Source organism: Tasmannia lanceolata, unplaced genomic scaffold (genome assembly GCF_043159265.1).
Source record: "Tasmannia lanceolata isolate RefF3 unplaced genomic scaffold, GAP_Taslan_0.1 ptg000015l, whole genome shotgun sequence".
NCBI lineage: Eukaryota > Viridiplantae > Streptophyta > Magnoliopsida > Canellales > Winteraceae > Tasmannia > Tasmannia lanceolata.
Window position 1 is genome coordinate 55,960,915 of NW_027518692.1, and position 55,172 is coordinate 56,016,086.

General features: G+C 37.0%; 3 protein-coding genes across 3 annotated transcripts; all 3 read left to right on the forward strand.

Annotated features, from left to right (window-relative positions):
- Window positions 1-1,537: 1,537 nt before the first annotated feature.
- LOC143892543 (OVARIAN TUMOR DOMAIN-containing deubiquitinating enzyme 11-like) lies at window positions 1,538-17,232 on the forward strand. The gene is made up of 10 exons (XM_077397250.1): window positions 1,538-1,671; window positions 4,158-4,354; window positions 7,868-7,941; window positions 9,988-10,042; window positions 10,204-10,278; window positions 13,612-13,685; window positions 13,820-13,868; window positions 14,789-14,873; window positions 16,814-16,870; window positions 16,955-17,232. The coding sequence occupies exons 2-10, from the start codon at window positions 4,190-4,192 to the stop codon at window positions 16,996-16,998; spliced, it is 678 nt and encodes a 225-aa protein (XP_077253365.1). The 5' UTR covers window positions 1,538-1,671; window positions 4,158-4,189; the 3' UTR covers window positions 16,999-17,232.
- An 8,366-nt stretch (window positions 17,233-25,598) lies between these two features.
- On the forward strand, window positions 25,599-27,900 carry LOC143846144 (BOI-related E3 ubiquitin-protein ligase 1-like). Its single transcript, XM_077354564.1, has 4 exons — window positions 25,599-25,820; window positions 25,942-26,278; window positions 26,369-26,614; window positions 27,539-27,900. The coding sequence occupies exons 1-4, from the start codon at window positions 25,765-25,767 to the stop codon at window positions 27,860-27,862; spliced, it is 963 nt and encodes a 320-aa protein (XP_077210679.1). The 5' UTR covers window positions 25,599-25,764; the 3' UTR covers window positions 27,863-27,900.
- A 13,600-nt stretch (window positions 27,901-41,500) lies between these two features.
- Window positions 41,501-52,694, forward strand: LOC143892544 (RING/U-box superfamily protein). Its single transcript, XM_077397252.1, has 3 exons — window positions 41,501-42,608; window positions 43,377-44,137; window positions 52,011-52,694. Exons 1-3 carry the CDS (start codon window positions 42,189-42,191, stop codon window positions 52,393-52,395), a joined length of 1,566 nt encoding a protein of 521 aa, XP_077253367.1. The 5' UTR covers window positions 41,501-42,188; the 3' UTR covers window positions 52,396-52,694.
- Window positions 52,695-55,172: the final 2,478 nt, after the last annotated feature.

A 55,172-nucleotide genomic window follows, 5' to 3' on the forward strand; every position in this document is an offset into this window, starting at 1 on the left:
TGTAAGAGGGATATGAATCCCACGTCACCATATATGCAATAATTACTTATTAAACTTGTTTGGTAACCTTCAGGGATTTCAATCCTACATTGGCAACCAAACAAGAGATTTTGCTGATGAATCACCTAAATGCTAAGCGAAACCCCTAAACTATCCTGAATATGAGTAATGATAGATACAAGGGCGCCCTTGCATAAAGAGCCGGAAATGGGCCTTGATTGGATCCACATCATTTTTGATAACTTTTTAAAATCGGTTGAGAAAGTAAATTTGGTTGCACTTGATGATGTGGATCCAATCAAGGGCCCTTTTTCGGCTCTTTATACAAGGGCGCCCTTGTACTTATCATTCATCCCTGGTTATTGAGCTACCTATAAGCTTCTTTAGATCTGTTTGGATCCACAATTTTTGGACTTGGACGGTTTTGGGAATCATGGAACCTATATGCAGTGTTGTGGTTGGATATATTCAACTACTGGGTGTGGGAGAGAACTTGGCACCTCCACAACTCAACTCAACTTAACTAAGCCTCTGTCCCAAACTAGTTGGGGTCGGCTAATGAATCCTTTAGAAAATTTTCACCCAACGATTTTTCTATAAGATTCATTTTATAGAAAAGTGGTAAAGTTTACGGCTAGCTGCCAACTTGACGCCTATGCGGCTACCCTCCTCCTTTATCCTGGCTTGGGTCAGGCTGTGAACTTGGCACCTCCACAAGCTAAAAAAAAAGGGAAATGATAAATTTGCCCCTAGCTTACATGGGACAGTCACCTCCGGTGTACATGGAAATCACGCCTGTTGAATCTTTCCCATGTGAAGTAAATCACCTCCTCTGCAGTCATATAGATACACCAGCTATCCCAAGTTTAAAAAAAAGGGGCTGATATATCTTACAAGAAATAAATACAAAAAAAATGTGGGGTTTTGTTAGTAGTCTTTGGATTTATGTTTTTTATCTATCTTGGAAGAAATTATACAGTGTCCGAGCACGAAGCCAGTGTAGACGGTACGACAGAACTTCCGCCATTGATATTTGATCCAACACTCCAAGAACACTCCAACAACAGCCTCTTAAAAAGTGGGATGCTGTTGGATTAAATATCAAAGGCTTGAAGTGCTACATCGCTCAGGCACCATATAAAATCTCCTATACTGGTAACATCCCTTACTATTTGGTTATTTTGGTAATGACACTCCACACCAGGAAAGTACTTCATTTGACAAGGAAACGAGATATTACTCACCACTCCTTTATGTACGAGGAGACTACTTGGCTAACTACTTGGAATCAAGGGTTCGAGAGAACATGGTGAAGCACCAAAAATTAGAGGGTCGATCCAAACCCTCTATAGATCAGAGGGTTAGGATGAACCTATGGAAATAATTTTTGGGGCATAACCTATTTAGGCTGTGGCCCATCTAATGGACGGTTTGGATCATCCTATGGTGCGGGCCATACCGTACTTTTAATAAAGTGAGAGTGCCCTCATAAAAATACAGTAGTGCGGATAACATTTCCCGTATGTATATATATTTTCGTGCATACTACGTAATCTCCATCTTTCTTTCCCACTTTCCCAGCGTAGTCCGTCCTAGACAGAATGACCTCCGGTCCAAGCATTGTCCTCTGGAAATCTTCATTTCTTCAATCCCATGAAAACCTTTTAATTCGTAAGTTTTTTCTTCATCTCTTCTAACCTTCTCTCTCTCTCTCTCTCTCTCTCTGATTGGTTAGAAGCAGATATCCCACATCTGTAATCCGTTTTCAATTCTGCGTACAGGGTATTTATGTTCCTTGTTTTTCATCTTTTGGTTTTATTCGTTGAATTCGCCCTATTGGGTATTTCTATTGACTTGAGAAGGTGCTGTGTTGAGTATCTTTGTGATTTTTCTTCTGTCTATTCGCTAGAATTCTATCTACTTTGTTGTAATTGTGATGGGATTTTGCAATTGGGTATTTTTGTTGCTGAATGAACAAATTGCGTTGGCTTGTTATGTTTTTTCTTTTGGGGATCATGTTAGGATTCGATGCGTTGTGTTGTAATTTTGATGGTATTTAACCAGATGGGTATTTTTGTTGCTGAATGAAGATACTGTTTTGTTTTGCAAGTGGGTATTTTTGTTGTGAAGATACTGTTTTGGTAGTGGGTATTTTTGTTGCTTAGTGAACAGATTGGGTTGGTTTGTTATGCTTCTTTTTTTTTAGGATTATGTTAGGATTCCATGTGTTGTGCTGTAATTTTGTGGGATTTAGCCAACTGGGTACTTTTGTTTGACGAATTTTATGTATTTACTTCTTTTTTATTGGTTCTGCAAATGGTGGGATGAAATGCATCAAAAATTCTGTTTTTTTTTTTGGTAAATCTTGGGCCTTTTTTTTTCCTTTCGAAAAACTGTACCTTGAGTTTGAAGACAATCTCATTTCATTATTTTTCATTGAATTTCCCACTATTTTCTTCTACAAAGCTAATCTAGGGCAACCCATTTGTTTCCCTCCAACCAAGTAATTTCAAGGGGTACAAATTTTCATTGAATATTCTATTATTTTCTTCTATGAAGCTGATCTAGGGCTAGGGTAATCTAATTGTTTCCCTCCAACCAAATAATTTGAAGGGGTACAATTTTCATTTTTCTTTTTCTATAATCTTTCTTTCTGTGTTAACAAGTCTTAAATGAGTGTCATTCATTGGTTCTGCTCCTGCTAGATCAGATGATTCACCATTGTAGGTGATTTAACAAGTAAAATGAGTTTTTATTTGATACATTAGGTTGTTCTAATGTTTTTCTAAACCGTTTTCGTTCTTTCTGGTTTTTAATATTTTTAATGATTTTTTTTAGGGAAATGATATTCCTCTCCCCCTCCCCGCCCACCCATTAACGGTTTCTGTGAGAATGGTTCACTGCCTGAGGATGAATTCACCCCCTTTAACGTTATTCTTTGCATTTAAAACTTAACGGATAACGTTCGGGGGGGTTTATCCGTCAGAGGGGGGGGGGGGGGGGGAATATCATTCCCCTTTTTTATCTTTTTCAAAACAAAACACATTTAGAGGAGGAACACTGAAATCTTCCAACCAATATGAAAAGCATAACGGCCTCCAGAACAAAATTCACAATTATGTTTATAAATAATCGGATGCTTGAAAATGAGTGCATAGAAGGATGCTGGAGGGGCACAAAAAGATGCATTACTCTTGTTTAAGTAGTTGCATGAGGGGTCTCAGGGGTCATTGGATTTGGGCATTAAGGCATCCACATGTGTAAGAAATTTGTTCATAACCAAGAAATGGGTTCTAACAATGACAAATGGAAACATGTGGGAAAAGTTTTGTTTCACAACATTTGCTTAGTTATTTACCCACATGGATGATAATGAAATGTGTTTCCTGCTAACTATTGTTTGAGTGAGCATTCCTAGAGAAGGATAGGAAACATATAACTCTTTAGAGAGGTTTTCCCTAATATTCTGTGCACGATGTGAGCAAGAGTTCAGTAACAGACGAATGGATGGTTATTACGCACTTGTGTGCATATCTATTGCACAGAATTCTCTAGGAAATACATGACACACCCCAACAGTTTTGGTTTCTTTCTGGAGTTACAACCACACAAAGAGAAGCAAGAGAATAACACTTATTGAGGTACCCAGTGTTTTATACTTCTGCAAATATGCAAAGTTGCAAACCATGATTTGTATTATTTAATGGGTCAAAATCTTCTTTCTTTCCCTAATAAGTATGGAAGCCCTTATTATATTTTCAGTTTTTCTTCCTAAATTTTCTGTCACTTCTTGAAATGGAAGTTGTGATTCTCAACTTCAAAAAATAGTTACTTCTTCCTAGCATTATTCTTAATGTTTCTATTTTAGATTACCATTCAAAAAAAAAAATGTTTCTACTTTAGATTGGTTACCTGAGCTTCTCGGGTTGTTTGATTATGTACCATTCATTGGCGGAGCCTCCCACTAAAAAGTTAAACTTTTAGTGTTTTACGTGATGCAATTATGTTTTATGCAAGTCACAATTCGTCGTGCGTTTGTCCGTTTCTCTCTCTCTCTCTCTCTCTCTCTCTCTATTTTAACATATGTAACTGTTTCGACCATCAGTTTTTTTTACCAGATTTTACGACCTGAGTTTCTACACTTGTTTAACTTGTAGTGGTTTTGACGAGATGCACTTCTTGAGCTGGTATGTCTGAACAATATGATAATGTCGGTGCAAGTTCTAGCTCAAGTTTAAATAGCAGTCTGCACGATACTGAGGATGATAGAACTATTGCCAGTATTTTATCAGAAGAAAATTTCAAAGGGGATCGTAGGCTCGGGAAGCATCTATCTCATCTAGATTCCATCCCAGTAAGGCCTCACTCCATGAGACTTAACACATTCTTATTTTGTTTCACTTCTGTTGATGTTATGCAACACATGCGCCATCATTATTCCTTGCTTATTTCCATGCTAATTCCATCCGGTTTCCAGTATTTCTTTCTTAATATGTCTTGATGTTACTTCATCAAATTAGTTGTGTTGAGTTGAGTTACTTCATCAAAGGCTTAGTTGAGCCGACCCCAAGTAGTTTGGGACAAATGCTTAGTTGAGTTCATTAGTTTTGACTAATGTATCTTTTTAAGAAAATCAATGGATCTATACATCACTCGTTTTCTACATCGTACGCTACTTTGGAAATAAATGGTGCCTGGACCAACGATTTGTATTCTTTTTGAATTATGCGGTATCCTATTTCAATATTTTATTTGCATGTGAGTGGGCAATCATATGCCAGTATAGAAACAAACTATGATGATTTTTTCAATTATAATTTAAGTACTTTCCCACCCTTATGATGTATTTTCATTCATAGTGATACTTCTTGACTAGTTTGTTCTTATCACGAACTTCTACTGTTTGACTTTTGCCAAAGCATATGTATTGAACTAACATAAGATTTCAACTTTACAATCCTGTATACAATTTAGGCTGCAACTAAGTATTTTCCCACAATCAATATTTCCACGTATTTGGAGAAGCACTTGACAGACCTGAAGTAAATAATCTGTACCAAGTTTCTTGAACTTCCAAGTTTTTTTGAAACATTCTTATCCAATCGCTTAATTAGTTAAGATGATTGGATGCATATATTATAATATATGTTAAATGGAGAGGAATGAGGTGGCATAATAGCTTGATGTGGATACCCAGTTATTGGCATGCCTGGGTACAAAGATTGAGGTACAAAACTAATATTTGATTAGTGGACGCATTTTTTTGGGAATGAGTTATTCTCAACTTGTTCATTTTGTTGTGAAAAAACACTAGGGATGAAACACCTAGTCAAAACAAAAATGTTCACTAGATTTTTCTCTTATTTGAATATTCAATAGGGAGAAAAGTAAAAGAAGTGGATGTTTGAAACAGAGAAACACTTGATAGGTGTGAATACACTGTGGACTTATATAGCTACTACTGTTAATTTGTAGTCCATGAACGAAGAAATTAACGATGGTGGACTTATGTTATAACCAGGGCTGTAAAAAAGCAAGAGTCTCCTTGTTTTAAAACCTCTCTCACCAGAACTATAAGAGCTCCCTGTTTTAATGAGTTCAAAGAATCCAGTACCCAGAATTTCTAGAATTAGAAATTTATGTTTGCTTAAATTCTATGAACATTTGCCGGAAACTTGCTATTGGTTTGTGAGCTGTTGATCAACAAACGAGTAATCCCAGCCTCGAGTGCAGGATAACATCTGCTTAGTAAGTTTCTTCACCATCATGCAGACTGAAGAGCACAACACTAAGGCAGCAGAAAAAGACTGGGAGGAACTAAGCAGCACAAATACGTTTCAAGTTTTGAAATCTCAGTAAATTGAAAAGAAGATCCAAGCTAGAAAACCCTAGGAAGTGTTGGAAAGCTGTCCCTCCTTATTTATAGAGAAACATCTATATTCCTAACTGATCATGAAAACTTAAGCTATCAAATATCTCAATTCAAGACAACAATTTATAACCCAGAAATTACAGGTTTTCCCAACTAAAACTCTCTAAAACCTTATCTGAATTTATAAATACTGGTAACCCTGTGGTCAGGGTAGCTACTGATAACCCATAAATTACAGGTTTTCCCAACTAAAACCCTGTAAAACCTTATCTGAAATTATAAAAACTGATAACCCTGTGATCAGGACCATAGCTACTGTCGTTCTGATCCTTACTTTTAAGCTTGAGTTCTCTTCTTCCTCTCCTTCCCCTAGATCCTCGTTGAGCTGATTTTCAGCTTGGGCCTAATGTACTGGAGCACATTGTGGACACTTATTTGAATGATATCCTCGTTTGTTTCATCAATAGCATACAATCTATGGATTGATGTGAGTCGAACCAGTATCACTAATCTTTTTACCCCCGTAGTTAGGGTTTGGTTGATAAGCGAGCTTAGCTTCTGCCATCAGAATTTGTACACGCGGTTTGAGCTTTGATACCCTAAGTAGATGTAGCGGCACAGAAATTATCTTTTTAGTTGGTGAAGGAATTTTGAATTCTGTAAGCTCTACTGACGATTCGATATTCGGTTGAAGTCATTAATTAAGTTCTTGAAGTCATCAATTAAGTTCTAGCTTCTGCTTGATTGGTAAATGTAACCCACTGAGGTATTGAGCTATCCTTTTCTTCTCGGTCTCCATAATGTCTAACCGGTGAACTCAACATATAAAGCAATTCCATGTACTCCTATCTTATTTCCGAAGATTTTGGCAGTAGTTATATAGGTCATAACACACATGTTCACTAGGAAATTACTATGGAGTTCCTTATTTTTTTCTTATGATCTGATTTTATCTCTTACTAACCTTATGCGATTGCTTTGGAGTTGATCCCATCCAATCAAGGCGTAACCGGATATTTTAGTGGCTACGAGCTTCACTTTCTTATCGTTGGGTATCTCCTTGCATTCAAACCCCTTTGCTACTTCGGAGACCCAGATGATGAATTCCACTGTGTGCATGTGTTCTTGGAATTCGGGTGTCTCTACCCTTATTCGGAGTCATGCCCACGTTCCATACTATGAATGACCCGTTCCCCATCAATCTGGTTGTGATCGATGTGATGGTAAACCAGAATCCCACAAAAATACAGAGGGCATGCTGGGTATGGGTCTTAGTGGCGCCATACTGGTTGAAAATATATTCTCGTTCCACAGATCTCCACCAGTGAAGTACACATCCGCTGTCAGCTGATCAAGTCACTGCTGCACTTCCTTTTTGTGGTGTTCCTCTCATGAGGATAGGCTACACTCTAGAGTTTTCTTAGGCGGTATTGTGCCTACGATCCCCTCCCAAGATCTACTTGCTATAATACCAAACTGGTAGAAGTAGGGCTGTAAAAGATTACAACCACCTTCCTGCTTTTAAAACCTCTCTCTCAAGAGCTACATCACCAAAATGTCGATACGTTTCTTCACCAGCATACAAACAAAGTGCCAAAAGAAAGGCAGATGAACTAAGCAGTGGAAAGATGTTTGAAGAGGCTACTCAGAAGCTGGATTTTCCAGTGGCCCCAACAAAACATCTGTACAAGTTCTCTTTCCATTATTTTTCCACACTTCTCACACTTCTCTTGGAGCTTCCAGTGGCTATTCAAATCCATAGTTCCATTGAGAGGATATTCTGCACATTTTTCTTATTAAATTTAGCTGTTTTGCGATGCTTAAACTGTTGGGACTTTTATTCACCGTTCTATACATATCGTTTGCTTCTTTCTTTCTTTTTTCATGTTGTTTAGAGTTACAGCAAAGCCCCATATTATTTGTTTATTGATAACATAACTTGCGGAAGTACTTGATTACTGATAAATTGTGCTCATTGCTTTATTGGATTGACAGCACACTCCTCGAATTAATGGGGAAATTCCTGATGTGGATGATGCAACTTTAGATCATGAACGGCTCTCAGAAAGGTTATGACACAAGCTTCTCTTATTAGAACAGTATATGTGTTTTTTTGTGCACTTTATGTTACACTTTTGCTAGAGGACTTTGGACTGTTTTCTTTAGTTTCAGAAAGTTTTGGTCTTTATCTTTGTACAATTCGGAGCTATTCGATGCTTCTCCATTAGAAGCACATTACTGTTTGAACTTTTGACAGGATGATTTATTTATTTATTTGCTACAGATTTCTTATGCATCTTTTTGCATTAGAAATTTAGAATAACATGAAATGAGATTGCAAGATATTAAATCTTATCTCAGTTACTATAAGTTTCTCATTCCAATGAAAGCCAATACACCTTTTGATGCATGACTTTTTACCAATCCAATAATCTAATATCAACTACCCATATTTAATGTAGATCAGTCTCAAAATGGAGCATGCCCTCAAAATTAGGGGATAAAGAGTACTGCTTATAGGGTCCAAGTCAGGATCATGACACTCTTATATTGGTGTATAAATCTTGTTATGTCATAGAATGGTAGAGCTTTATTAATTTTAGCTTAGTTTAATGAAATATTTTACCATTTCGTAACTGGTTTTCTATATATGGATGTACGTAGTAGTATTTTGAGCCCATGCTCTGCATGGGGTAAAATGGCAGGCTCCACACCATCAAAACATGAGGTGTAAAACGGTAGGCCACACCCCAATGCATAAGTTTGAGTAGAGATGGTGGACCCCACCTCATCAATAACATTAGGGGTAAGATGGTGGGTCTCACGCTATGCATATGTTTAGGTAGAGATGGTGGGCCCCACCCCATCAAAACATTAGCTGTAAAATGGTAGGTTCCATCCCATACAAAACATGAAGTGTAAAACGGTGTGTCCCCATCCCCATCGTTGTAAAATGGTGGGCCCCACCATATGCATTGGTTTGGGTGGAAATGCTGGGCCATCCTTTTTTATGCGGTGGGCCTCACCCATGCTAGGCGTGGTTATAAATGTTGGACACCGCCCTATCCAAGCAAAACATGCGATATAAAGAAAAGGTTTTCCAATAGAAAATATTTCTTGGAAAGAAAGCAAATGACAATGGAAAGAAACACGCTTAGTATATATTATCGATAGATAGATATTCACCCACTTTTCAATTCGTCGTAAGATGATTCCCTGTAAGTCTTCCAACAGCTTTGCATAGTAGGCTTCATTTCTTTTGACGTAAAAATGGACGTAAAATTTGTTTTATGTTCATTTTTACAACATAAAACAAGTTTTACGTGCTTTTTTACGTCGAAAGAAATGGAGCATTATGTATCAGATTGGATGATGCAAGAAACTGAGTGTACTCTGCAGCACTAGGATTTGAGCTGTGACTTCTGATTCCATTCCAGAAGGCGTTGGGGAGAAACTGTTGTCTTTGTGCTAGATTTGTATCACATTATCTGAGAAGTTTGTTTAAAAGTTCCCAAAATGTGTAACCATTGCTGAAATGTTCTCGGGTGAAGAATTTCGTGAGATCAAGAGATGCAATTGAGAGAAATTCTCAAAGATATACACCATCCAAATTGAAATTAGAGAAACAGTTGTAAATATTGAAAAATGTTCGTGTCAAAATTTGCGGAAAGAAGTAACTTGTTACTTTCTATTGATGGGAAATTTTGACATAACTTTTCCCCCATTTTTTTCTTGAATGTTAAATTTTCCTCCATTTTTCAGTTTTATCTTTTTATTTTTCTTGAACAAGTGAAATGGTCTGTATTAAAAAGAAACAGGAAAATTTACCAAAGGAGGGCAGTACACATTTGACAAATGATCTGGGTGCAGTTTTTTAGAGCCAGTGAAAACATTGAGACTACTTATGAGGTCGTTGTGTCTTTTCAAGTGTTAATATGTATGTTTATGTCGCGGATGTAAATTTACCTGCCATCAATGTATCGACATGCACACTCATATTTGTTCATTTGTTCTAGCATGCGATCTTCATGCAGGGCATGTGCTATGCGCACTCACATTATATGCTCTGAAATCTCTTCGTTAAGGCTCATAAATCTTTTTTGCTTTTCTATCAGATTGACCACATACAATTTAGCTGAATTGCAAGTAGAAGGGGATGGAAATTGCCAGGTTCGTTGGATAACGTTTTATATTTTGGTGTTTGCACACTGTATTTTTGCGGGAGGAATACTGATATTTTCAAGAGGAAATACATTGCTTCGACTTATCTCATAATATGTTTTGTTTTAGTAAAATCTGCTTCAAACTAATTTCTTATGATTTATGAGCAGTTTCGAGCTTTAGCGGATCAGCTGTTCCGCAACCCTGACTATCACAAACATGTGAGGAAGCAGGTTGTGAAGCAGGTATTATTTCAAATTATGGGTTCTCTATTTTATTGACCCATCTTATTTTAACTATAAACTTAACTGTGCTGAAGTTAGTTATTGGTTCGGTTCTGGTTTTCGCAATGGATGGAACATTCAGGTACATTTCAAAAAATGGAACAAAACACAGCAAAATATTTCAACCAGAAATCCAGTCAGTTCTGTTCGATTCCAGCCCAATCCGGTTTATTTCGTCTAGAATGAATGAAATAGGGTGAAACGACCAGTTCCGGACGAAACTGTACGGAATTTTCTGTCAATTTCCAAATTCTTTTTATTTTTGTGGAAATTTTTTTGGGTTTCCCATTTTTACCCTCTTTTAGTGGTCATTTTGTGTTTGTTTGAAGTGCATTGGATGTCTTTTAACCCTCCCAAAAGAATGGGAGGACTAAAATCACAGTAAGATCCCTCAATTTTACCCTTTTTCAAAACTCAGTTCTTCCCCAAAACCCTAACCCTCATTTATATTTGGCTTTTGGTATGATGAATTGTGAGTGTTATTGATATTTTCCACTGAGAAAAATCTATATTAATTAGGCTCATCAAGATCCAATCTGCTGCATATGATAGATATTTTTAGTAGTAAAATATATATTTTTTTTGTAAAAAAATTTCACTGGCCATAGCACCTTTTTTGGAATGAATGACCAGAATGAACGAAACACCTAAACATTCCATTCCATTCCAGATAGCAAACTCTAAACATCCACCAGAACAAAATTAATAATTAAGGTGCCGAATAGACAAAAGTAATGGCAACATAGATCCAGAAGCCATGTTGATCGGGATAATAGGTTAGTTCTGTTCTTTAACCAAATGTTCTTGGATAATAGGTTAGTTCTGTTCTTTAACCAAATGTTCTGATTACTTTGGAGTTTGCATTACCTTTCCGTGGTTGATTTTCATATTCTGACCTGGAGTCTGATGTGATGTCTTCATCATTGAAAATCATTCACAAAACTTTCAAACAACAACCACTTCAAAATCAAGCTAAGGACTCTCTTGTTATTTATTCAATGTTTATTCCTATAACTGCTGCACCCACAACCACTTCAAAATCAAGCTAAGGACCCTCTTGGTATTTATTCAGTCCTTATTCCTGTAACTGCTGTCACATAGTTACGAACACGGGATCTTCCCGTCACATTTGAATTTGTGTGCTTCACTAACTGTGCAAGAGGATTTCTAATCCAATGAGTTCAAAATTTGATTGGATATTAGTTTAGCCAAAGGAATGGGTGAACATTTCGAGGATTCTTTAAGCCTTTGATGTCTTCTTATCTTTTATTTGTAAAGAATCTTACAAGTTTATGAAGAGATGAGAGAATGGGAGAACCCACACAATTTGTGATGGTGGAAATTGTATTATGATTCATATATTGTACAATCCTAGTCACGTCCTTGTGTAGAGAATTGTTACATAACTACACGACTACCGTTAATAAAGAGACACGCCATATGGTGCTTGTGTATACACTACGAAAATAGCCGCTGACATATTATTTCTAACACTCACCCTCAAGCTGTTCTGTATCCTTGAACATGTTCAGCTTGTCAATTTTATCGAAATGATGATCAATTGTGAGACTTTTAGTGAAGATGTTTGCTAGGGGTGCAACTTGGGTCGGGCTCAACCCGATTGTGGCTTGGGTTGGGTTGGCATTTTCTCGGGTTGGGTTAGGTTACGGACCATGAGTCAAGGTTCCTTTGAGATACATCATGATTCTTTTAGCAGCTTGTAGGTGTTCTCGTATTGGTTCATGCATAAATTGACACACTTGGTTCACTGCATAGGTGATGTCAGATTATGTAGAAGTATTGAAGTTCACCAACCATACTTTCGTACATCTGATGATCTGCCACTTTTTCTCCATCGTGTTCGCTAGCCTTCTTAGTGCAGAGTCGTAAAAGCCTTGTAGTTCAACATATAAAACCTACTAAGGGGATCCATAGAGACAGAGTCATCCTGATGTAGGACAACCAAGGGTATCTTTAGGAAGTAGGCTCAAATTTAGGTGAACTAGCTAGGGAAATATGCAAGGATTAAGGACGCAGGCTTAGGTAAGCTTAGGGATATGGACCATTGTGACAGATTTGACAAGGATAACAGATTTGATAAAAGTTGATAAAAGTGACGGATCTGGGTAAAGTAAAGGATTTAGATGTACTTTAAAGGCTGGGAGGTTGAAAAATAGGAAAATTAACATTTTGGGCAGTTGGTAGGGGAAACTGTTGCAGGTTTTATGTAATCTGTTACATGGTAAGTGGACTGTAATATGTTATGCGAGTGTAGAATTGTATGACAGTTATTAGGAAAGGTTTTAAGTTTCGGTTTAGGGAAAATATAGAAACATTGAAAGGGTAGATAGGAGTGGTCTTATAATTTAAACTTTAAAGGTTTTACAGTCCTAGAAAGGCAATTGAAAGATCACAATTATGTTGGAGGTTTAGTACCAGGGTGCTGGGTTTATGTAAGATTTGAAACATGGATTCGAGTGTCGGTTTCAGTGTGCGTTTCGGTCATCATGGAAACAGAAACTTTTGGTTTCAGTGGAAATCTTGTGAAATTGCTCATATGAAAACCTATGCAAATAATGGAAATTTAAGATGAAAATTGAGGAAATGTTAGAATAAGTGAAAAGGCACACGTAGAAACCACCACATAAGCAAGGCAACCATCCATAATATTTTAACAACATCGAACACTTAGTGGCTTGCATATATAGTGCATTATCAAAATATGGCACTTCTGAATAAATAGACAGTTATAATTTATAAAAGGGGGTTGATAGATATTTTATTATGTGTATTACACGTAATCATCCATCTGATAGAAGTTTCCGTCTGTAACATTTCTTTTCACTTCACCATATTTTGAATTGTTGACCTCATAGCTCTGGTACCTTGTATAGAATCTTACAAGTTTTTGAGAGAGAAGAGGAGAGCCCACACAGTGAGTAAGTTGGAAATTTTATTATGATTCATATATTGTACAATCCTAATCACATCCTTTTATAGAAAACTAGGTTACATAATTTCAAGGGTGCCATTACTGAAGAGACACACCATATGATGCTTGTCTATGCACAATACTGAAATCATTACCTCTATGTTATTTCTAAAATTATTTAGGGGGTCGCATCTTTGACAACATCACCTACTCCTCTATGATTGGCATGCTTTGAAACCTTTACAGTATTTTAACGTGAAGTGATGTTGATTTTTTGTGTCAGAGTATTTGCTCTTAAAAGGGAAGTTTCATTCAAATTATGATGGGTTGCCATCTCACGGCTTATCCTTTTGCCTTTTCAGCTTAAAAACGGACAACATTTGTACGAGGGCTATGTTCCAATGAAGTACAAAACATATCTGAAGAAGATGAATAGGTTTGATATTTGGATTATTGCATTTTTTTTTTCAAGCAATAAAAACTCAAAATTGTAATATTGTATTATAACTCCATAAATTTTTTGGCGACCTCTTGCTTATCAATATTCCATTTATGAATTGTTGTCTTTAGATCAGGAGAGTGGGGAGACCACCTCACCCTGCAAGCAGCTGCGGATCGGGTACAAACTACAATTCCCTTGGAAATGATGTTTTTATTTCCACGCTACTCTTGTATTAATATTTCTAACATTTGTGGAGGGGCATTGGAAATCTACTCGGATTTGACACAGCATGTATTGATGGGGTGTAGCTAGGCTGATTTCAAATGTGTATATTCATTTCCTCAGATAAAGCTAACTAATGCAGATAGTTATCATTAGTTTAAATGATAATAACCTCATATTCTTACAAGAACAAGAAGCAACAAAATATGATGTCCTCTGTAGCCACCCATAAATAATTGTGAAAGCATAGACTGAGGATAGACTGGAGATGCTCATAACAAAAGCAACAAAAAGAAAAATCTTAGTTTCATTGACCTCTTTAGTAATGTGAATTATTGGAAACCAAAGCCTGATCTTATCATTTGCATTTCAGTCGTAGCACTTGCCGTTGAGATTTGAGAAGATGACTGATGAGGCTCCTCAGACTGTAGGGATTATATACTGCCACTATACCAAGTTGTATTTTGTATATTAATGTAACGTTTATATTTTCGATCCCTTATTGGGCTAATTGATGTTTCCCACATATCTATAGTTATTTATGGATGAGATTTGAACGATGTACACATTGAATATGTCAATAATATAGAAAAGGCTTAGGAATAAAACAAAATTTCTCTATCCATTGCTAAGTTGATTTAAAGCTTGAGCTCTTCACTGCATGGATAACATGCTGATGGGGATCATATTTTCATGGATCAGCTTTCTAGCCTAATGATATGCAGCCTGTTATCTATCTAAGCCCACTTTTATCAGTATTATTTATTTTAGCATTCACTATACCTGCAATTTCTTCATTATTTTATCTTTTTCACTTCCAAATAATCGCTGATTTATGTTTTTTTTTTCCTAATTCCTCATCACATTACTTGCAGTTTGGCGCCAAAATCTGTCTGATTACATCTTTTAGAGATACTTGCTTGATTGAAATTCTTCCCAAGGACCAAAATCCATCCAGAGGTAATGGACACATTAACAAATATTCCATCAGCTTAAGGCACACATTGTTTGTTATCATAGGCTAATTTATTTTTGATGGGTTTAGTAGTGTCTCTTGACTTGTTCAAGAGACTGGCAGGAATCGTTATTGTTGATTAACGGAATGAGGTACAGTTTCCAAAACAACAAAAGCAGGGAACTTACATAAATCCTCCAAGTACAAGAAGCTACCAGAATTTAGGAAAAAAAGCAGAAATGCCCTTGGGGGCTTACAATAAATGATAAAAAACATTCTCACCCAACCAAGCTGTACTTGGTGAATGAGGGGTGGCTCGCCAAACAAGAAAATGTTTCGCTCTAGAATAATGGACTTGATGAAAGGGACTGTAAGATGAAGTGGCAAAGAAACAAAGGGAAGTTAAACAATTTCAAGTGTGAAATTCATCGGAATGAAATGACAATTCATTTCATTATGTCTAGTTTTTTAAATGGAATACACTATTCGATACGATCTGTTTGACATTTTTTATCGCTAGAGGCATGCTTGGCATGCTTGACATTTCAAAATGTTTAGTTTTGCTCTTGCATGAGCACAAGAGGCATGCTTGACAGTTCAAATGACATAGTCCTTTGTTTTTCAAATGGAAAGAATAGAGGTAACACTTGCCAAGGAAAATTGGGCTGGATGGCTATTATGTTCTTGAAGTGTTCATATTAGCATTCTGTGTGTGCGTGTGCATGCTTGTAACTCTCTAGTCATTACTCACAAGAATAAATGAGAGATAATAAAAGTATTAGAAATAGCTTATGGAATCAGAATCAGCAAATATACGTACATCTTAGACACATTTTAATGTAAGAAAACACTTTATATGTGAATCCTTAACAACAATAAACTAGTCGAAATGAACAAAATATAGAGAAGCAACGGTAAAAACACCCACATTTCTCAAAACAAAAAAGAAGAAGAAAAAAACAATGCAATAAAACATTAGGGAAAGCAGCAAGAGTATAACAAAATCTGCAAAAAAGGCAACATGTGTAGGAAGAATGAACATAACTTGGACACATGCAAATCTATTTGAAGAGAAAAAGTACAAAATAGTGTAGAACAGGGAAAAAAGAAAGAAAAATTAATACATTAAAACAAGTCACCTGAACTGCAAGATCTATTACACTCTCTGTTGGAAGAGTCACCTAAATTGTTTTTGCTTGGTCATGGGCTAGATTAAAATGACCAACGATCAGAAGCCCCCTCTCCCAGACTCAATATCCAAAAGAAAAAATGAAAAATGAAACCTTGGTCTTCCTGATGAAACCCAAATTGGTGCAAGCTGCATCACATGTTATTTAGGCCATTTGGCCCATACTTGCAACTCAGGTGACACATTGCAATGGGCAAACTCCAACTGAATCATCCCAAGTCGGCGTGATTTTGGCTGATATGAGTAACGAATATTAATTGTTAAAGGGTATTATAGTCTTTGTACATGTAACCCTACTTTGGGCTCTTATATATACATCATATTACATGTGAGCTCCCTAGTGGAGGCTCCATCTTCTCCCTCACTCTTCTTCTTCTTCCTTTTACACAATAACATTATTTAGCCACAGTCACTCATATAATTGACTCAACATGGAAAAGTCTACTTGATTCAAATGATATGGCTCATGGGAAAACTAGGTGAGAGATTTGGAGCTGGGTCCTATAGTTGGTGTATTAAACAAAGTTTGATTAAAGGAACCTACACTACCATCCTCATGCCTCCTAGTTTTCTTTTCTATTCTTTTTTTGAATGGTCATGCCATCTAATTTTCTTCTGACCTTCTGATTAATTGGTAGTGCCAAAACTGAGTCAATGATTGACTGGAGGAGTTTTTGGACACTGAGTATCAATAAAGACATGGTTCATATCTTCTGAACTGGCCCTTTAGATTAAATATCTCCTTATATGTTGCAGATCTTTGGCTGAGCTTTTGGAGTGAAGTACATTACAATTCCTTGTACGGAAGGGGAGGTAATAAACCCTTCAATGGTCATACATGTGTATGCAACTTTGATATGGCAAAAAAATGAATAGTGTTGCTTTTTGGATTTGCAGACGTTCCTACTCGAGTAACCACGAGAAAACATTGGCTTTTCTAGAGGAGCCTTTGCCATCATACTCTGGATATGTAAGTCTGGTCAGTCATTGTTCCTCCACTGTATAATATCACCTCGGAATCCCAGATAACATGTTTTTTTTAAATAGATGCCATGCAAAGATAGTTATTTCTATCGACATAGAAACCTTGCCATATTTCTGTACAGAAACCAGTTAGAAATTTGTATTTAATCGAAACACATGTAATTCTTACTTCAATCTTGATTTTTTTTTTTTTGTCATTCTCTTGATTTTAGTGGGATCTGTCTAATAAACTTTCCTTTGAATTTGAACTGTTTGAGCAGGAAAATAGAGAGAACATTGATAACTACAAACTGGGTTAATGTGCCATTGCTAATATCATTCTCCCAACGGGGAAATGATTATCATGTGCCTCCTTATTGGTGCAAGCAATGGGATATTTAACATTTCTCTAACTAATATAGGATCTTTGTTATATGGTGTTAGCATCTTATTTTCAGGAAAAATGTATTGGTTTCATTGGTTTGGTGATCAAAGCCATTCATCTGCTATGCCCTACAATAGATGGCCCCACATCTTAAATCTCCCCCATGGGACAATCCTAGCCGTGCCTTCTTACTGTATGAGCCGTCGAATTTACAAAAATTCAAGCTCTAGGGTTAGGATCTTCCAATGGAGATTTTTTAGGGCAGGGCCTATCTGCTGTGGGGACAACAAATCAGTAAGCTTTTGAAATTATAAAAAAAGCTTTTAGATAATAAATACCTAGTTGTAGGCCATCTATATACATCTTGTCTATCTTAAGGCCACCTATTGTTGTTATAAGGCGCCTTGAAAGTATTTTCGCTAATTTTGGGTTGTGGACCACAGAAGCATCATTAGGTTGCATAAGAGAACTTCTGTAAGCCAAAAGAGGAAGGAGGCCTTGGAATCAAATCCTTGAGGGATTTTAGCAATGCTTTCAGAATTAAGAGTATCCATTACTTGCACACAAAGTCGAATCTTTTGGAGGGAATTCATGGCTAGTTGTTTAATTGGAAAAACTTTTACTTGGTTGAAGCAAAACCAGGGATTCCAGATAATGGAAGGAGATGTTACGTATGAAGGAGGAGTGGTCTATAGATAGATCATTGGCCAAGTTAGTGTTGCTTTATGCACCAATAATTGGTTTGGTATGTCTCCTTATATCTATTTTTATCTCTATTCCGTTCATGTGTACTTGTTGTGCAAGGCCAAAGGAAGAGAACTTGACCATGTTTTTATAGATATTTATATAGCTAGAGCTATATGGGTCTATTTCGCTTCATACATGCACTTGCCTATGATTGAGAATCAAGCCAAAAAATGCTAGGCTTATTCAATGATTTAAATTATTTATGAGGAAAAGTAAAACATATTTTGGGTTTGCTTTGAAAGCTATCTCATTCATCATCACTTGTGAGATTCGAAAGGAAAGATGCTCTCGTCGCATGGAAGGTAAGACCAAACCTGCCAGTACTATTATCAAGGGTTATTTACTGTTACGTGTCAGTGAGTTGCATTATTGACATAAAAATGCCACCTGTTGAGAAAAAATGAATAAATGTTGATTTATAAAAAATCAAAATTTTAGGACCAAAATGCCCCTCAGTACATTTATTCTGCTTCCCTTCTTCATTTTATAGTTTTACTTTTACCCTATTTTTAACCTAGTTGAAGTGCTTATTCTCCTGCGAAACCTACTCTTTTCTCCGGCAATACGTAAGAAGGTAAGCCTGAAATCTTATTCTCCCTCTCTTTCTATATTTCTATTTTTTTTTCAAAACTCCATCTAACATCATCTCCTTCTCTCTCTCTCTCTCTCTCTCTCTCTCTCTCACACACACATTTTTTAGGGTATTCAAAGGTTTTTTTTGCTTGAAATGCACAAAATTGGACCCATCAGCCTTCTGCCTCGTCAAATCTTTCTCAAAAAGGGTTTCGAGATCTCCCCCTCTTCTTCTCAATGCAAAAACAGGTACTCGAAGCCAAAACAGGATATTCGAAGCCAAAAATTACTTGGTCAAAGTGAAAAATGTGATTCCTGTAACATTCGCCGTTGTGTTTTTCTCTTCGACTAAATTTTTTTAGACTTCGAATAATTGGTTTTTTTGCTTCGACTAATATGCTTTTGGCTGCGACTAAAACTTTTGAATTCCAGTAACATTTGGAACTTTTTTCGTCTTTAACTAATATATTTTAGTTTCAAGAAATATTTGTTGGCTTCGACTATCACGTTTTGGGCTTTGACAAACTTCTTTTTTCGCTTTGACTAACACGTTTTGGCTTCGACTAAATTTTTTTTATCTTCAACTTATTTTTTTGGCTTCAACTAACTTTTTTTTTGCTTCAAGTAACTTTTTCTGGCTTTGAATAATTTGTTTTTTGGCATCGACTAGTTTTTTGGCTTAAGTAAAAAAAATTTTTGGCTTCGACTATCATTTTTTTTTCTTCGACTATCATTTTTTGGATTTGACTATCATTTTTGGCTTCAAGTAATTTTTTTTTGGCTTCAACTAGCATTTTTTGGGCTTTGACTATCACTTTGTAGGTTTGAGCTATCAATTTTGGATTCGAGTTACATTTTTTAGCTTCAAGTAACCTATTTTTTTGCTATGAATAACCCGTGTGAGTACCATTTTGGCTTCCACTACCCTTTTGCCTAGTGAGCTCTTTATGCAACTGATTTTGGCTACAACCACCTATTTTAGCTACAGCCAATAGAAAAGGGGAAATACTTACAAAGATAATGAGATTTTGGATATTTAGAGGAGGAAAAAGAAAATGAGGAAGGGGCGTCTCTAGAGAATTCCTCCTACCCTCTCAAGACAAATGAGCATATGCCGAAGAAATGAAGATGTTTCGCAGGAGAAGAAGGCTTTTATCGCCGGAAAATGGGCCGTTTCACATAAAAAGGGTCGGAGTAAAACCTAGAAATGAAACTGTAAAACTTAAAAGTAAAAGTAAAAAAGTGTAAAAACAAAGAAGAGAAAGATAAAGTAAGGTTAGGGGTATTTTCGTCCTAAAAAGCTATTTTTTTAATAAAATAGCATTTCTTAGAGTTTTTTCAAAAGTCAACATTTTCTCGTCATTTTTTCAAATGTCCAGCATGTAGCACTAAATAACCCTATTATCAAGGTTGTGAAGAGTATGGATAAAAGCTTTTGTTAGGTCTTTTAAGCCTTCTTTAGATTGCTCGATGGCCGGAGTTTGAGCCCTAGGGGCTATTGATATGACACCTAGCCTGGTGATAATTCAGAGGGTGTCAAGTGAAGTGGATTAGGCCCAAGAAGAATGAGTTCAAATTGAAGAATATGGATGTTGCCTCCAAAGGCAATCTTGGCTTATCAGGTGGAGGAGAAATCACAAAGAACCATGAAGATTAGGCAGGCAGATGAGGCAAGCAGAGACTAAGAGTATGGTAGATGGACCGAGGTGCTGTAAAGTATTTGGTCTAACATTTGTCTTGAAGCAGACGATAAAATTTTGATCTATATGGTCATTGACAAGAAGGATGCCCCATGGTCAATTAAATATTATTGGTAGTAGCTTCAATCTTTGGTTTGGAGTTGAGAGTGTAAATGTCGCATCAATTCAGATAAGCCAACCTGGTTGCTAAATCGTTGGCTAATTTTGCCTCTAAAAGAAAAGAGAATCATACGTACTAGCACTGGAAGGACCTTCCTAGAAGGGCTAGGGTAATTTTCCTTTTATTTTGGTATGTCTCCCTCTTGTACTTACTAGATAAATTCTGGGTAACTTATCAAAAAAGCAAAAAAAAAAAGTCCTAAACATAGTCTTAGACTTACTTAGGAGACCTAACCTCCCCCTCTCTCTCTCTCTCTCTCTCTCTCTCTCTCTCTCTCTCTCTCTCTCTCTCTCTCTCTCTCTCTCCAACTAGGAGGCTTTATGTCAACTCCTTTTACTTGTAAACGCACAACACACGTTGCTAATTAACCTAGGGAGAAACCTACATTGAGTGGGAAACAACACAAAAACCAACATAGACCGTTAATCGATGGTGATCAAAGAGGCATCTTTAACGATTTTGAATAGAAAAAACTTATCTGTTGATTGATCAAAGATGCATCTTTAACGATTTTGCGAAGAAAAAGCTTATCTGTTGATTGAATGTAGGCCCCAATCTTGCAGATGGGATCCTCGCAGGGCATTAAATCATGACCATACGTGTTTGTGATGGCTAGACTTGATCGGGATCCTCACTATCCCCATATTCTTACCTTACTCAAGATATCTTTTTATATCTTTTTGACTTGTATCAAATCCATGTTTTTAGAATGAGCCAAGGTCATGGAATTAGTCATGTTCCTTTCCAGAATTTTAGGCCCCAATTCCGGTTTCTTTAAGGCTATTGAAATTTTCAATAATCTCCAACCATAGCTGACCTAAACCATGAAAAGATTGGCTTAGAGTCACGAGATTTTCAGCACACTTGGTAGAAGTTTCATCCACCAAACATGACTAACCGCAAATTAGACCACGCAACACACCCTTGTCACAAGCTTTTTCCACCCCAAAACTCCTCGTTAGCACATATCAAATGTGTTTTTAAGGTTAGTTGGCTACCTTGGTTGGTTTGGGTTTTCTTAGTCACAAGTTAATTACACAATTGCAAGTTGCCCATTAATAACTATTTCTTCATACATGGCCAAGTTAGGGTTTCTTGCTAAAATGAGAAAAATGAATGATTATAATATATATGCACCGAAACTCGGTGTATATAGAATCTCTTAGTACACATGACCAAAGAATTGCACTGATCAATTGATCTATCTGATCATCAGGCCTTGACCATTGTTATCCAAAACTAGGCCACTGGTCAGGTGGTCATGAACACGACCATTCAGTGCGAGTTTTGCGCTATGGATCCATCAAAGAGGTGACCCAATTGATTGAAGCTTATGACAGATTGACAGATAAGGTCATGCACCGATTCGATTGTATATAGACTATAAACTAACTTTCGGTGTATGTTGCCCAATTAGGATTACACATTAGCCACTTTCACAATCAATGATAAAAGGCAATGTTTGGGTCCCACATAGGGGCATAAGAGGCATGCAATCAAGACCATTAATCTTGTAGAACGTCATGAGGCCATGCATCATATAAAGGAATGAAAAAAAAAAATCAACGGTTGATTTTTTACTGGCCGAGTCCTAAATGAGGCTTGATGGATCAAGGGCTTAGATCATCCAATCAAGGTGTTTTCAACTTATGGGTTCTGTTTCTGATCAACGGATCAACGGAAGTGGGCCCCCTAAATGTCTTTTAAGAAGGAGCCTAGCATTGTTTTTTCTTATTAGCATTTTCCTAAAAAATGGATTGGGTTCAAGTTGTTTAAGGGGAAACACAATCACTGCACTAAAAACTTCAATGTGCCAATCATTTGGCTGCCCACTAAAGAAAAAAGAAAAGCTTGTTACACGTTGGAATAGAAAAAAAAATGGCACAGCTAAGTCTCACACTTACATTACACTAAAAAAAGATTGAAAAACACAAAGGGAAGTGACCCCCCACAACCTCTCCACAAACCTTTTTCTTTTATATTTTTGGTTACCCAACGGTCAAAATTAGGCATTGATTCAAATGAAAGCTTTTAAGGGTTCCAAGGACAATTAAGGTATGTTTCCAATACAAGAAATAATCATGGCGTAGGAGACCAAAAACAATGGCAGGAAGTTGTCACAACAACTTTGTAGAGGAAGAAGTGGGGAACCTTACACTACTTTGGTCAGATAATAAAAGTAAGCAAAATCCCTTTGAATATGTCATCTAGATATGAGATTTTGGTGAACAAGAGAAAGGTAAAAAGAAAAGGAGAGAGAAAAAGAGAAGTGAAAGAGGAGCTAGTGAGATTCTCTTCAAATGGGAGTGGAAAAAAATCAGGAGATGCCAAAGATCATGTGTATCATAAAAAAAAGCTTTAAGTTTTGTTTGAATGAGTAAAAGAAAAAGGGAGAGGTGGTGGGGTAATGCCACAAGTCAAGGTGCTTCCCTTCCATTGCCCTAAAAAAGGGGGAAGCACAAACACACATGATCTTTCTCTTTTGTTTAATTATGGAATTTAATAGGCAAAGTTTGGGTGTGGCGTTATCACTTTCTCCTAAATTTATTTTAATGATGTTGTGATTTGGGTTGCTAAACAAAGTTGTTTTTGTGATACTGTGTTGGGTAGATGGGGACAATAATAGAGGGAAATATGAGATAGTGAAATGGGGAATCAATCCATTCCATCCATTTTATCCATTCAACCACTGTTTACTCTTTGATGCCATTTCCTTTTTCCTTTTTCCTTTTTCTTTCATTTCTTTCACTTTCTGGGTCCGCAGAATATAAAAGCAGACCCAGGAAGATGATAGGAGGGATCGCGAAAAGCGACCCCTAGCGTATCTCGGACGGAGTGGTGGGTGACTCGTGTTTTAATGGCCCATGATCGCGTGTTGGTCGGCCTGAATCATTGTGCTTTCGATAACTTAAAATTCAATATAATTAACCATTGTTGAGTCACAAGCCGATTACGAAAAATTTAGTACTATTTTAGTGATATATGACGGGCTTCCAAAGGAAAAATATTTCTAAAATTTCTTACTTTTTTGCGAGCAAAAAAAGATGACTTGAACCAACCCTATTCAATTTTTACTTATGGGAGCTTTCAATTCATGATAATATACCTCTAAATCAACCATAATCATATCATCACCCACTAAATTGTAGAAAGAAAAATGTTTTTGTTGCCTTCAATTTATGATAATATACCTCTAAGTTAATCATAATCATTTCATTACCCTCTAAATTGAAGAAAGAAAGAAGAAAAAATCCTTACTAACTACTCAAATTTGAGTTGTTTTCATTGACTGAGCAGCACCAATCTTAGAAGGTCCTTTTGATATCTGTCATAAAAATAATCCGTTGGAAATGTTTTTTTTTTTTGCAATCCAAACAGGGCGATAATTGTCCCCACTTGTTTTAATAATGACACTTCATTTTATACTTTTGTAATTAGCTGTTAAAGGCTATTATAATTAGCAAAAAGCTATGATTGGCCAATCCCAAAACTATTAATAAAGGAGTGTCAATATCAAAAGAAAAGATAGAGGATATCTTTTCCTTATATAAAAACTCTATAAAAAGTATTAAACATCACCTCCTCATATCAAGAAATGGTGGGCCACCCCTTCATACATTGCCATAGGTCCTGTCTATTTCACTCAATCTCAATTCCAAAATATAAGTACATTTGCAGACCTACATGACTGGTTATAAACCATATTTTCTGATCTATTCTCAAAATGCCCTCACCCATGTGTGATGTCTGCACCACTCATTCTTAAAAAATTGCGTCCATGTGAAAAAACCCGACCCGGCCCGACCCAAGATTTATCATAGGTAGGGCCGGGTTTGGGAATCGTGGGTTTTCCGGAAAAAAACCTAACCCGACCCAACCCGAGATATTTCTCAGGTAGGGCTGGGTTCTCCAAAACCCGACCCGAGTTGCAGCCCTAATATCTAGGTAGTAACTTAGTTTGAAATTGAATTGCCTTTTAGTCCCTCTTTTTTTCCTCAAAATTCCCTACCCAATTGCAACTCTGTGAAATATCTAAAAAACACAACTCACAAATACGAAGGCAAAAAAGCACTTCCAAAGTGACATGTGTATATGGTTAGTTACAGTGTAATTATTATGTGGGTATGGTTATGTAGTTAAGGTTTGTGGGGGTTAGTCCTCTGTCATGTGTCTTGTAAGTGAGCAGATGGGCTTGTGTTATAGCACTATCTTTTGCTTGTATGTAAGAAGTATATTCTAATAAAAATACAGAGGATTTGCAACCAAAACAGAAATTTATGTTTTGGGAGACTCATGGTTCCTCTCAAATTGAACTGTTAGGAGTTCCGGTTGCCTCAACTCAACCTCTCTTCTGACTTTTTCTTTTGCTTACCCGAGTGACACAAAGTCCTAACAGAGTGACCCTATTGAATTGTGGGATCCACCTTGGATAAGTCAGCGTGCATCATTTGATCTGCTGATGGAGAGATTGAAATGGTGCATCTTGTGGGGCCGACTAGATGAACAGTTGAAATTGAAAGAAAGAGAGAAGGACAAAAACATGGAAAGACATTGAACCTACCGAAAACAGGTGGGACCTACAGGAAAAAGACAACTGTGGGCCCCACTTTGGCTCGCTCTTCCACGTTCCTAACGAGAAGAATAGAGGGATTTTAGTGCAGCTTACGTGGAAGGGCCACCTCAGGAGTTGCTACGTGGCATGGATAATCAGTTTCGGATTTTTCGTCTCTCTCTATATTTATAACTTCCCCCTTTTTCCGGCACAGAAAATTTCCAAACAAACCCTCTAATCTCGGCCGGTTTACATTTTTTTGCCGCTAAGTAAGGCTCTCTCACTTTCTTTAATTTTCAAAACTCATCCCTCAAACCACGGTCGAATCGGTCAAATATCGGACCCAACTCAGGCTCTTTGTTGGAATTTTAAAATCTCAAGGAGTTTATTTTAGTAAAGTTTCACAAAAGTAGAGAGATTTTGTCGTTTTGCAGAATATATGTAGACGGAAACTCAATCCAACTCGTACTAGTATTTACCTCTCTTTCTCTCTACACCAAACCCTACATAAAAACCCTTTCATCACTTCTATTCTATTGCATGTTTTCCTTTCACCTCTCCTCCTTCGTCTCTTCTTTTTCTTTCTAACAAAAGGAAAAACAAAGAAGAACCCATTTCTCAATTCTCATGGCCGTTGAAGCTCACCATCACCACCTCTTTCAAACCAAACAGATTGGGAATAGGTAATTCATACGCCTCTTTTCTTTTCCTAAGTTTCATGTTTTTCTTTTGCTATATCTTTTCTGGGTTTTTCCTTTTCAATATCCTTTCTGTAATCTGATATTCCATGCTATGTTTTTGCAGAGAAATAATCAATGCAATTGAAAATAATTCCAATCTCTACAACACCCATATGGGTTTCGGATCCATATCCGGATCCATCCCAATACCCGCTTTCGACAACCTTATCCCTTTCTACAATTCCTCCATTGATTCCATTCCAGCGACCGATAGCGGACTCACTAGTAATCTCTCAGCAACCAGAAAGTGGTCGAGAGAACACCAACACCCATATCTTACAGTAACACTAAACAAAGAACGAACCCATGTTCTTAACAATCCCTTCTCCTTCCTAGGTGAAGAAGCCTATTTCCAAATCCAACAACAACAATTGGAGATGGATCGCTTCATCTCCCACCATGTAATTTTCTGCTCTCATTAATCTTAATTATCTCTTCTCAATTTTATCTTGTTATTTCAATTGGGTTGATGAATTGTGGTTGAATTACAGACGGAGAAGGTGAGATTAGAGCTGGCAGAAAAGCGGAGGAGGCATGGGAGGCGGCTTTTTGCTGTGGTGGAAGAAGGGATGATGAAGAGATTGAAGGCTAAGGAGGAACAGATAGAAAAGATGGGGAAATTGAATTGGGTTTTGGAAGAAAGAGTGAAGAGCCTTTATGTAGAGAATCAGATATGGAAAGAACTCGCCCAGACGAACGAGGCCACAGCAAATGAGCTGCGTAGCAACCTTGAACAGGTGTGTGAAACAACTAATTACACAACTAATTACTCAAATAGCTTAAGTTGTTAGAGTTGGTGTTATTTAATCATTTTTACTTAGCGCGCCCTCGCGAATAGGCTCCCTCCCACTCATTGCCCTTACTAATAGGGTTCTTGACTTGAGCAATGTTCAAGTGCTTAAGGCTCCTTAGGGCCTACCTCATTGCCAAAACTCATATATAAGGCAAGCTACCAGTGACTATCGGCCAGAACTAGGCTTGGCTTGGTTAGTAGTGCCCGCCCATTCTGAGCACAGGGTCGTTGTTTAAAAACAAAATGTGTATGCGTCAAATAACGCACCAGAAGAAAATCTTAGTCGACTCGGTACACGTTGTCGAGGACTCAGTTGACACGATCATAATTCGGGAGACTCAAAAGGAGTTTTCATTGACAGGGGCCAAACTAAACGGGAGTTGCTTCTAGGGAGTTTTAAAACTATGCATAGGGCTTTTCGGGTTAGGTCGGGTTATTCATGTTTAGCTTACTATAGTCATTAATTCTAAAGATTATAGGAAACAACAAATCTTCATACCAAAAAATCTGTAAATTTAAGTTGAGCGCATAAATTTAGGAAGGAAATTACATTTCAAAAAGAAAAAAGAAAAAAAGGAAACTACTTTTTCATGTCACAAACATGATCACCCTAGTTAAAACAATTATATGAATATACTTGAAAATAATTTGGCATCTTATTTAAGAGATATTTAAGAAAATCATAGCACATGTACAAGAGTCCGTCGGTTTTCGAGTCTGGCTCTTTTTGGTTGACCTTACACAAGCTTTTTTGTTCTAATATCAAGGAGTTGTTGGTTTTCAAATCTTAGAGTAATTGTTGGGTTTCAATTACTCTAAAATCTTAGGCTGTTAAAATTGTTTTATTTAATCATATATACTTCAACAGGTGTTGGCTCAGGTTAGAGACGAGCGAGGGCAGGGGCTAAGATTTATTGAGGAGGACGCAGAATCATGCTGTGACAGCAGAAAGGAAGACGAGAAGGAAGAGGAAGAGGAAGACGAAGAGGGCATGAAGGTGGTGAAGAATTTAAGAGAAGAAGAGAGTAATAAGAAAAATAGGTGGTGCAGAAATTGCAGGGAGGAGGAATCATGCGTTCTGTTTTTGCCCTGCAGACATCTCTGCCTCTGCACGGCATGTGGTTCCACCCTCCATACCTGCCCCATCTGTAAATCCAACAAGAATGCCAGTGTACATGTGAACATGTCATGAACAAAGAAATAAATATAGGAAACTTTAATTTGTATTTATTGGATATATTTCATGGGATTTTGTTTATATTTCTCAAAATTATTTTACAGTGAAGATTCAGTTCTTGAATAGTTAAAAAAGGAAACTAAGTTTTATTATTAGATAAATGTTAGGTACCTGAGCAATATAGACAGAGCCCTTTAAACCTATCACATACCAGTCCCACACCTATACAGGGAGTGGGGACAAATACGTACTCATAAATTTGGCGGGAAGTGAGGGGTCTTAAAAGTCGTGACTCGTGAGAGAAGAAAAACAGAAATGCCGATGTGCACGTGATTAGATGGAAGAGACCAGGTGGAGTCCACGTGCGCTCACCTCTTTCCGTTTCACGTGTTGTTGACGTGATTCATATTCATATTACCGAGTTTTTACTGAATCTTGTGTCGCCACCGATTTTATTCAAAACCTTATAAATTTAAAGTTTCCTTTAGCTATTAAATACCTTATAAATATAAATTTCTTTATAACTGATAATCTAATAGATGTAAATTTCTATTGATATTCCCACTATGGTGATTTTTTTGCCCGGAATTTATTCACGAACCCGAATGGGCACCTTAAATTTTATTAAGAGGAAAATGATTGTGAGCTTGAAGCTCATATAGCTTATATGAGCTTGAGGGACCAAACACATGGGTCCCACATTTTTTGTGGTGATCAAAACCATACATTTGCAAGGCCCCATCATAGATAGGGTGTGTACCAAAAATCAACTCCATTTGATCATCCTAACCCCTCTAAAAGCGGACCAAAAATCAACTCCATTTGATCATCCTAACCCCTCTAAAAGCGGAGGGCAAAAATAGGCATATTTGTGGCAAACGGTGTTTGTCCATTTTGCCCTCCACTTTTGGATGGGTTATGATGATCCTATGGAGCTGATTTTTTGTACACATCCTATCTATGTAAGGGCCTTTCAAATAAATGCTTTGGATCATCCTAACAATGTGGGCCCACATGTGTTTGGGCCCTCAAGCTCATATAAGCTATATGAGCTTCAAGCTCACAATCATTTTCCTATTTTATTAATGTGAGTAATAATTACAAGAGGGGGACCTAACACCTTACCTCTAGACCATAAAAAATACAAAAATTATGAATACTTGGAATTCTCATTCTCAACACATCACATCTTGACGGTACACCTGGATTTAGTCCGGAGCTCCTTCCAATATATAAAAACTTTAGGGTGATGATAAATTCGCACCCTTGTAGAATGATTCGCACGCCTGTAACTTGAATTGACGTCGACGACGTCTTTTTTGACGTCAATTCATGTTACAGGGGTAAGAATTTATCATCTCCCAAACTTTATTGTTTTTACTTTCGCATGCATAATTTTCTAACGAGTCTGCAACTTGATTAGTTTCTCTGTAAGAATGAGACATCCGCAGCTTCAGCTCCTACCACCGTGTTTTGATAATGAATCGAACACACTTTGTTTTTTTATTATTTAAGCAGCTCTCAAAAGCTATTATAATTCCCAAATTTTAGGCTTTCACTTGCTAATTATGAAGGAAAAGACAATATGAGTTCTTCTCATTATCAAAACATGGTACTGCAAGTATCACTAGCCTTCTATATAGCTATTAAACACATTACATTTTTAGTGTTGCTCTATATGAGATTTTATAACCTTAAAAACTAGGAAAATTTTAGAAATTATGACAATAATCTATCTGATTAGATACTAAATTTTAGCATTACTAAAACCTAATTATGTTTCAGATTTGTCTTGGATTTGTCTCTCCATATGGGGCACCCCATTCCATCACATGAATTTTCATCAATTAAAATGAGTTGAATAGAAAGGGAGGGGGATCTAATTTGTATTTAATTATAGTATACATTACTATAAAAATTGGGGTTTTCAATCTTTACTTAATGGACAACAAACAAATAGAAATCTTGGGTTGTCATGCACATAAGCCCTAGATTATTTAAAACCTTATAAATTCAAATCTCTCTCTCTCTACGTAATAAGTATTTTATATAAAAAATTATTCTTGAAAACCTCATAGATGTAAAGGGATTTGCTAGATAATTTCGCAGAAAGCCATTCCGCGGCTCACTTTTGCACGAGAAAACAACCACACATGCTCTTTTTTTATGTCTTATTCATTTAATTCATCATAGGTGGCTATTGTCTCCTTCAAAAGTGAGCCGCGAAATGGCTTTCTGCAAAATTACCTAGCAAATCAGATAAAGTTATTAAAACCTTATTAATGTGTATCTAATTTCTTTTAAAGATTAAATATCTTATAAATGTAAATTTCTTTTTAGGTATTAAATATCTTATACATATGATTAAATTTCTCTATAGCTATTATATGCCAGCTTACAGACTTAGTTTTCTTTATCTCTATTAAATTCCTTAATTGCTTAATCTCTAACCCTACATTTAACTCTTAGAAATTTAGTTATAATAGTGTGTAAATTTCGTATGAATAACGTTCATGCATTGCGCGTGCCATTTTCTTGTTTTATATGGAAATATATTGTAAGAATACTCCGGTATTAAATACTCAGTGAAGCAAGCATGATTTAGATTTTAGACCGTTCATTTTAGTGGACCCCAGTGTGGAGATGCCTCCACATCATCAGATGGTTCTACCCCGCTCATCCCCATCACAGAACTCGAATATATAGAGTTGCCCATTTTCTTTTTCTTCTCTTTTTCTGTTTATAATGATTTTAAGATAAGGAAGTGGACCCATGATTCTCTCTCCCAGGAATCATACCTAGAAAACAAAATGCTTCTTTATTTTACTGCCTTTGTGGCCCAAGATAGAGACCTAGTTAGTCCAGTCAATATCATACGCGATAACTCGGTATATAATCCATCTCCACCGTCCAATCCAATGCAGAAGGTCTATCAATTCCAACAATCCAATGGGCGGGCCACCTCTTTAGCGGGCCCATAGCCCAAATCTCAAATCCAAGAGTTTACAAGTTGTCCTGACATTCCTGGTCGATGAGCATGTGGACTAGTTAGAAGGTAGAGATCTCTTATACACCTAGCTTTGGAATATATAGTGTGCATGGGTTGATTCTACTTTTGCTTAAAGATAGTGTAGAAAACTGCATTTTTTCAAAAAGAGGAAACACCAAATGCACTTCTCATGGAGTGTTTTGTTGAGTGGTTCAAAGCACATTGGAGCCCTTTTCAGTGCTTTCTCAAATCATCTCAAAAACAAAGTAAACCAACCATTCACATGTCTCACTCCTTCATCTAAAGATAAAGGAAAAATAGTGTGAATAAGCATTCAACTTTGTTGCCATAGAATCACATATCAATGTCATGTGTCCCATCTCCCCACCTTCTATACACTTTCCTTACAATCCACATGTACATATAATACTTATTCAAATCAAATCACTATCATATGGTTTGGGAAAAAAGGAAAGGTGATTGTTAGAAAAAAGGGGAGGAGGGTCATTAGTATCCCATGACACCTCCTCCACTTAGTCCACTCGCGCTCATGATCAAGCGCACCGTGATCACGCTCACCGTCCCTCTGAAGACGTAGGCACCTCGCACGACACACTGCCCGTGACATTTCAGAGCCCCAACCGGACCCACAAAAACCCTAGTAGTATCTAGGCCCATGCCTTTTGCTTTTTGTAATGTGGGTCTACCCAAGGTAAAGAGATAGGAAAGGAGTGTCACATAGCCTGTCAACTTTGGAGATAATCTATATTCCATGGACTTGGGTGGGTTGCGACGATGGCCAAGGCATAGCATATAGAAAATGGATTCTATCTTTGTCATGGGGCCATGGATGGGAACCCAAACTTTCTCCTTGGTGAAGGGTGTTGTTTCTTCCTTTGTTCTCTATGCGTTCTCTTTTAAAAGGAGGCCTTCCATGCTTTTATGACAACTCATTTATCCATCTACTCTTATACTCTATGTAGGAGGGGTATTTGTCTTTTTAGATGGATGAAAGGTTCAAGATAAGAATCTACAGTTACCCAACCTAGGAAAGAGTAAGAGATCATTACTATTTCACCTAGAAATGATATCATACACCCCTACCTTTCCTCACCTTTCCTCCAATGCAGCTTTCTTTATGTGGGGATTTTCAATGACTGCCGTGAGTTTACTTTCCATGTATGGATTTGGTGGGGATGGAGTAGTGCTAAAGTAAGACATTTATATATTGCATAGTTGAAACAAAACCCAATAAAGAGATGGGCATAGGAAAAAGGAAAACTATTCTAATAGGGTTAGACAGATTGGTGTAAACATCACCTTCTCCACTCACATAAATCCATGTGCAACACACCACCCCCATCACTCCATTTATAAGCTATGGAGATACCAAAATCAGAACTAGTAATTGAATAACTAGCTTGACATCTTAGGCAGAATCATCATGCCATGCTTTTATTGGCCATGACTTGAAGAACAAAAAATAAAATAAAATTCAAAACCCTAATCCTTGATAACCCAACTACCCAACAAAGAAATGATTTAGTGGTAGCTTTTCTGAATGGTGTTCATGTAGACAAAGACTACACAAGTGGACAAAAGCCCACAAAGAAAGGAGTGAAAGGACCCCTATCTCTGCCAATGGGGCTGCGGTGGAGGCATAAATCTTTAATAGAGATGGGGTTTCCATGTGGATGGATAGAATTATTGAAGAAATCTTGTGGGACCCATATATTAGGTTAAAATAAGTGTGTGACTAATGGTAACTACCCCATCAAGCCTCCATGGGAAATGAATTTCTTTTCTCTTTTTCTTCTTTTCTACTTTCTTTGTGAAAAAGGTGTTTATTTTTACAATGAACGATGGAAAGACAAGGCCACACATGCTTAAAAGTTTTTAATCTTCCAGATGTATGGAATTAAAGTATTTTTTAGGATAATAAATGAGCTCCCTTGACAAATGGGCTTTTAAGCCCAACCCATTGTCAAGTTGCAGTTTAAGCAAAAATGTCATGAAAGGAAGAGAGTATATTGGCTAAAGGAGTTGGAATTCTTACTCCCTTGTTTTTAGCAATGCACCCTTCTCTTTATTTTACAACTCGATCTAATTAGCTGCTCAAGGCTTCCTAACTACAAGGTTGGAATTTGACAATAGTGTGGAGTAAGGGCTTGTTTGTTTTAGATTTTGAGAACCGATTGTACATCTAAAAATGGTTATTGGACTCAAAAAATGCGCTTGAACAAAACTAGTTTTCAAAGTTCATAGCTGATGTGGCCAGCACAACGGATTCTACTTAAGAGAATTAAGAATGTTTCCTGTATGTACTTACATACATTATGTACTTTGAACAACATTGTTGTTCACCGAATTAAGGTAAGTGTTGTGTAGATGTCTTGTATTTAGTATTATACAAGATCCTAACGGACTAATGTGTGTGACGCACAAGCGGGTCGAGCTTAATTTTGATTTTTGGATTTTTCATTAAGGCGTATTTTGGTAAATTTCTCCAAATAGTGGCGTTGATATATAAGTCACATGTTAGGGTTACGGGATTAGGTTTTGTTGTTGTTGTTGTTGTTGTTGTGTTTTCTTGGGAAGAAGAGAGTTTGTAACCCTGTAGTGGTAAATCTTCTCCTGTGGATGTAGGCATTGCCGAACCACGTAAATCTTGCATTTCTTGTGTGACTGTGTTTCTTTCCATCGTTCTTTTAGTGTTTTGCTGCACATCATGTTTGATCCGTGTTGAGAAGGTTTTTCTCAATTTTTCTAAAGTAAGGAATATATGATGTGGGCTTTAGTCTCATCCTTACTTATTTATGCTATATACACCAGGTCTCTTGAAAGACTTTTTATTAGTGGATCAACCAAATTTTAGTTCCATCTTCAGAAATTAATGATTATTATTCCATGCCTTATATAACTATATATCAATCCTATATATGGAGACTTTTCATTATAGATAATTAGATATGGTTATATTGCCCGCAATAAGACAGCTTCACTATCGCAATTTAATTAAAAAATATATAGGGAAAAATGTTTCTAGTTCGTCCGACTTAATAAATTATCTAGTCTGAAGGCCAAAAACAAGGTGGGCCCATGTTGTTAGGTGATCCAAACCATTCATTTGATAGGCCTTGACATAGATAGGGTGTGCCCAAAAATCATATCCGTAGGATCATCCTAACTCTTGATTTGTGGAGGTTTAAAATGGTCAGATTTTAAACCTCCCTTCAAATGAATGTTTTGGATCATCCAACAACGTGGGCCCCACTCTATTTCTAGTCGACGGATCTGGTCCGACAGACTATAAAATGTGAGCCCATGTGTGTGTGTGTGTGAGAGAGAGAATTGATCTTGCGGACCATTATGAAACTACACTGTGGTCTGAGTCCATGCAGAACGATATCTCATGCATAAAATTAATGCTTACAAAAATAATGGTCTAGGTTCTCCTGGTGAAGCTCTAAATGACATCTTATAAGTCATGGGGTAGACTTGTGATCACCGATTGGATCGATTGACCAGATCACATGTGGGCCCTAATGTTATTTGTTAGGAAATCAAAATAATGTGGTTGTTCTCCATGGAGTAGAAATCCTTGGATAAGCTATTCCTGAGATTGCCTAGTCTTCTTGGATAATTTTATCCTGAATAAATCAATACCTTGTTTAATAGTATATCCTATCCGAGAAATTATATGGTGTCCGGGCAAATATATGCTGTAGGATCTAATCTCAAGGAAGGTACCTTGAACACGAGCATGTCCACTTGGACACCATATAATTTCTCTATCCTGTCCATTCTGACCGTTCTCAAGGGCGATATGAGGCCTACTCATAGTTACAATAAACCTGAGCTTGCTATCCACATGGAGAATAACCCCAAAAGTGATTATTGTAACACCGTTTTTCTTCCTATTGGCCATGTTTGTTTTGGATTTTGAGAACAAGTTGTGTGTCCAAAATTGATTATTGGACTCAAATTGGTTCTCAAAATCCAAAACAAACAAGGCCTTTAGATTTTGATAATCGATTTTAAGTCCAGAACTGATCATTGGGCTTAAAGTCACCTTTAAATTTGAGTCCAATAATCAGTTTTGGCTTAGAAATCAATTCTCAAAATCCAAAACAAACGGGGCCCCAATAATTAAGGTCCTGTTCTTTTAAGATTATAGCATCCGTTTGTTAGTGCCAAACCGATTATTGGACTCAAATTTAAATGAACAGTGGAAATAGCTCCAAAAGTGATTATTGGGATAGAATTTTCTTAGGCCCACACCGACCCATTTATGTGAGTGGGTTAACAAAACTCAAAAAAGCCCATAGGCCAGCTATGAGGTCAAAAGCTACCCAACAAGCCCAAGCTCCGTGGAAAGCCCACTTCTATACTAAACCCACGCCTATCTCCTTCGATGCTCATGCCACGCACCCTCAAATCTCATGTAAAGTCTAACATTGCCTTTATTTCGATTGTTTAATAGCCCATGCACTGCTAAGAACATGATGTACCTAATGCCCTGTTTGTTTTGGATGCTGAGAACTGATTGTGAGTCCAAAAATGATTATTGGACTCAGAATAATGGAGATTTGAGTCCAATAATCAGCTTTGGGCTCACAACCAGTTCTCAAAATCCAAAACAAACAGGGCCTAAGTCTAGTCTAAGAGAATACCCCTCATACGTATGTATGGCTACTTCTATCATGTCTCTTTTTTCATCTTCTTCTACCTCAATCTCCATCTTCCCATTCCAAGCTCTCTCCCAATCCGACGGCCAAGAACAGTGCGATGAATGGCAACCGGAAGCAAACAAATGCAACAAAAATCGAAAGCCCCACCACTCAAGATCATAGCCATTATGTCTCTACCATAGTCACTAGCATGGTCAAAGTCTCCCTATCCCTCTTCAAACACTAGATCCTGGCCCTCCATCCCAACCGCAACCTATTCGTGATCATTTTAAGGTGTTTTTCATAGGAAATATATTCACGGTTTCACGAGTCTCCTACACAATTCTTCCCGACATCTTGTCGTCCATTTGCCTATAAGATAGGGGAATTCGAACTCGCATCAATGGGGAGAATACCCGTAACTTTAAGCCAAAAGAGCAACACTCGTGCGGGTTAATGAATTATAAACCTATTTGGTGTAATCACTTGCACTGAAGTTTACGGGCACGTTTGGCTACCATGAATTTTTTTTTCATGATAAATCGGTGTCTCCAAGTGGAGATCAAGGGTGAAGTTGCTAAAAATCAATCAAAAAACAAAAACAGAAACCAGTGTCTCCAGTGATGAGAAGCGGCAAAAATTAGGAAACTAGTGTCTCCACTTCGGTAGCCAAATGTGCCCTACGTGTAACAAACCATACAATGTGTCATTAGTAGTCACTTACATCGAGGATTTAGTGTAAGTGCTTACACACTGGATCATTCATCATAGAGAGCTCAAAGGGCAAATAATCACTATATAGTAGAGGAGTGAATAAATATGATTGTTTGCAGGTATTGGAATTGGGTATTGTTATGCATTCAGTAGTGATTGGGCTGCCCTTCCATTAGAAGTTCGAAGAATGGTATTGTTATTCATTTAGTAGTGATTGGTATTGGAATTGGGTATTGTTATTCATTCAGTAGGTATTGGACTTGATGGCTGCAACCCTCAGGTAAGATTGAGACAGATGGCTTATATACACCATTCTGCAATGCATATACGCCGAAACATTTTGTGTGGAGCCCATGTCCCCCTAGCAAGTGGTGAGCCACAGTCATGATTGTGATGGTGCTAAATTGTGCATATACAGAATGTTCGGTGTATTATACTCTTACAGTACTATTTCATTGGGCTACTATGGTTCAGAGACGAGGATTACAATAGAAGGAGATCATCCTGATCTCATTAAGTTACCTAAACTAACCTAACTACACTACAAAATCTAACACCCTAGATCCAACGGTCAGATCTTATTAGATCCGATCTATTCTAACAATCTGCAGGGGTTCTGATCTACATAGCCCTAGTAGACCTCCTAGCAGTGGATTTCATGGCATGTTTGTTGTGGTGAAATGGGCATGAGCCATTGAATGCAACAATAAGCAAGTTATTTCCAAATAATTTAATTGAAGAGTCTTTTGTGAGTGTGAAAGAAATATAAAGAGTTCATGTTCCTAACACATACAATCTATGTGGTGTTGAAAGTTGTAAGTAGTTCTATATGGGTTCGCTATTAAATGTTCTCTCTTGTGTCTGTCACAAAGAAATGCTGGTCAAATGATTTGCATCGCTCCATTTATAAACACCATAAAGGGATGGATCAGGGCTCCGTCCAACTAACAAAGACCTCTTGCATTGGGTTGGGGCAGACAAAAAAATGGAGATACCTAAATTGTTCAATCTCTCTCTCTCTCTCTCTCTCTCGTACTTAAAGGCATGGTTTTAAATTTCGGTTCACACCGACACCAAAACGACCAAAATTCGAATTACGAAAGTACCGAAATGTACAAAATTTTGGAAATTTAGGTAATTTCAGCAAATTTTCATAAAAAAATATTAATTTTTTATTCCTTTACAAAACTTCAGCCGAAATTACCGAAATTTCAGCCCCAAAAAAACGACATTTGGAGCGTCTTTACCTAATGTCGGCCAAAATTTCTAGATTTCAGCTGAAATTTCAGTTTCGGCTAGGACAGAAATATATGCCGAAACAGAAATTTCAAACCACGCTTAGAAGATTCAAAAGATAACGAGATTGTTGGTGGAGAGAGAGAGAGAGAGTACAATGGCTGACAATTTCGAAAAGGGTATTTTCATCTTTCCCCATGTACGACAATCCTAACTGGGTAATACTTTTAAAATTGGCTCTAGTCGGTAATTTAGATTTTAGAATTCACTTGCTAAATCATTCTAGTTCGGACGAATGAAAAAAAGAGTAATAATAGGGAGACCCAAGAGTAAGACAACAAATAGCTCCTCGCCACAACATCACAAGTAACAAAGGCAGCCCTTGAGTTGAGGAAAATCAACAAAAAAAAGTAAGTTTTTTTGTTTTGTTTTGTTTTTTTGTTTTTTGTTTTCCCATAGATGGCACATAATCATCGTTGGGCTCTCCAATAGGTCGTGCTTTCGGCCTCCATATCATTTCCAAATAATAATGGAACGTTTTATTTTCCATTGCCAGACACGCCCTAAAGAATACTATAGTCACATAAACACACAAACTCACTGCCAACACCCCCACTCTCTACACTACATCCCTATTCACCTGCCTACATACCCTTCTTTCACCCAGCCAAAAGCAAAACACAACTAATATTAGACCGCACATCACACATGGCCTCACATGATATACAAGTTTGAAGTGTTCTTCATTATAAGTCTTAGATTTCCTGAAATCTTTCCAAACTGGTTTTCAAATTCGAATTCATGCTAACTTTAAAAGATCAAGAGGGCAAACATGTGTTACAACTTACAACTAAACAACCTACCTCTATTTATAAAAATTAAAAAAAAAAAAAAAAAAAAAAAACTGTCGGTATTTCTATTTTTAATACCAGATTTGCCCCTCAAATTCCTACACCCAAACTATCCATTAGAATTAAAGAAATACCTATTTTTTCCTTTGATAGATATATTGGTTGAGCCAAACCAAAAACGTAGTTTACACGACACGCCAATCACTAGAAAACATAGAGAGACACCCTCCCCCACCTGAACTATCAATCACTACTTTAAATTTTCTCTCTCTCTCTCTCTCTCTCTCTCAATCTAGTATGGCCCATAAATCACTTCAATTATGCAATCCTAACATCCAACAATATTCATAGGGAGATGATATTTTCACCCCCCTACATTATGCACATGCTCCCCTTTTAACATGATTTGACGTCAAAAAGCATTAAAGTTGCCCACTTTTCATGTTAAATCAGGCTAATAAGGGGAGCGTGGGCGTAATGCAGGGGGAGTGAAAATATCTTCGCTCTATTCATATTTACCATTAAATATGTCTTACTTTTGAGCATCTATGTTAAGGACAAGAACACACATCATTGATTTTTTGGCTATAAGAGACCCAACGAAACTCCTACAAGCTGGATGGTTCGCATCAATCAAAGGTGGGATCCACTATGTCATAGTATAGAGACTAGAGAGAGAGATGATATCAATGATCCCTTGTTTTAGTAATGGCAATCCATTTTATAATGTAAACTTCTCTCATTAGCCTCTAGAAGCTGTTGTAATTTTGGAAAGAAAAATTTCTTTTCAAGAAACAACCAAAACGTTGTAAAATAAAGGAAAAAATGCCATTATCAAGGGAGTGTGGATAGCATTTTTCTTCTTCTTTTATCTATACATGTTGACGACTCGCCAGTCCGAATGATTCCTCGACAGAATTAATAATAAAAAGAAAGTGGGTCAATCATATGATCCTTCTTCTTTATTCCTGTTAACTTTCTTATTTTTAATAGTCCTAGGCTAATATAAAAAAAGTCCTACAAGTTTGCATTTTCTAATCAAGCAGCCATGTGCTAATTTTCATTTCCAAAACCATCTTATGACTTGGAAAGACTTCATTATACAATTGCTTCAGGTTTTGAATGGCCCACCTGCCGATTCATCCATATAAAGATTGCAAGTTGTCTGCTACAGTTCTCCTTGTGTTTTTTCTAAATTTGAGAAACTAAGACAAGAAGTTCTTTTAACCCGGAATTGTGCACTAAAGCCCCGGGGCAGACCTGGAAATTTTATTAATACTAATTAAAAGAGAGAGAAACCCATCTAGACGGGACCCAAAACTTCTCAAACTAAACAAAAATCAAAATATGATTAAAATAAAAACTATCGTCATTGGGTAAAACCAATGGGTTTTGTTAACGAGTGGCCCAGGCACTCGTTAAGGTGCATTGGAAATATAAATCTACACATTGTTTGAGAAAAAAGACTCCATGTAAAACTCTTAATCCCTATGTAATTGTAAATTTGCATTTCCAATGCACCTGTTAACAAAACCCAACAACGATTATATCACATTTGGGAAGATCCCTCCATATGTAGTACTGCCTAGACATGACAAGAAGGTTATCTAATTAGAAATTGTTTTACCTTTGTCGCTACTAACTGTGTCACCCAGAAAACAGCCTTTCACTTGTTTTGTAAAGAGCTCAGATTAAAAACATGTATTTAGTGAGATATCAGTCATTCACAAAATATATATATTTAAATTAAATAGTTGCTCTGGTGCAACTAAGCTTCGAGACTACAAATCTCAGACCGTCTCATTTTTTTTTAAATGATTGCAACTCCTCAGTGTTAATAATTTTATGAATTGATGTTTTTAATCAAAATTTATTATTATTGATATTCAATTTTTTTTCTCAATTTATTGTTTTGAAACAGTTTTAGGCTTTAACTATTCGAACATTTTTTACAGAATATATAAAAGAGACTTGCTTATCTTATTGGACATGAAAAATGGTGATTCCATCATTTGTTTATAGATTTTTCTTTCTCCATCGACAACTTGCAGGGTCATGTTTTTCAGGTCTACAGTAATTGTTGTTGACAAAATGGTAGTGAGATATGAAGAGATTTGTTTCAAGGCGCGCTACTTTCCATCGCATTCAATATTTGAATTATTGATCTCCAAAAGGGATCTATGAAGTTGTCGCCAAGATACAATGAAGCCCATTAAAATTCGATCGATGTTTGTTGACATTAGGCTTAGAAGGAGCAAATGGTTGGTTTCTGGTCTATTTATAGACCATTTGATGTCTTTTATGTTTAAAACACACCCCTTTATGGCACATGATCAATGCAATGCAGCTTGCTTATCTGACCATCAGATTGTGCCATACCACGATTTTATGGTCTAGATTGGAAACTCCTAATATCGAGTTTTTTGTTTACCAGTCAATCCCAACTTTTCGGCGGGACCCCAACTTATCTAGAGTTGATCCCAACTTTTATCGAATCGACCCCAATTCAATATTTTTCTTTCCAATTCTTCTTTTTTACTTCTTCCTCTTATTTTCCTTTTTTTCCGGTGTCTACTGTTAAAGTATAAAAGATAAACAACGCCTTTCTCCAACAGCTTAAGCTTTTGGAGAAGTTGGTAAGTTAACATGGTATCAGAGCCAAAGATCTCGAGTTCAAACCTCCCAGATAGCAAAAATCCACATGCGATGGTCGGCCCAGAGTGGGACCACATGTGCCACGTGTTTGCCAAGTGGGCCACACGTGCGGGGGAGTGTTAAAGTATAAAAGATAAACAACGCTTTTCTCCAACAGCTTAAGCTTTTGGAGAAGTTGGTAAGTTAACATCTACTATTCTTTTAAGTATCTTCCATCTTTTCCGGCCTCATCATTATTCTTCTTGTTTTCCATTTTTCGGGCGCTTTCCATTCTTTAGCATCAATTATTCTCTTTCCTTATGAGTCCACCCTTCCTTTTCCTTTTTCATCTCCATCACCCATGGTGGAGATGGAAAAACAAAAACATAAGAGAAGAAGTAGAGGACAAGTTGGTCTTTTAGACTATACGGTGCCAAGCGGGTGTGAATTTAAAAAAATAATGATTCACTTGTCATTTCCAAAACAAAACTCATTTTTTTCGTATTTTACCCTTATTTAATTTTTTATCAGTCCTGACTAGCCATCCACATTTCAAAACTGAACAGACTCAGTCAGTCAGGAGAGGAAATACTTGGATAGATAGAAAGAATGAAGACAAGTAGACAAGAAAGTGGGTCAACCATGATTCTCATTTGTTTTTGAATTTAGATTTGATGCTCCATTTTCCCCACCCATTCCGAGCTCGAAGTGTTGAAAAAGCAAGCCATGGCTAAATATTTTAATCAACCACCCATGTGCTAAACCCCAGCTCAAAAATAAATGCTTCCGTACGGTAAAAGAAGAATAAGACGAAGAATTTTCCAGCTCTTTTTTCCTTTCTTCATAAGAAAATGATGGAAACTAGGAAATACCCTTGTCAGAGTTAGGGTTTTATTACAGTCCAAAACTGGATTTGGAAGTTTCTTCACATTTTCTCTCAATATGCTTTGGCTTTTGTTGGGTTACTTGTGCAATTTTGTAGATGGGTTTTGGTGGGTTTTTTTGGTCTGAAAAAACCCTTTTCTTCATTGGAAGAAACCCTTTCTGGGTTTTCAAAACTTATTTTAGATTTTGGGAAATTGGTGCTTAAAGGTGAAGATTTGAATGGAATATTATGATTTGGAGGGAAGGATTGAAAAATTGACACTCTTTTTTATTCTGGGTTTTAAAACCAGTTTTAGATTGTGAGAAAGGGTTTAGAATTTAAAAACCTGAGGATAGATTCTTGGAAAAAATTTCAATTTAAAATGGAGGGATTGAATGATATTGATGATGGGTTTTTGATAGAATTAGATGGGGAAGAGAGGGAATTGGCAAATTTAGAAGAGGAAGAAGACGAATTTCGGAGCTGTCTCTCAGAGGAAGATGAGATAGAATTGGCAGAAGAAGGAGAGAAAGATGATCTTGGTGAATTTGGATTAAAACTGTTCTTCAAGGGTGTGTCGATAGCGTGTATTGGAGATTCGGGTTTTAGGGTTTCTGGAATTGGGGTGGTTATGGGGAGATCACATATGGTTCCTCTATATCAAGTGCAGAAAAAGCTTGATTTTTATGTTGACGAATTAGTCGCTGAGCATTTGGCTTTGATGGAAGGCCTGTTGGTGGCTCTGCAGAAAGATGCTCGGCGAGTATTTGCATTTACGGATTCTGAAATTGTTTATGATCAGGTGAGAAGTCGTCCATTTTCAAAATCCGATTCCCTGCTTGTATTAGTCGTATTTACTTTGTTAGTTGGATTCGTAGGAATTCATTTCGATCAATGAGTAATGGGTTTTGATATATTATCAAAATGGTTATCTCCATCAATAAACCTTTTACAATAATATTCGAACTATTCGGTAAATTGGTATGAATTTGCGACAAATGCATTTTTTTTTCCAGTCAGGATAGCCTATTTCGGAATATTCATAGTGTCTCCTTTATATCTTTGGAACAGTTCGAATCATTTCGATAATAATCGGTGTGATCTGTTTTACCGAGAAGCTCTACGGTTCGAGGTTTCTTAAATGAAAAATATAAATTTTTTTATTTCTATTATATGTATTCATGGTCATGGATTATAGAGATCCGTATTGGTATTTGGTTTGTCAGGATTTTTGCAGGTTTCAGTTTTTGAAGATTTTACAATGTTCTTTTTTAATTTGCTTCTTGTTCTCAATCTATACCCAACAACTATAAAGATGTAGACTTTCCTCAGGTTTGCATGATACAAATCGTACTACCCTTTCCCAAATCAGAGAATAAGTTACCATAGAACTCTGTGGATCATCAATTAAACCATTTTGTTGCTTGGGTAGGTGGCATTTTTCATGATTTAATTTTAGTGAATGTGTAACAGTACTAGGTTATCATTAAAAAAATGGTACTAGGTTATTGAGAATGTTTTTTTTTTTGGGACATGAATCACACATTAAGTATAAATTGGCGTTTGACAGATTTCCCGAGCCGAAAGACTTGACAATCAACTTCTTATAGCTCTGAGAGAACGGATTCTTGAATATGCTAGTAAGCTGGAAGTTTTTGTTCTGAAACTTGTTCCCAGTAGTGAACTTGAGAACCCGCTGAGACTAGCCCAAGATGCAATCGGGGTCATTGATTTATGTCCCAATAGAGATGGATCTGTTGAGGATTGTTCAATCTGTTGTGAGGAAAAGCTGCCATCACAGATGATAATGATGAATTGCTCTCATAAATTTTGTTCACGTTGTATGATAATGTATGTGGACAGCAAGGTGCAGACCTCACAAGTCCCAATAAGATGCCCTCAGTTAAGATGCAAATATTACATGTCAGCCAGTGAGTGCAGGTCATTTCTTCCAATAACGTGCTATGAATCATTGGAAAGAGCTCTCGCGGAAGCAAATATTCTCGACTCGGAGAAAATTTACTGCCCCTATCCAAATTGTTCGGTTTTGCTTAATCCTCGCCAATGTTTATCAATGAGGGCGAGCTCGTCAAGTCATTCTGAGACCAGCTGTGTTGAGTGCCCCGAGTGCCAAAGGTTTATCTGCATTGATTGTGGTGTGCCATGGCATTCATCAATGAGTTGTGAGGAGTATCAAAACCTACCCATTGAGGAAAGAGAGGATGGGGATATTACTTTGCATCGTTTGGCACAAAACCAGAAGTGGAGGCGTTGCCAGCAATGCAGGCGGATGATTGAGCTCACACAAGGCTGCTATCACATGACCTGCTGGTATGATCTGTAGTGCTCCTTATGGAAAATTTTCTCATGACGTGTATTTCTGGAAATCATTAGCCATTTTACTCATGATTATTTAATTTCCATTTATTAATTCATGGTGGTGTTTGATTACTGGTATTTGTATTGGTATGATGTCTGTTTACGTCATCCGAAACCCTAAACTACTGAAATTGCTATAAGCATGCTAGATTTAGCTGATGTAACGAATAGCACATAGGGTTAAAGCATTCAAATGTCTACAAATTATGAATAAAACTCCCATGTAACAATGCCATGTACAGCTGAAAAGTTATTGTTGGAAGTCTTTAAATATACTAGCATCAACAATGAAACTCCCAGTCTGCCATGTATGTGCTTCACAATCTTGACCATATAAATTGTTTGATGACGAAGCCAATGTTCTGAAAATTGGAATTGAATTGTAAATTGTAATAGGGCTCAAATGGTATTGGATCGTAAATAGCAATATTCGTTCAGATTGTATGAAAATTTTGGATAAATACGAAAAAATAAGTTTGTGTAATTTAAAGAATTCATGCTTGGTAATTTTTTTTGCAGAAAATCAAATTAGTAAAATCTTATACTATCATGTTAACCAATGCAACTCCATCCTTGTACGTGTGTTTGATCTGAGACTACTCACCAGGTTGGTCCAGATTTTGGTTGCCCATTCTTTAATCACATGATCCTACTCAATCAAGTGTTTTCTGACGGATGATCAAAGATAATATAACCACAGTCCATATTCAATGCCCAAAAAACTCTGTTAATCATCTAGTGTCTCGATCTCTCTTTTTTTTCTTCATTTGATAATCCATCATATTATGGAACATCAAAATTAGATGGAATCTCCCTTGGCATTTGGTTGGGGACTTAATACCATCAGATTTGTGCATGAGAAGATTGGTAGGGGTATAATTACTATCAGTGAGATGATTTTTCTAAATCTATTCTCGATAAAGAGCTTCTTGATTTGTCTCTGGCTGGAGCTAGATTTACAGGGACAAGTAATCAGAATCCTCTGAGTCTAAGCTGGCTTGATTAGCTTTTTGATCTCAAAAGAGTGGGATGCGCAATACCTAGGAGCGATTGTTGAAGCCTTGCCTGGTCCTATCTCAAACAATTTCCATCTTTTGTTAGACTTGACATTTCCATCGTCGGCCCTAGGCCCTTTTGGTATAAATTTTTGAGGTTTCAGTTTTAACTTTTAAGAAAAAAGTTGGGAAGTGGTGGAAAGAGTTCAAAGTGGAGGCGTGGAAAGGATTTCTGTTTGTAACAAAACTGGAAATGGTGCAGAAAAAAAATCAAAGAATGCAACACCTACAAGGGATTCATAGGTAGGAAAGCTGTTTGCATGAGCATCATAGCATCATTAGATGTTAAGGTAAGGTAAGACCTCTATCAGACAAGGAGATTCATGAAAGAAATTCAGATAAGAAAAATTATGAGAATATTATAAAATGGGTGGGAATAAGTTGGAGGCAAAAATTGAGAATCACATAGCTCAAAGAGGGTGATAGAAATTTTATCTTTTTCTCATTGTATGGCTAACACTCTAATCTAGTTAATAGGATTCGATGTGTTATGGATGGTAATCATTTGGTGGAGTCTAGAGGAGATGTGGAAGACGTGTTTCTAAGTTTCTATCTTATTTCTGTAAATTATACTCGAAGGAGATTGCCAAAGGCCTACCCTGGACGGTTTGGAACTCAAATGTCTCTAGCTTGAGATTGGTGCCTGAACGGTTTGGAACTCGAATCTCTCTAGCTTGAGTTTGGTGCCAAATTAGAGAAAATGTTTGAATTGGAGGAATTTAAGTTAGCAGTTCGGCATGGAAACGGATAATGCTCTTGGGCTTGATGAAGTTTTATTAAGAGTTCTAGCATCTTATAAAGGAGCATTCCTTTGAGGAATTCCATGAATGCATATTTAATTTGGTAGCCAATGCGGTATTTATCTTATTAATCCCAAACAAAGAAGGTTACATAGGATTGGTGTCCCATCAGTTTTGTTAGTAGCTTTATAAACTTGTGGCAGAAGTCTTATCCCTGAAGCTTCATATGATCCTTGCTTCAGTTATATTTCTTTTACAATGTGGGTTCATTAGAGGCATGGTTTTAAATTTCCACCGAAACCGACAAAAAATGATCAAAATGTTTCCGTTTCCATCCCACCGAAACCGAAACCGTCTATGTATTAGCAGTATACGATATCAATATGTATTGCATAATTATATATGAATTGCATGTGAAATTTGGTGCATAAATTATGTATAAATATTTATACGAATCACATGTGAAATGTAGTATATAGTGAATTATCAGACATTCGCAACAGAGCATGTCACTAGATGTTAGATATTATTAAACCGTTATGAATTCCTATTTTTCCTTTATGATGGTTTCTAAGTGTGTATCTACGCTTATTTTAGCATTTCCTAAAGTTTCATCTTAAAATTCTATCATTTGTATATGTTTCCAATCGTTTTCATGATTTTACAGTTTTTCCACCGAAATTTTCACCCGAAACCGAAATGTTTGTTCATTTTTTTAGTGACCGAAATTGACACTGAAACCGAAATTTAAAACCTTGATTGGAGGGAGGCCGAGTTTTTATGGTATAATTATTTCCCATGAATGTATAGATTCTCTCAATTAGAACAAAAAATTGTGAATTTGCAACTTATTGAGAAAGCCTATGATCATGTAGACATCGAATTTTTTTATTACCGAATGAGTTTTGGGGAGGTGTAGAGGAAATGGATTTGGGATGTATCACTTCAACCCATCCTTTTTAAAGGCAATCCTATCATTTTTTTTGGTAGTAATAGGGCGTTCAGACAAAATCTCCTTCTTTATTCATGCAGAGATTGCTTAAACAAGAAAAGAGGAATAAAGAGAAAAAAAGAGAAGATTGAAGATAGAAGAAAATGGATGAGGAGATGAAGAATGAAGAGAAGAAGGGCAGAGGAGAGGAAAGAAGAGAATATGTTTTCCCTTGTGTCTGGTTAGCAAACCCTAACCCACCTATTATATTAATATTATATATAAGACTATAAGAGTGAGGCTAGAAAACCTATCTCACGAAAATAGGCCCCACTCACTCTAAGAGAAGTCATTTAAATGTCTTTAATGGCAAACTACAAGAATACCCTTCATTATGAAAAAAAATACCCATAAAACTTCCAACAATTCATATTCATAATTCTGGGTGAATCTATAAAACTTCCAACAATTCATATTCATAATCTGGGTGAATCTTTGTGTCGTAGGATTAATCAGGCAGAGGCTTGTGGGTTGTTTAAAGGAGTGGATATCTCCCATTCTCTAGAGACTGGAAGATTTCTGATGAATAGCCATGATTCAGATCTTAGGATTGACCTTTTAAATGTTCTTTGGTTATAGTGAACAGAATTTAGTAAGTGCAAGGACTTAATCAATATTTTTGTTTGTAAATCTGAAATTCTTCCCAATATCATACCTACCCCCTCCCTCCCGCTTCAGAATTGTGATTACTTCCAACAAACTGTTGAGTTAGGTTATTGAGAGATTAAAAACCCGCAACTCGTACGAAAAAATGCAACTCATTTGCTAGTCGAATCATGTAAATCCTCTAATCCAACTCACTTCAATATGCCAATCTGACACACATCAGGTAGCTAAGCCCATTCATTAATATTGTCCTCTCTTCTTCAGTGATACAGTTAATTTTCAGATCACTCAATTTGCTAATGCAGTTCATCAGTTTGTATGCTTTGCTCCACTTTGTTGATTTTATTTGTTGGTTCGATTTGTTTTATGCGAGGAATCTGATCAAGAAAGGTAAACCAATACAGCTTTGGTTGTTTTGGACAGTATTCCAATCCAATTTGGACTGTGCCATCCTTTTCTCAGAAACAGCAGTTTAGAAACAATTAATGTTAGTCTGACTTTATCCTTTGATTTGTTCATGGTGGAAGGAAGATATACCTAAGATATACCGATCAATTTTTTTTTCCTGTGTAGAAATTTGGCTTCACGTGTTATTACCATACCTACCCCATGCATGTATCTTGGTATCGTGCGTAATTCATGTCACCTTCTTGGCTTTCTCGTCTTCAGATATACATGTCATTCCAAACTGACCTAGCATGCGGTATTTTTGGATTTGATCTAATGGTTATTCCCGTACCAACGCAATGCATGTATCTTGGTTTCTTGTGTGATTCATATCACTTTCTTGGGCTCGTTCGTCATTAGATATACAAGTCATTCCAAACTGGCTAGCTTGCAGTATTTTGGGATTTGATCTGTATCTTTTATCCGCACATCTAGCTTCCCTTGTACATGTCTTATCTCTTGTTTTCCTTTGTTATGGATCATCACTTCTATAACTACCTTACCAACATTGATCCATGAGGCTTGGATTAAGGAGGAACTAGTACTTTCTTAGAAAGGATCTTTAGCTTATTTGTTGCATGGTTGTTGAAGAAGGCTTATACTGCATTGCATACTAGAAGATCTCACGTTTTGGGCTGTCGGGAAGTGTTGAGAGAACAAACTAGAGCATATAATGTGGGCTCTCCCAAAAGGGGTCAATGTGATTGTTATGTTTTACTCTAAATATATTCTTATGTTTTATTCTAATTATATTCTTTTTGTTTTACTCTAAATATAAGAGTGGATTTTCTGTTTAGCATTGGAAGTACTGGACATATGATTTGTTGTCATGGTTCGTAAATCTCTCTCGTCTCACCAATTTCCTCTATTTTACTATATTTTTTCCTCTTTTTTGAGACATTAAATAAAAATTTATTAATGAAAAAAATTACAAAAGTACAAAGGAGCATAATAAAGAAAAAGCTAGGAAAATTGGCTTCAAACAATAGGCTCTTTGATCTCATCAATAATGTGTGCTAAACCTTCAAGGACTCTGTGAACAATCCTTAGCCCACAATATGATTTTCACATGAAGGACTCCACCAATGTCTCTTATGAAGAACTTGATTGAGTCTGGCCCAAAGTTACTGGGATCGCCCTCCCACCCTCCGACCCGCGATCCGGGGTCGCCCCGGATCGCCGACCTGAAACATGGGTCGTTTGCGACCCATATCACCAAAAAATGGCGACCCGGGCTGCCCGAACGACCCACACGGAAGGGAGAGATTCATAGAGAGAGGGAACACTTCGATGAACTAGGAAAATAGAGTTGCACAATAGTTCATTAGTTTGTCCATATTTTTATTTTCTTATTTCAGAACCGGGTAGTTGTTATTTTCTGTTTTCTTGCATTTAAGATCGAGAAGGCAATATATGTTGGTACTTAATTTAGTGATATTTGGAGATCTTCAAATTTTATATATTATGGATTGGATTGGAACTGGAATTTTCATTTTGAATATATATGAATGGCATACACAAGGTTTTTGGTTTTGTTTATTATATGAATGTCATACACAAGGTTTTTGGTTTTGTTTATTATATGAATGGCATAAAAATATATGAAATTATATATATGTAGAGTACCAGAGCGACCACCCAGATTTGCACTCCAAATCGACCCTTGATCTAAAATAGACAACCGAGTTAGCCTACCTTCATCGTACCGCGTACCGGGCTACCATCGTACCCCGTCCCCGTACCGAAACGAACCGTGTTCCGGTTAACCTTGGTCTGGCCAAAAGAGCCGCCTCGCAAGAATCTTTTTGTCCAATTGGCCCATAGAAGGATAATGCCACACCCCCAAGAGATTTAAAAACGCCCACTCCAAAGTCCAGGTTGCTTAAGGAAATGCCATCGAAGTTGAGTTTAAGAACATTAGGAGGTGAAGGGGATGACTTTGCTTTCCTTTTCTTCCAAACCCTGTCCAAAACAATAACATCCTTCTTACGATGAAGATCTTGGATTTCATAACTTACAAACCCCCTCTAGCGATAGCCCAAGAGAAAATGAAACTTCTAATCTCAATGATCTGAGCAAGAGATTTATCTTTTCCTTCAATAGTCCTCCCATTTCTTTTGATCCATTAAACCCAAGCAACTACGCAAGGATAATGGATCATCTACATAAGGGATACCATTCAAAAAAAAAAAAATCCATCTTCATAAGGGATCAAAGGCAATAATATTTTTCACTTCTCACCTAGATGTTGACGACTATACTCCAATAATGCGGAAAACGAAGATGGAAAAACACAAAGCATTGGTAACAATATGATGGCAAGATTGTTTGGCCCTCTTACGCAACACCCATTTATTCACCAAAAGGCATCTCTTCTCTTTGAGAAATCAATACTATTGATCTTTTGTTGAACCACCATCCAACAAAAACCTTTCCTCCTTAGACAGTGCACAAGACATCCAAACTCGTATCCAATTCGAGACGGCCGCCCCAAACCAGGCACCAGAAACAAGAACACGCCACAAAGATTTGACATGCAAGTCCTCCTATCCTTAAGGAAAGAAGATATAGAAACATCTTCCAACTGAGAAACAACGTCATAGTAATCTGTCGTGATGTTGTTCCTCTTGTTCATCTAACTACAATATATAATGTATGACTATTTTTGTTTGAATGGCAACAGAATATTATTAAAACAAGAAGAAACAGCAAGACTGAGAAGGTCTCAAGAAGAACGCAAAAAAAGGAAGAAGAAGAACAAAGCTACAATACAACAGAGGCCCAAGGAGATCAAATGCACTAATCTTTATCTCTATCTATCCCGGAGGTATGCTAGTCGGTCTGCCTCACAATTAATTGAATGGTTGAACCCCAGACATGAAGGATAGCTATGTTGTGACTCTCGGTAAGGTCCAGAATCTCCTCAATGGCATCAGCAAATTTCCGAGGGTAACACCCATCGTCCCTCACCCAGATTACATTGAGGGAATCACCATCGATGATGACCCAGTCTAGCATCTCCTGAGCGACCAGTCTGATCTTGTGAAGAAGAGCCTCAGCCTCTGCTTCCTTAGGGTCTTTCTCGCTGATGGTGCCCAAGAAAGCCCATAAGACCTCACATGAAGAACTCATAAGAAGGCCACAAATACTAGCAGGACCTGATTTCCAATACGAATTATTAGTATTGCTCTTCAAGTTACTTGTATAGGTTTTTTGTTTATCTTTCGCTCTTACATTTGTTGGTTTGTTAGACTATGATTTATTAACTCTAGTGTTGTTTGCACCTCTAATTACTGATGGCATGAAGACCGAGACCCCCAGATCGTGTCCAACCTCACTATTATTGTGATCACAATCATTTACATGAAACAATATATATTCTAGTTGTGCTCATCTTTAAATATCTTCTACCATGTTTGCTTCCTTGTACGCTTTCTATAACTAACTATTCTGGTTTCATACTCGCATGAAAAAGAAAAAGGCTAGTTTCATCAGCTTACTCACCCCTAGTAGTGTTTAGCATGAGACTATCAGTCCATTAGGACACTAATCATTCTGTTTGCCCTTTTAGGAGTGATTTAACTTGACATTGGTTACTAAGCCTGTTTAAGAAGATAAGTTGTCTCGCTCTTCCTGAAAACTTTAGCAAGACTGAAGTCTGAAAAAAATAATGGCAATTCCCCATAGAATCTGGAACATAGCTCCATAGCAGTGACTGTCCTACAATTCGGACTCTGCATTTTTTTATGTTAAAATCCCATTGTATGGTATCATATCCCTCCCATTCAACAATAATTTGTTGCCTATATGATCTAGGGAGCAAGATACCATAAATGACTTTTTAATTATGGATTTTCAATCATTCTTGGCTTCTACATTTATGCCTTGTTAGAGAAATTATTTGACAATAAAGTGGGATAAAAGGATCTCTTATCTTACTCATATATCCTCAAACTGGAAATTCTGAACCTTTTCATTTTTTGCAGGTGTGGCCACGAATTCTGCTATTCCTGTGGAGCCGAATATAGGGATGGACTGCAGACATGTCAATGTGCCTTTTGGGACGACGACAACTTTGAAAACTCAGCCACCTCCTCTCCTCGTCAAGACACAGAACCATGGAGTTGGGACTCTTATGATTCGCTCCCCATAAATACAGATGCATACTCTGACCAAGAAAGATCACAATTGGCTTTGATCCAAAGTTTTCTTTCCGGGGGATTTAGCCTAAGTGATCATCAACCCTGTGAGTCTCCGCCCCACTGTACAGATTCTTATATGGATACCATGAAGGATCTCCATCAGGTCCCATGGCTCGAGAAGTTCGTCTCTGTGATTAGCGATAATTATTATGAAGATTATGTCCAATAAATGCAGTTTAACACCGCACATCTTATCGCTGACAGTAAGTCGCTTCTCCAACATAGTTTAGATGGAAGGTAAGATACTCTCTGGCTCTCTCCATCTAATTTATTTACACATTTACAGCACGAAGTGGGTTCCCACAATTACTTTTTTATTTTTTTGATCTATCTTATAACTCAAATGTCTTGTGAAATGAAACTAAGGAGTAGAGGTTGGCAACTGATCTCTCTTAAATGTATGGATTACTATGCATAATAAACATGGTAGCCAAAAGGGTCTCTTATTATGAAAACTGCAAATTCTTATATTTTTCTTTTTCTTGATTATGTTTAGCTGTAAGAAAATCAGCTGAGCTAAAAAATGTTGAACCATTGAATTAAGAGGGAAATACAAGATTCAGAATCAAAGAACTGAGACTCAATGGTGGATGGAAAATTACAAGCTGAATGAGTCAACCCAATGGCTCGGAGAAGTTTCAAAAACTTTGACTTAGTTGAATCATAAACTGAATTCTTCCAAACCTACTCGTAAGCTAGGATCTGCCATGGATGGCCCATACCTTGATAATCTACTAAATTGTTCCAAACCACTCTCCTATTTGTGTAAACATCTCTACTAGATGTGGGATTTTACGCTTCTCTACTGGATGTGGGACATAATCCTTTAGATTTGCCTGAAGGTTTTGCTATGGCATGGAAGCTAATCTAAAAGTTGATGCGAATCCTTTTTTATTTGATCAATGGAGACACTTCTACCAGGGATCTACCATTTTAGTGCATCCTTTCCTGCTCTACCGAGGATCATCGCCAGTTTGGGCATATCAAGGAAAGATTCAATTGGGTGAACTGAAGAATTTGCACTTCTCATTCTAGTTTTCTACTCAGTTCTTTTCCGGCTATGCAATTGTTGTTCTTGTTCTTGCAACCACTAAAAATAGGGTATTGATAACAGCAAGACCAGCGTTTAATAACATAGTCAGAAGATTCAGAACAACAAATAATATTGTGAATTTATTGCGATATCTTCGATGATTTTTTAATGGTTATTGATATTGGCACTGTCATATTTTGATAATTGCACTAAATGACCTTGTCTTTTATTACTTAACCAGCTGTCAAGTGTCAAAGGTTATTGCAGTTCCCAAAAAACTCTCAAAGCCTATTAAAAAAAGAAATGACAAGGTTAGATCAATTATCAAAACATGGTAGTGCCAATATCAGTAGTTCAATTATCAAAACATGGTAGTGGCAATAACAGTAGTCTTTTTTTTTAAATCTCAGGAAATTTTTTATTTTATAAAAAAATTGCAAAATATTGTGATATTTTTTAAAATATCAGAGAGAGAGAGAGAGAGAGAGAGAGAGAGAGAGATTGATAGAGGAGGGGATTTGTGTGTTTGGTTGCACGAAAGCTGGGATGACATGGGGGTTTTGCTTGGGATTTAGGTGCCACATCAGCAAAATCCCTTTTTTAGTTGCCAATATAAGATTGAAATCACTGCAGACTACCGTGGATGTCTCCTGGATAATCATTGCATTGCATGTATGCCAATGTGCCGCCGTTGTCTCCTTCCTGTAAAATCTAAGCCGAATTCCACAAAAAAGGAGGAATTTAGCTTGGATTTCTTGGGAATGATGCCTTTTTTCTTTCTCTCTCTTCTTTCATCTCTCTCTATATATTGGTAATGACACCCATACAACTACTTTACGAGGTTGACAACCAAACACTATACCACATTATCACTATTCTACAAGGTAAGTTCCAGGTAAATCTAATGCTCGTGTCAAGTGGCACCCAGATAAACTCTACTCAAGCCTCACCCGTAGGGGTGCAACTTGGGTCCCATCGGGTCAACCTGAGCCGGACCTGTTTTTATGCGAACAGCTCATCCCGGAATTCCTAAAAATTGACTCGAGCACTCCCTGTAAAAATTCAATGTGAGTTACTGAGTTTATCTCGAAATCAAAACATGGCAATGCAAATATCAGTAGCCATAAAAAAATTATATAAGTTTCAATATCACGTACAACCAAAACAGACCCTTAGGAGTACCCGTGCACATTTCCTCATAGCTTCAAACTTTCTAATATCAAAACAGGAAGTTTTTCTTTCAAAACAAATTCATTTGCAAGAAAAACATTCCTGAGAAAACATTTTATCTGGAAAAAAATTTCTTTCAACAATATAGAGGGAAATAATATGATGTGGGCTGCTATCATTAAAAAAAATGATGTCGGCCGCTATCATTTTAAAAAAAAATGATGTGGGCTGCTAGCAAAACGGGATTTTATTTGGAAGATTAAGACAAAATCTCATGTTGTCACACATGCGCAAAAGACAAGGAAGTGAGCTCGGACCGCGCAAAATGGGAAAAAAAAAAGAGCTGTGGAATTGACTAAATCCTCGGTCAATTCCACTTTCGTCTTTATTTTCCAAACGAAATCCCATTTTGGAAGTGTGTTCCTAATATGATTGTGGTTAATTTAGGGGGATATCATCGTAAATTGAAGATCCCTCTAGATAAAAATTGAATAGGATTGGTTCAAGTTATCCTTTTCAAAGTGTAAAAGAAGTAATAAATTATAGAAACCATCACTTATTCGTGGCTTTTGGAAATGAGTATTGATGACTTATACATGGCTTTCAGAAACGACACAACCATATCACTCCTTCATCGCTTAACCCTGCTCCAGCCTTCACCTGCGAACAATATCATTGTCTCCACTCGCTACTCTCGCCATGTACCCCAATCACTCCTTCATCAGCGCACCTTGCTGGTAAGA

Coding starts and splice junctions, on each gene's coding strand:
- LOC143892543 (XM_077397250.1), top strand. CDS start 4,190: ATGTCTGAACAATATGATAATGTCGGTGCAAGTTCTAGCTCAAGTTTA. Junction 10,043..10,203: donor AAGGGGATGGAAATTGCCAG/GTTCGTTGGATA, acceptor ATTTATGAGCAG/TTTCGAGCTTTAGCGGATCA. Junction 13,869..14,788: donor TGCAAGCAGCTGCGGATCGG/GTACAAACTACA, acceptor CATTACTTGCAG/TTTGGCGCCAAAATCTGTCT.
- LOC143846144 (XM_077354564.1), top strand. CDS start 25,765: ATGGCCGTTGAAGCTCACCATCACCACCTCTTTCAAACCAAACAGATT. Junction 25,821..25,941: donor ACCAAACAGATTGGGAATAG/GTAATTCATACG, acceptor ATGTTTTTGCAG/AGAAATAATCAATGCAATTG. Junction 26,279..26,368: donor ATCGCTTCATCTCCCACCAT/GTAATTTTCTGC, acceptor GTTGAATTACAG/ACGGAGAAGGTGAGATTAGA.
- LOC143892544 (XM_077397252.1), top strand. CDS start 42,189: ATGGAGGGATTGAATGATATTGATGATGGGTTTTTGATAGAATTAGAT. Junction 42,609..43,376: donor CTGAAATTGTTTATGATCAG/GTGAGAAGTCGT, acceptor GGCGTTTGACAG/ATTTCCCGAGCCGAAAGACT. Junction 44,138..52,010: donor TGCTATCACATGACCTGCTG/GTATGATCTGTA, acceptor CATTTTTTGCAG/GTGTGGCCACGAATTCTGCT.